Source organism: Podarcis raffonei, chromosome 9 (assembly GCF_027172205.1).
Source record: "Podarcis raffonei isolate rPodRaf1 chromosome 9, rPodRaf1.pri, whole genome shotgun sequence".
Taxonomy (NCBI): domain Eukaryota; kingdom Metazoa; phylum Chordata; class Lepidosauria; order Squamata; family Lacertidae; genus Podarcis; species Podarcis raffonei.
The window spans coordinates 50,505,953-50,568,728 of NC_070610.1; the positions used below are offsets into that span (position 1 = coordinate 50,505,953).

At 41.0% G+C, this 62,776-nt stretch overlaps 1 long non-coding RNA gene across 1 annotated transcript; it reads right to left on the minus strand.

Annotated features, from left to right (window-relative positions):
- Positions 1-7,795: 7,795 nt before the first annotated feature.
- LOC128421130 (uncharacterized) lies at positions 7,796-59,465 on the minus strand. Its single transcript, XR_008332237.1, has 4 exons — positions 59,418-59,465; positions 20,606-20,709; positions 8,704-8,839; positions 7,796-8,131 (listed from the first exon to the last, which is right to left on the minus strand). It is a non-coding gene; the product is annotated as an uncharacterized LOC128421130 (long non-coding RNA).
- Positions 59,466-62,776: the final 3,311 nt, after the last annotated feature.

Below are 62,776 nucleotides of genomic sequence, written 5' to 3' on the forward strand. Positions count from 1 at the left end.
CATGGACTCTCTTGTCTAGATCAAGATGTTGCCCTTAAGATATTGTTCAGCTCTTATTCCCCTTAGCCTTTGCCAGCATGGTTCTAATGGAATCATAGAGTTTTAGGGGCCTTGTATATAATCTAGTCCAACCCATCATTGATGCAAGAAATCTACAGCTACGGCATCAAGTGATGGCTGTCCTGCCTCTGTCTGAAGACCTCCAGCAAGAGAGGGTCCACCATCCCACTAGTTTCAGCAGATTTGATGAAGAAATGTATTTTATTACATAGTGGCTAGCCAAATTCAGTCTCTCCCCTACCTCCCAAGACTGATATGCAGTTTAGAATATGCCTTTGTCTTTGCACATTAAGATTTGTACTTATAATTAGGATCCGGGAAAATAAAAACCCTCAGGATAGTAGTACCATTGCTCGCTTTTATTGCTGTTTTCATTAGAAGAATCACTCCACAGAGAAGTCATCTGTGAGAGATTTCATTGGCTCAGAGCTTCCACTGGCAGCATAATATTGCTAATGACATAGTTATTCCCTAAGATTATTCATACTGGCACACCACTTCGGCACTATTGATCTCCGCTAAATAATTTTTCTTTCTCTTCTTTCAATCTCTTCCTAAGTGGAAAGTAGAAAGCTACTGGTGTGCCCTCGAAAAGTTAACAGCAGTTTCATTTCCTAGTTAAACTATATTATAAATATATGACAGCATGGACCAGTCTTTGTCATTCATTCTAGAACGCTTGCTTTCAGTTTTTGGAGTATAATTAAATGTGAGTCATGGGAGCACATATGATCTAAAGAACGGAAAATAAAAATCACGCAAGCACAGGTGGCACGGGAGTAGAATACAGCTACAACATCCAACTCAGTGCCAGCCAAGGTCCAAGGTTTACAAAATGTGCAGTGGCCAATTGAACAAACATTAAGTGGCTAGATGAATGGTTTACTTAATGGTAGAATGGGGAAGGAACTAGTGGTCGTCAGCTGTCAAAAAAAGAAAAGAGAATGTTTTCAAAGGCTGGAATCCTACTGGCGTGCTTTTAATCCAGCCAATGGAAGGGGCGAGGAGACCATTTTTAGCAAATTGCCCTTCTCCTTCTCCCATAAGCCACCACCACTTCACACACTGTTGAGTCTTCCAACTCTTTGGAGCCAATTGGTGAGGGGGATACTGAGGCTTCAGAGGTGAGAAAGAATCCGCAAATATCACTTCATCTCTCCTTCCATTAGTGGAGGATTAAAAAGCCCTTCTTTGAGCACAAGGGTACCCAACTTGATTCCACCCGAAGACTCCAAAGCCTCCCAAATTTATTACTCCTAACCATGAAGGATTTATATAGCTTTTACGGTTTAGATCCATGTGGATCTGCATCCTTTGAGATATCTGGTATGGATCTAGCTCCTAGGCAGCCTGGCAATATAGCAAGTTCTCTCTTTCGTCTACCATCTTCTTCCAAGACTCATCCTGCTGCCAAAGCAAATGATGTCTTCTCACCCTGTCTCATTGTCACACTGGAGTGAAGCAATCCTCTTCTCATAGAAAAAACCTAGTAAAATAGCATGATTGTTTCCTTCTTATAGCTGTTCCCATTTCATTATATACTTTATCAACCAGGGATATTTGGATTAAATCTGATAAGATGATGAAAATAGAGTAAAAAAAGAAAAGAAAAGGCAGCAACAAGAATTTTTGATCCAAGAGCGGACCATGCCTCAAATACATTTGGTTGATTTTATTGACAGCTATTCGCCCCACTCCAACCATCTGCTTTAGGGGCAGAACTTACCCTTATGTGTGAGCCAATGAAACCAGACATAAAAGGAAGAAAAACAATTTGTAGTGCAGCTATTTTGATGCAACGTTGTTTTTATTAAATTTCTATACTGCCCTTCATCCGAACATCTCAAAGCAGCTCACAGCATAAAAAGACAAGATAGAAACACAAAATACATAATAAAAACAAGAACAGAACAAAACAATATCCCTGATCTTCCACAAATACGTTTAAAATGCTGACCTCACACAGGGCGGCAAAGGTCCACTTATACTGAGCCTTTACAGTTAGATGCTTCTGAAAACCAGTTGCTGGATGGGAGAGAGCTCTTGTGGTCAGATCCTGCTTGCCAGTTTCTCATAGGTATCTGGCTATCTGCTGGGAGAATAGGATGCTAAAATAGATGGACCATTGGGCTGATTCAGCAAGCTCTTCTTGTGTTCTTTAACCTGTTCCTTCCTTCTATGCAAAGACAATACTACCCTATAATTCAGAGTGAGAAACAAAGCGATGATTGCGGATTAAGCCCAGTGAACGAGGCACTGTGTTCCTGGCAGCAGTGCTGCTGGTCTGCCTCTGTAAATAATACACTGATTGTTCCTTTGTAGAAATAACTTTCTTTTCCTGTTAGCCTTGCCTGTTTAAAAATAACATATCCCAGAAATGAAGGAGGGGAAACTGCAAGCAACAGGACACATGAAAAATGCCAAAGGGACTGATACTTCCTGGCATTCAAGACAGGAAGGCACAACATCAGTGGGGCTTGTAGAATATGATATACACACATTGTTTTAAAGGGTCTAAAACAGAGCTGAGCTGCCAAGTTTTATATCAGGCAAAACTCATTTGATATACATAAAAAAATCTAAAGCTGGACATTAGAAAAGGGTTTTGCCAAGTTACGTTGAAATTAACCTTTCTCCAGTTTTCAAAACAAAGCCTCTGCAAAAATTTAATTTATTTTCCCCCCCTTCTCAATAGTTAAGGTCTGCATGCATAGAGCAGTGTCCCTATTTCCCCTGATTTCAAGAAGTCATCCTGGTTACTGATTTGATCCTGGAATGTCACACTTTTCCTTAAGATGTCCCTATTTTCACTGGAGAAATGTTAGAGGGTATGGAGTTATCCGACCCCTGAGCCGTCTGAAGGCAATCCTGTATAGGGAAGGGTTTTTTAAATATTTATTGTTGTATTATTATTTTTATATATGTTGAAAGTTGCCCAGAGTGGCTGGGGCAACCCAGTAAGGTGTGTGGGGTATAAATAGTAAAATTATCATTATGGAATCGGACGTCCCTATCTTCTTCCGAGTAATGTTGGAGGGTATGCAACCTTCTATAAGCACTATAAGCAAGGGAGGAGAATTCTTCTCCCAGTCACAAATCCCAATGGTACATGCAGTAGCAATGGAGGAGAAAAATGCTCAGTCTGTATTTTAAAGCTAAATGCCAGATTTGCAGCCATGAACTTGCAGTCATAGCAGCAGGTAACAATTGGTTGTTTGTGACTATATCATGTTCAGATTGCATGCATTGAGCCAGCAGTTCCGCTAGCAGAAGCCAGCACAAGGACTCCTAGTAGCGCAAAAGAATTTTCTTCCCCCAGCCTCCTTCCCCATGTGCCCCCTGTACCTACCCCAGATTTTTTCTGGAGGGTCAGGAGAACCCCCAGAACAGCACATGGGGGAGGAAAGGGGTGATTGTTTCATCAGCTGAGCAGAAATGCAAGCACTGACTGCGTTCCACAGCATCTCCTTAGAGCTGTGTTGAACACCCACTGAAATCAAGTAACACAACTTACTTAAGTCCATTCATTTCATTGGGTCTACTCTCAGTATGACTTAGTTCACAGGTGGCCAATCTCTGGCCCATAGGCCTAATTAGGAAGCACTGCCCAACTCTGCAAACTGAATGTGGTCATAATGGGTCATTTGATATCACTGATGTCAGTAGGTTGCCCAGTGTCAAACTTGGCCGGTAAATGTTTGTGGAAGTAAGGGTCCAGCCCGGCAGCTGGATCCATCTCCCCACTTCTGACTTAGTTGGATCAAGGCCATTATCTTGATTTAGAAGCTTCAGGCTGCAATCCTATATGCACTTAGGCTATATACACTTACCTGGGAGTAAGGCCCGCTGAACTCAATAGCTGTTACTTTTAAGTAGACATGGTCAAGACTCCGCTGTTACCTAGAAGTAAGCCCCATTAAATGCAGCAGGCCTTACTTCTGAGGAAGCATGCAATGAGCTTGCAGCATCAGAGGTACAAACAAACTTGATGTTGGGATATTTAATTCAGATGGTGCTAATGAGATGTAGGAAACCCGCTTCTCATTTTGTGTAAACAAAGTGGGGCTCGAACTGTATTTGTTTTGCCATTTCTTCAGATTCCTGCTGTCATTTTTAGGAAAATATTTAAACACGATATAGCATAGTAAACTCAGTTTTTCCAAGGTTATAGCTTGTTGACATTGAAACTCATGCAGTTTTACACTGTCTGCTCAGGCTGCCACAGTGCTCTTAGATCAACAGCGCCAGCTGCTCTCCTAATTCCTTTGGGAGCCAACATTTAAGTGCAGCTAAATATTAGGTCTAGGCCTAAATCTATTTCGTAAATATTGTCATTAATGGAGAGGAGATCCTTTTTAACATTTCTTGCTTTGTTGACAACTCCAGCTTTCCATATATATAACTTTTAAGGATCCCCATAAGAAGTGTTTATTTCAGCTAGTTATGTTCCGCAATCTATTTATTTTTTTGCAATGTGTCATTTCTTCCTTCCCAGTAATAAAAGCAGTTGGTCACTCCGCAAAGAATGTCATGATGACATGATGTCAGGTCATACTGTGTATGTGCATGGTGGGGGGGACAGTTCAAAGGAAAACAACAATAAAAGACTGGGCCTTAAGTCTGGAACGCAGCATTTGGAACTGCATTGAATTGAACTCAACATAAAGAAATGGTCATCAGTTCTGATGTGGAAGCTTCGATGAAGAAGGTCAAGCAATGCAACATGGCTGATAAGTGTGGTGCTATTTGCCTCTTTCCGCTGCCCTTCGGATGTTGCTGCTGACTTGAATTCCTTTTAATTATTACATTTCTATCCCTCCTTTCCTCAAATGAGCTCAAGAAGACATAAAATGCCCCCCATTTTACCCTCATAAGAACAGGGTGTGATAGGTTGAGCTGAGTGACAGTGACTGGCTCAAAGTCACCCAATGAGCTTCACAGCAGAGTGGGGACCAGAATCCCAGCCTCCCAGGTCTCGGTCCAGGTTTAATGATAATTCTGCAGAACTGTAAAGTTTCATTAAGTTTATATAGTGGTACCTCTGGATGCGAACTGGATCCGTTCCGGAGCCCCGTTCATATCTTGAAGCGAACGTAACACATGACTGCGCATCTGCACGTGCATGGGTCGCGTTTCGCCGCTTCCGCGCATGCGTATGATGTCATTTTGAGCATCTGCGCATGTGCGAGCGGCGAAACCTGGAAGTAATGTGTTCCGTTACTTTTGGGTCGCCGCGGAGTGCAACCCGAAAACGCTTATCCTGAACCGTATTCATCCCAAGGAATGACTGTACAGTGGTACCTTGGGTTAAGTACTTAATTCATTCTGGAGGTCCGTACTTAACCTGAAACTGTTCTTAACTTGAAGCACCACTTTAGCTAATGGGGCCTCCCGCTGCTGCCACGCCGCCGGAGCATGATTTCTGTTCTCATCCTGAAGCAAAGTTCTTATCCCGAGGTAATATTTCTGGGTTAGCGGTGTCCGTAACCTGAAGCGTATGTAACCTGAAGCGTATGTAACGCAAGGTACCACTGTATAGGAACAGCCATTTGGAGAGCTAATTCCTTTGTACATTTGCTGGCATCTTCTCAATATATTTTCTTCTCTTATCATATTACACTGGAATCGTCCCATGCAACTGAGCAGAAAAAAGCTCCTGTTGCGTTGTCAACTGTTTGTCAGTCACTTGACAGCAGGCAGACTGCTTTAAGGGGTGGAGGTATTTAAACAGAGAAGGAAATATATCTGGGAAGGTACAGTTTTCTCCTGCCCTACAGATCTTGCATTCTGCAGAAGGTTGAACTAGACAATCTCTGGGATAACTTCCAAATCTATGATTCTATGAATTTACAAAAGATAAAACCCATAATGACAACTATCCATTTAAAATACGATAGGCTAACAACTCAACCTTTTTTTTTAAAAAAACCTACATTTTGCAACCCACCTTTCCCCCAATGAGCTCATGGAGGCCCCTCTCTCCATATTATTTATATTATCAACCTTGTGATGTAGATTTGACTGAGAGTTGGTGACTGACCCAAGGTTACCCAATGAGTTTCATAGCCAAGTAGGAATTTGAACCCCGGTCTGTCAGGTCTTAGTCTGACACTTTAACAACTACACCACACTGGCTTTCATCTAAATTAAGGATAACATGTACATGAGAACCTCAACAACAAATGTTTCAGTAATACTGTATGGTGGCTGGTTACTGAGGACAGGGTCTTTTGTGTGTTGGTGAGCCTGGCTTTGGAAATCACTTCCCAGAGAGGCTTGCTTATTACTGGAAGGTTATCAGAGCAGGCACCACTCTCTTTTTGATCTGTTTTATTCTCGCTTGGGCATTAATTTGATGATACTTTATTTCCCCCTCTTTTAGAGCATGTGAATATATATATATTTTACTATGTTTGACAGATTTTATATATTGGATAACTGGTCTGGCTGGTGGTTTCAGATCTTAATAATAAATAGGGGATTGATTGACAGTGTGTTTAGTTACAGCTAGCCCTAATGAAGCTAAAGTTACCTGATGCTGAAATTACACTTTTGTAATGTTCTCCTTTGATCATGTAGTCAGCAATTTCACGGTCCATTTTATGAAGTTTTATGGAGGAGGCTGAATGGCACAGCTTTTCATTACAACACTCGTAAGCACTGAAATCTAAATCTTGTAGTTTGTATTATGCTCTATGTTTAGCGAAAGGGTATTTGGCCTTAAGCAACGCTGTGCATTTTTGCCTATAGAAGATGAACTCACATCGAAACTGCTTCTGTTATTATGGTGAATTTGTTTTCAATGAAAAACAGGGAAAAAAGAACAGTACTTTCCAAGTCCACTTATGGTGAAGATCATTTTTATATTCTTGCATAGTTTTCTGCCCGTGGAAATAATTTCCAAGTGATTTAAAAAGCTGGTTGCTCTTCACGTTTTCATTCTTTGCATTTGAATGCATCTGGCTTATCAAACTTTTCAAGGAAATGTAAGCCTTGAAGCACAGGAGCCGTACATAATTTGTCTTGTGTAGTCCCGGAGGCAGCCTCTGCATTCTTGAAACCATTTTATAGTGTTAGGGCAGATGTTTCTTTGTAGGTCAGGTCAGTTAGTGTAATGGGGAATTGAGAAATCTAGGGGAGAAATTGTATTTAATGTCACAGTAAGTCTAAAAATAATTTCTTTTACTCTAAGATTGCATTGCCTCGAGCGCAAAACAGCTCACTCCATATAGTAAGTATTAAGTATCTGACTGACTCGTATTCAGAACCATGGCAACTGGTTTGAAGATACTCAGAACTGACCTGAATTATTGGGTCGTTCCATATAAGGTGGGTTTCCTGCCATTCCCCTGAAGGTTATCCAAAGCAAGTAGGTATGAATGGTAAATCTATTTGGAGAATACAGACTAAGATACTGCTGAGAAGGCATCCTGATGCATATAGCAGATGTTTGATTCAGCAAAGTGCTGCAAACCTTCCATCCTGAAAAGTCTAGCGCTTAATGGGCTGAATCTCAGTGGAGGGCTGTATGCCTAACTGATGATCTTATGACACCTGTGGTGGCATTTCTTCTTGTTGTTGCAAATGGTTCAAGAAAGGAAATGCAGCACTTCTTGTTTCACAGGGTAATAATAATAATAATAATAATAATAATAATAATAATAATAATAATAATTTATTTATACCCTGCCCATCTAGCTGGGTTTCCCCAGCCACTCTGGGCGGCTTCCAACAAAATATTAAAATACACTAGTCCTTCAGATATTAAAAGCTTCCCTAAACAGGGCTGCCTTCAGATGTCTTCTAAAAGTCTGGTAGTTGTTTTTTCCTTTGACATCTGGCGGGAGGGCGTTCCACAGGGCGGGCGCCACTACCAAGAAGACCCTCTGCCTGGTTCCCTGTAGCTTCACTTCTCACAGTGAGGAAACCTCCAGAAGGCCCTGGGAGCTGGAACTCAGTGTCCGGGCTGAACAATGGGGGTGGAGACGCTCCTTTAGGTATACTGAGTCAAGGCCATTTAGGGCTTTGAAGGTCAGCTCCAACACTTTGAATTGTGCTCAGAAACGTAATTCTATGCAAGAATGATTTAGATAAACAATTGGCAAATGTTCAAATTATTCCACAACCTTTGTCAAGGAATTGCAAGGAACAAGTTAATGATATATCCTATTTAATCACCCTTATTCTCAAATTGTTTTAAAATCATCTAAAGTGGTGACTGCTTATTTTCATTACAAGTGAATGAGAGGCAGCCTTGCTTCATACAGACATAACTCATGTTTTCTTTGCTACCTGCACATTCTGGTTCTGAACATCTGCTCTTGATCTTCTCTTATGAATACTTACACCTTGAATGTAAAATGATCCCTTCAGACTTTTTGGTAGGCCACCCTTGCTCTTATTCTTGTTTCAGAAAATGGAAAACATTCAACAATTGAAGCCACCTCTTACTTCAATTACATGGTCTCCCATAGGATCTTTGAGACTTGAAATTCTGGTGTTGTTTTGGAGATGTGGATAGCACAGCTTATTTATATTGAACCAGTATTACGGTGCACAAAACACCGCGTTATTTTTAACTACATTTTTATTCCGATATCAAGTTGATTTTTATTTTATGTTACAATATTTACTTGTAGTTACCTGATGATAAGCTCCACAAGGCATTTAAAAGAGCACTGGCCTGCAGTCCCCAAACATTTGCTCATGAAGGGATGTGGTCCTTAGGGTGAAGGTTTTTCACCCGTAAAAGGTGCTCAAGTTCAGTATAGCAGTGTTTCTGTAAGAAGGGAAGAATACTGTAAACAATATGAACTGTTCTTTATATAAAATTGAAGGGGAGGCTTAATGATCTCCTTCTGTGATGCAGCAAAAAGAGGACTGTAAATGGCAAGGAGAGTGCATCTCATTTACAAATTTGGAAAATTACAGTTTCTTGCTAAGTTTCAACTAATATATGCGCTTTTTTATACTGTACAGCTGTTTTCATGATGGTGTTGATATCCCAGTCCAATTTCCAACCTAAAAATGTGCAGAACTAGGATTACTATCAATTTTGTTTTCTCTCAGTTTCTCATTTTTTCTCATCTAAAATTCAGTTCTCTGAATTTCCACACCAGTTAGTTGTTTTTTAAAAGTTTTCATGAAAATTAATCAGCATTTTGCATAAATTTCTCCAAATATAGATGCTTTACCCCAGTACATGCATTTCTGTGCACATTACTTAGCTGGAGAAATGTACTGCAAAATTCAGAGAATTGCAAATTTCAAAGGAAGGCTATGTTTTGGATTACATATTGTTTCAGAAATTGCATATTAGGTAAGCTCATCTTTAACTAATAACTGTATCAAATACCTCCCACAGCCATGGTCAGAACGTATAGTCTGCTTATTTCATTTGTGCATTTTATACTGAACATACTGAAGATATCTTTTGCATATTTTGTGCATGAAAGACGACAATGCAATTTTGTAAGGATGCCACAGAAAGCACATATAAAAGAAAAAACTGTGGCATTTGCCATCCTGCCTCCTGAATTACAGAAATAAATGGAGGGTGCTGGTGACATGTCCTGAGGTTTAGTAGGACTTCTCTTTACAGTTTGCTGATTCTTTTGGCACTCACAAATCAGTATGACAGCTCCACAAAGCTCCGGGTCTTCAAACTAGACACGTCAAAAGAACTATAAAGAGTAAGTTAGTGAAATGTCCAGTTCAATATCTTTTTCTTTCAGCATTTGCTATCTCCATTGTTCTGTGACATTGTGCCAAGAAATGAGAATGATTATTTCCACCATAAATCCTCAATCTTTACCCAATAAATTGTGAACAACAAATGAATTCTCCCCAACCAACTCAATTTACTTAGGAGGGATACATTTATTTATTTTTAATAAACAATATTTTAATACTGCCTTTTGGTCCTAACAAGAACCCTCAAGGTGGTATGCAAGAAAGGGAAATGCCAGAAAACCATAAGAGAATTAAAACAGTATTAGAACACAAGAACAAAGTTTGAATCTAAGCCACTCTATAAATTGTAGCTCTGTTAGAGGGACAGGGGTTTCCCAACAAACTCTTAGAATACTTAACAAACCCCATCTCCCAGAATTCTGTGGGGGAAGTCATGACTGTGGCCATGGTGAACCAGAAGAGACAAAGTCGTAATCAAACCCTTCTCTCATTCCCAAAGCAGGATTCACACACAAACACATGCTACTTCTACTGAATTTAAACCATAATGTTTGAAAGTTTTGAAAATTATAGAAATATTATTTTAATATATGCATATCGTTTAAACACAAATGTCTCAAGCACGCAAAAAAGCTAAATGAGTAATCTTCCAAAATAAATGTCAAATTAGAGCATTTTCTCTGAATCTCGATGTTTTTTACAATGGAAGATAATGCATCTGTCTCCCCCTCCCCCACTTCAGACAGACCATTAGTATATTTGCTATCAGAGCTGTTACATATTACATTCTCAATCCTGACAACAGGAAATAACTGGAAAGCAACAAGGGACAAGGTAAAATGGAGTTCAAGGACCCTTTCAACATACTTTGAGTCTTTGAAGTTCATATGACTAACTGGGGTTGTAGACTATGCATCCACTGGATAGCAAATGACTTGCCATGGATTTATCACTATAGGAAAGCTTGTGCTTTGTTACATATTTCAAATCAAGAGACCACATTCGTTTTCACTTGTTATGTTTGTATCCCACCCTTACTCTAAGGAGTGGAGAGCATGATTTTCAAAACCTTATCTTTATTGGACTTGATGAGAGACATATCACATATAAATTACTTTGCATACAGCAATATATTCTATATATTGGCCTGCTGGATCAGGCCAAAGTCCCATCTAGTCCAGCATCTTGTTCTCATAAAGGCCAACTGGATGCTTATGGGAAGCTCAAAAGCAGGACCTGTTAGGATTCTTGCTCCGTGCTTGCAGTCATGGGATTGTTGTCTATCACATAACAGTGTATGTTTTCATTCCACAGTGTGGGAAATGACGGAGACAGGATGTTTGGTATTACTGTGTTTCTGTGATGTGGGACTTTGCTGTCTGATGAGAAAGAGGAAGGAGCTAAGTCAGAATGCTCCGAGTGTATTATTAAACAAAGTAGATTAGCCAAAATGCTGTCCTACTGAGTTTTGTTACGCAGACTGCTAACACTCTGCAGGATCCTAAGCGTGCTAATGCCTTTTGGTATCAGTCGCTGTGATGTTTGGGCTGGAGAAAGCTTTTGAAGCTCCTGAACGACCAACCAGGAGGGAGAGAACATGCCAGTCGGGCATGTGTCTCTGCCAGGGTTCTACATGCGAGTAGGATGATCCTAACAAGTGCAACCTCACTCTGCCCATTTGAAAATCTCAGCTATTGGCACTGGAAGTAGAACATAGCTGTGTCCGACTAGTAACTATGGTGCTGTATCATGTTAACTTGATCTGAAGCTCGTGCTTTAATTTGAGTAATGAATGGAACTCCCTCAAATCAGCCTTACGGAGTAGTTCAGGCTTCTTTAGATTGACTCATGGAGTGTCCATGGTCAGTCAAATGGAATTTGGACATGGGTTTCTTATACCCAGCCTCAGATATTAGGCACCACATCCCACAGGTTAAAGTGTAATAACAATAAGCTGAATATGTGATTGTGAGGGGCATCCCAATTTTATTTAATTCTTCAAAACTACTTTGGTTTTTCACACAGGACTTAAAAATCTGCCTCTCACTGTGACATTTTCCAACATCCTCTACAGTTGGCTAGTGAACTTTAGCACATCAGGAGTTAACAATTTATTGAAATTAATTGGACTCGGTTTCAAGAACATACACTCATGCAATCTGGGAATACAGTGGTACCTTGGGTTACAGACACTTCAGGTTACAAATGCTTCAGGTTACAGACTCCACTAACCCAGAAATAGTACCTCAGGTTAAGAACTTTGCTTCAGGATGAGAACAGAAATCGCATGGCAGCGACATGACAGCAGCAGGAGGCCCCATTAGCTAAAGTGGTACCTCAGGTCAAGAACATTTCAGGTTGAGAACAAACCTCCAGAATGAATTAAGTTCTTAACCCAAGGTACCACTGTAATGGAATTAGGGCAGGTTTCTTCCTCTCTCAGAACTGGCTTTCTTACTTTATCACACACCCTTTATTCAGTATAGTAAAACTGTATGATTGCTGCAACCCCCATCTTATGGGGTGTTTTTAATGTTTGAGGTTTTACTATGTTTTTATATGTACTGTAGGTGCCCTACAGTATGATGATAATAATAATAATAATAATAATAATAATAATAATAATAATAGAAATCTCCATGATGAAACAAGGGTGATCTATTTACAGAGCTTTCTGTGAAGTCAAGTAGGAATTGTGTGTGAGCCATGGCCCCAGTCTCAAGCGCAGAGTTGGAGGAGGATGACCAGAGTCCAGGGCTGCTGTACTACCAGATGGGGAACTGGACAGGGTTCCTGATGCTGAACTTGATGCTGCTGGTCAAGAACCTGTAGAACCCAAACTTTCATGGGTCCCTTTCCCTGGGCACTCACTTTCAGGCCATGGAGTTGGCTTTTTGAGCTTTCATACCTTTCAGGCAACAGAAGTAGACTAGATGGAGGGACTCAAGAGACTTTGGTTCAATTCTAGCCTTCATCAGTTCCAGTTGTCCTCTTGGAGCTGTCCATGGTGCTACAACTCCTGCCTTTCCTTGCTGCCTTGTCTCCAGGGTACTTACACTGCAGTGGACAACAGTGCTGGTCTGTGACTGTTTTCCAGTGCTCGAAGGGGAAGGCCAAGAGCACGTGCAGAAGGCCTCAGGTTCAATCCATGTCATCTCCATGTATGGCTTGGAAAAATACCATGTCTGAAATCCCAAAGAGCAGCTGCCAGTCAGTGTAGACAATACTGGGCTAGGTGGCTCACTTGGGCAGCTTTCTATGCTCCTTTACACCATACCCAGAAGTGGCATAGCATATGAGAGAGCGAGCTGCTCTGCTAGCTTCCTGGCATGTGGCTCGCTGGGAGAGAGTGGAGAGGGACAAAGAGCATCAAGGAAGTCAGCTCAGTGCAAATGCACGGGCAGAGCATATCCAGCGCTCCTGGTGTGGGAGTTGGTATAAAAATGCCCAGTTGTTGTTGTTTAAGTTTGTTTACTGCCCTGTACCCATAGATCTCAGGGCAGTTTACAATATAAAATAACAATATAACAATATAGAAAACAGAACATACATAATGAAAACAACCCAATAATCTCTCCTTCCACAACACATTTTAAAAGGGCATCGGATGACAATCAGCCAAAGGCCTCAGACAGTGGTGTCCAAACTTTTTTTTAAAGAGGGCCAAATTTGATGAAGTGAAGGGCTGTGGGGGCCAACCGAAAGGCAAACCAGAGTTGTTGAGCTTTTTTTAGGATTGAAGTTATTGAGCTTTTTTAAGGGTTGGAGGTGTTGAGGGTTTTGGGGGGATTTTACCCTAGGAAATAGACTGCCACAGGGGCCAGATTAAACCGACCGGCAGGCTGGATTAGGCCCCCGAAACAGACTTTGGACATGCCTGGCCTAAGTAAATAAATATTCATATTGCTGTTGTTGCCCTTTTTGCACTGTATCAGCTTTGGGAAGTTCATTTAAACTTTTATGTTTGTTTGTTTGTTAGTTCTGTTTGTTTGTTTGTTTGTTTGTTTGTTTGTTTACCACTTAATCCCCAGATAGGCTTCCAAGCAGTTTACACAATATGTAAGCCGACTGCACAAACAATAAAATATAAAACATTGATAATTAAAATGTGCAATAAGACAATCCCATTAAAACAATACAGCAATTTGAAACACAGATGTGGAACGAGTAGCAGTAGAAGCAATTAAGGCAATCCAAGGCTTTTCAAGATAAAAGTTTAGTGGGGTTTCACCTCTTTTGGAAACCTCATCAAAAATGACCTAGTTGTGGGTCTGAGAACTTTTATTCTAGAAGAGAAACATATCTGTTCCTAAGAAATGTACTTGGGCTGCAACTCTATACACCCTTACCTGGAAGTAAGCCCCACTGAAAACAATGAGCAGCCATACATAGAAATACACTGTTAGTATATTGCAGTACAAAGACAGCGTTCTCTCCAAATTAAAAAACCGTTTGATAAATGTCATCTCAGCAACTTCTATAAAGGTTTCTTGTGTTATCAAAACTGGCAGACATTAAACAGAACATTTTTCAGAATAATGGCTATGGATGAAAGAATAAGCATTTAGACTCCCAGTAGCCCAGCCACCTGTGCAAACAGCAATCCAGCTTCAGTCTGAATGGCTGGATTCTGAAAAGCAAATTATTGGAGGCTTTGTGGAGAACATACTGCAGAAAATATTATCCAGACACGTTTGGATATTCTTATTAAATGGGACTTTCACAGTGCACTTTCACAGTGCCCCAACCCCCACTCCCTGTAAAGTTACGTTTGCTTTGTTTCGGTTTTGTGAGATCAGTTCCGCTGCAACTTTGGCGTATTTGCCATCACACCTTCTAACAGACATGCCTTTTTACAATTTAAAATAAACTGATTTTTGAGTTTACTGGCATCGTAAAAGATGGAAGCATTTTTAAAAGTGCACCATTAATGGCTATAGGAACACAGGAAATGCTCTTGGTCCATTTAACTTGTTATTGTCACCACTGATTGGCAGTGGCTCTATTTAAGGCAGAAGTCTCTCATAGAACCACTCGCATACAAGGCAGATGCTCTACTACTGACCTATAAATTCCCTCCGCATGCTGAGGCAGCATGCCTCTGAAGACCATTTCTGGGGAATAGCAGCAGGAGAGGGCTATTGCCCTCCTGTCCTGCTCATGGACTTGCCAGGTGGCATGTTGATCAGAGTGAATGTCTTGGGATGTTGTGGGTGAATATGATCTCCGTCTCCCCTGCCCTTCTCTACAGTTTGCCCTTGAGTACATGTGTTTTCTTAGAAAGGTAGATAAAAGAAAAGATATAGAGAAAAGGACAGAGAAATATTAATTGGGAGTCTACTGTCAATACCTGGCATCCATTCAGCAGCAGCTGATCATTAAAAAGTTAGGCTGCCTTCAATCTGCTTTGCTGAAAAAATCAATCTGAATGGGTTGCTGCCAGGTGTCACTCCAAAAGCATCTCTGCTGTAGAAAGTAAGTACAGTATTCACTAATGCAGCCCAGTCAAAGTGTGTCCTTAGAATGTCAAAGCATGTGGAATCACCATCTTGCAAATCGCCTGTGCACAGTATTTAGTTTCATTGCAAATTTGTCCTTCCCCTGTTTACTAATATCTCTGCTCATAAAAAGAGGAATATTTATGTGGCTTCATGTCAGATAATGCTATCATGTTTTTTGGTGTGTCCCCCTGTTTCTTTCACCTCCCCCCTTTTGAATTAGTAAACCAGGACCTCTGCTTCCCTTAGCCCCCCGGCAATGTGCTTAAGTGCTTTTTTTATGTGTTGATATACATTGCAAATCAAACAGCGGCTGGCCAACTTTGGATTCCCATTTTCAAAACTGTATATATTTGGCTCGGAGGCTGCAAATGACATGAATGGCCTGTCACAAAATACAGCTCTAGGAAGGCTTTCATCTTGCCCTCTCCGTTCCTTTGCAGTTATGAACTGAAGAAAAATAGTTGAAGGGGGAGGCGGGGAAACAAGACAAACAAAAAATCCCACCCCTTTCCTTTCCAGCTGAAAGGCTCCAGGTTGCACACTCTTAACTGAAACAAATGCTCAAGAACGCATCATTCAATTTAGGCCACAATTTCAGCCCCTTCTTTGCTGAATGTGGGCAAATTGGCTTTTTCACCTTGAATAGCCATGCTGTCTGGGGTAGATGAGAAATGTAGTCCAAAACATCTGGAGGGCACCAGGTTGAGGAAAATTGTTCTTGAAGAATTGAACACTTAGGCACCTCTGGGGGGTCCATATGCCAGTGGTGTGTGTGGCCAAAAGTGTTTGTGGCCACCCCACTTCATTGCATGTGCACCTTCTCATGTACACACAGAGGACATGGCTGCTAGTCATGATGGCTATGTTCTACCTCCACTATCAAAAGTTCTATGCCTCTGAATCTCAGTTGCTGGGAATCACAAGTCGGGAGATGTCAGGGACTGGACTGGACTAAACTTAAGAAGAATGGTGGGAGCCCTCCCCTCTTTTTTGAACCTTCCCAAGAGCAGGAGGACAGTATTGATTTAGAACAGTGGTTTGCAGAGGGACATAGTCCCGAGTGGGAAAGAAGGGAAATACTGGGTGAGAAACAGCTAGAAGAGGAAACACCAGGAGAGAGACAGCTGGCAGATTCACTGTCTTTAGAAAGCATTCCTGACCCCCTTCACCTAAGACTAGACGGGCTATGAGAGTGATAGAATAGAAAGCGCAGTGGCAACAAACTCAGATTACCCGACATAGGAGTGACGTAGATTAATGGGGACGGAGGGGGTGAACCTTTACTGGGAGCAACGCCATTTTTAAAAGAGATATGCATTCCTTTGTCACTCGCTGTGATTATTAAAGAACTTATCTGGTAAGAACGTTCCTTTCTTTTGATCTGCTTATTTACTGCCACCAGGGGAGGGATCTGATTACACGAAACCTGACAGGAGAGTAGTGCTGGTCCTGGCTTTGGTCTTCCCACAGGCATCTGGTTGGCCACGATGAAAACAAGAGGCTGGACCAGATGGGCCATTGGCCAGATCCAGCAAGGCTCTTTTATTTTTTATGTTCATAATGTAGCTTGTGTCTTCACTGATGAATCTGAAGAGCCCTGGAGAGTGGCACAAATACTTGTTTCTTTTTTAAAGGTTTTAAAATGATTTCTTTTAAAGGAAAAAGCAGAGTTAAGAGAAACAAAAGCAAAACATTTCTTAAAGTGAGCCACCAGTGTGTGCAAGATCCACCCCCCCATTTTGTTACTCCGTTCAACTTTGTTTTTATAGAGCACATTTGTTTCATTATTCGTTCAGTAATGCAAATCACATTCATTTTGTTCTTCATTTGTTGCAGTCACATTAATTTTCATTGCTCACATTTGTGGTCTGTGTGCAGCTACTGTGTTTGTGTAACAGAAGCAGAAGTCTCCTTGCCTTCCCATGGCTTCCTAGTGGGCTCCATTTTAATTACCCACCATATTATGTACTCTTTTCTATTTTTATTTTTAAAAACCACCCATGTCTACTGTTAGTGTTTTCTAGGCTTTCTAGCTTGCATTTTAGCCCCCTACTACTTCATTCACACATTGTGTTTGCTTCCTTCCTCAAGGAAGGGGCATAGCTCAGGGGTAGAGCCAATGGTGTAGCTAGCCGCTTGGGTGCCTGGGGCGGTGCACACATCCTGCTCCTGGGAGCAGAGTGAGTGCAAAGCCTCTCTGCTGCCTCCCCCTCAGCTGTAGGGCAGCTGAGGGAGAGGCGGTAGGCAGACGCAAGCCCCACGCTGCCATTTCAGGCACCCAAGCCACCATGTCACTGGATATAGTTATAGGATATAGTTCCATTCCACCTTTAGAACAGGCATGTGGAGTTGTTATATGTCACATGTCTGTTTACTTCCAGCACAGTCTGCTGGGAACTTCCGTTGTATATAGCTTTTGCCTCTGCTGTTTGCTTGGACACGAAGGGAAGCAGACATACTTTTTCCTTTGTCCTGCTGCTGAATAAAAGCTTGTAAATGTGCTTACATATGCCTCTGTCCGCTACTTCCGGTGTGAAGAGTTATTTACTCTGCTGATTAGAGCGTGCCCAAGTTTCTGAAGGCTTTTGAAGCTTGAGTCGCAGTTTTTGATGCTGTTCCGAGAACCGGAGTTTGTTGGGCTGCCGGCCGGAGGGCTGGAGTCAGCTGGGGGCCTGCCAATTGCACCCGTCTCCCCGGACGCATCCCAACAGTCACTCCCAGGAGAGATGCGTGGCTCAGGCATGCTGCAGGCTCCACAGTAAGTGCCGGCCCCCGCAGTGTAGCACCCATTGCCAGCCGCCTTTCATTGTGTTTGTTGACTGAACTGAAAAGTTTTGTGAGCCCCCCCCCCATGTTTTTATTTTTTAAAAAAAAACCCTCATATTTTTGTCATTTTGTCAACCCCCTCAGTGATGACACCTGGGGCAGACCGCACACACCCCTTCCTACGCCATGGGGTAGAGCATAAGAACACAAGAAGAGCCTGCTGGTTCAGGCCAATTTCCCATGTAGTCCAGCATCCTATTCCCACAGTAGATAACCACATGCCTGTGGGAAACCTGAAAGCAGGATCGAAGCACAAAATCACTCTCCGCTCCTGTGACTTCTGGCAACTAGTAGCCAAAACTGTGGAAACCTTTTAGGAAAAGTGTATTTCTGAGGTCTGATGGCTCATAACACCACTTTTTTTGGAGTAATACCATAAAATTATATAACGACGGAAAGATAATTTAATGAAGAATGGATTGCAACAAAGTTTGTTCAGTTATCTGTATTCTGTCAAAAATTATAGTCAAATAACCAGAAAAAGCAAGCACAACTTGCTTCGGTTGATATGCAGTAGCTTTGAATGTAGCCAATGATCATGAGTGTTTAGAGAGCCAATCAGGTGTTATGAGCCATCAAACTTTGGAAATACAGTGGTACCTCGGGTTACAGATGCTTCAGGTTACAGACTCCGCTAACCCAGAAATAGTACCTCAGGTTAAATACTTTGCTTCAGGATGAGAATAGAAATTGTGCAGTGGCGGCCCGGCGGCAGCAGCAGGAGGCCCCATTAGCTAAAGTGGTACCTCAGGTTAAGAACAGTTTCAGGTTAAGAACGGACCTCCGGAACGAATTAAGTTCTTAACCTGAGGTACCACTGTACACTTTTTCATAAAGGTTTCCACAATTTTGGCTGCTAGCGTAGAAGGATTACTGCCCCCAACTCTGGAGCCACAGCATAGCCGTCATGGCTAGTAGCCATTGATAACCTTAAACTCAATTCATCTGCCCAATCCTCCTTTAAAGCCATCTGAGTTGATGGCTATCACTACTTCCTGTAGAAGTGAGTTCCACAGTTAAATATGCACTGCACAAAGAGGTACTTTCTTTTATTTGTCCTGAATCTTCCAACCTTCAGCTTCCTTGGATGTCTATGAGTTGTAGAGTTCTATGTCTGTGTGTGTTTGAGAGAGAGAAAGAGAGAGAGAGCTTTTCATCCACCTTCTCCACGCCATAATGTTATCTGCTTTACATACACAGCATTTTGCTTTGCATACAGAAGGTCCCAGTCCTCAGCATCTCCAGGAAGGACTAGAAAATACTCCCTGCTTGAAACCCTGGAGAGATGCTGCCGGTCCGTGCAGACAACATTGTGCTAGAGGGAGCAGGGGTCTGACTCAGTATGAAACAGCCTCCTGTGTTCCTACACTCCACAGTGCTGGCGTATTATTTTGTTATCCTGGCTATTTTACTGCATATAAATAACATCCACTTATGACAATATTAATTCTAATAATTATACACTTATTCCCAGCTGTAATAGTGGCTTGAGACAGCTGCCTTCTGCAGACTCTACTGTGGAGTAGTGCGTAAGTGGGATAACAGCCAGGGGAAAGCCTAGTAATAAAGATTAGTTACCTATAATCTTATTTTCTCCCATGAGAGGAAATAAAAGGATAGAGCTTAACAAATGGAGGGATATTCTGGCAAGGAAACTACAAAGTACAGTAATATATAGAGAGGGGTTTTAAAAAATTAATTAAAAACATTTCATCTTCTCTGTCAGAAGTTATGTCTTCCTATCTACTGTAATACAGAATATGCCTAAGTGATTTTTTTTTAAAGGGCTAACATTTGTTGATGGCTTTAAAAACAAAAAGAAACTCGCTTTGCAGAACTCTGTTGAAACAAAACAAAACAGACAATTACTTTCAACAAGTTTGGAGGAAGGTCATTAGCACATCAACTCAAATCTTTGTCAGCCACAGCTTCTGTGATATATAAGGATCACAAAGCAGTTTTGGAACCTCTGAGCATGGCCTCCATTTTCTCATGACTTCAAACCTATGGGCTTGCTTTCAGAATCAGTTATTCTGGGATAATGAGGAGATGGATCGATCTGTCCAATTTAAGTTTCTCACTTTTGCAACCTTAAGTTCAGCTTGATTTTTTTCTCATTGAAAATTCATTCAAATTTCTGCTATTGTATGCATTTTTGGAAACAGTTTCCCCAAATTTAGCTTTGCATGTTATTCTATCATGGGGTTCTCCAACCCCAAAAGTGTGCACACTATTGGGGTTGGAGAACGGCACCACAAAATTCAGAGAAGTTCAAATTTTGGAGGATAGCTGTGTTCTAGTTTACTTATTTGTTAGGGAAGTTCAAATTAGGTAGGTACTTATTAAAATGTGAATATGACACTTTTCTCACTCCTTAACACTTCAGCCCATGATTTCTTCATATATCCACACAGCTGCTAACAATTTGAAGTTAACTAAAGTGGAGGAAAGCAATTCCAGTTAAAACAGGGGCTCTTCTTCACATTGAGATAAGTGATGGTGTAAAACAAGAATAGAGCAGTTACCTTGGAAATCTACAGTTAGTTGGGATGTTGAACTTCCTGAACAGTCATAAGGATTTAGGAATAACCTCGGAAAGTAAATGAGTCACAATCCTATGCAGTTTTACCTGCAGAAAAGAGAAAACCAAAATGATCAGAGAACTGAAATAACTCCCCTGCAACAAAAAGGTACAACATTTGAGGCTATTTGGTTTAGAAACAAGGCAAATAAGAGTGAACATGATGGAGGGATATAAAATAATCAATGGTGTGGAGAAGTCAATACACAGGTGTTTGTCTGCCCGTCTTGTAATACTAGAAACCTGAGGTCATCCAATGAAACTAAATGTTGGAAGATTCAGGACAGGCAAAACTAAGTACCCCCCCCCCCAGCACATAGTTAAGCTACTGTATGTAATTGACTTCCACAAGAGGTAGTGATGACAACCAACTAAGGCAGTTTCAAAATGGGATTAGACATTTTATTTTATTTTATTTTATTTTATTTTATTTTAAAGAGAAGGCTATCAAGGGCTACTATTTGTCCCTGGCCATTGGCCATGCTGATTAGGGCTGATGAAAGTCTGGAGGGCTACAAGTTCCCCATCCCTGAACCTCAGCAACCCACAGATGGAGCTCCAAGAAAGTCAAATGCCCCCTTGATGCTTTCTGTGAATTAACTGAGGTGAAATTTGAGCAGGATACAACTTAAACAACTTGTGTCTGTCATCTGAAACAGTGGTGAAGAAAATCTTTTACTATACTTATGCACCTGATCACCAATCCAGGGAAGGTGGGAATGGTACCGCTATTTTCACCGGTTGACAGAACAGCAGTGGGCAAGTGTCCCTTGGCAAGTGTCAACATGCACATTGTGGCAAGTTACCACTGAGTAAGTGCTCATCTGTATTCACCCCATGCATTCCCATTGTGAAAGTATGATTTATGTCCTTTTCCTCACTAACGTTGAGTTTCTACATTTGTTCTGTACAAATTAGTGCAGCGCAGTGTTGCCAGATGAGGTCATATTTGGCTATAGTATATTTTTGGTGACCGCTACTTGTAACCATAGCAGCTGTTTTCTCTGTTTCTTTCTCTCTAGTGCAGAGGGAGGGAACCTCTCTCTCTTTTTAAGGCCTCAGGCCTCATTCCCACATGGGCAACCTTCCAGGGACTGCATGCCAGTGGTGGGTGGACCCTGAAGCAAAAGTGGCCAGAGTAACAGATATGACTCTTGCCTTTGTACAGTAGGCTTCATTCCAGCCATGTAAATATATATACTATGTTTGTATACAGCTCCACTTGCACATGTATTCCATTAAGGCAAGCAAGAGGCATCATCATAGCATAAGAGCCTAAGAAGAACCCTGCTAGATCAGTCAATGGCCCATTGTCTCCAGCAGACTGTTCTCATGGTGGCTAACCAAATTGCTGTGGGAAAGCCACAAAAAGGAGCTGAGCACAAGAGGACTCTCCCCTCCTGTGGTTTCCAGTTACTAGTATTCAACAACATTACTGCCTCCAACCATGAAGGCAGAGCGTAGCTATCATGGCTAGTAGCTGTTGGTGACTTTGTTTTCCATTAATTTGCTTAATTCTCTTTGAGAGCCATCCAGGTTGGTGTCCATCACGGCCTCCGGTGGGAGTGAGTTCATGTCCTGGTCTTCCAATATTCAGCTTCATTCGATTTCCATGCGCTCTAGTGCTATGAGAGAGGGAGAGAAATCTCTCTCTATTCACATTCTCCACGACACACATCATTTTATAAACTTATATCCTGTCATAGGATGGAATGGACAGGTGGGCGGAGACACTGAGCACCTCTGGTGTGACATCCCCACTGGCCAAGAAAAAGAAAATCAAGGAGGCTGAGTGAGTAGAGCAGCGAGACACTCGGAGCGGCTGTGCAAGCTGTCCCCCCCCCCACTCTCCAACTCTCCCCTGCTCTTTTTGCACTGCTTTTGCGCCATTTCCTGCTTCAAACAATTTATTTATTTATTTGACACAAACACAGTCATGCATAAGTGGAAGGTGCTTAAGGGGGGGCGTGTCTGTAATTTATTTATTTTAAAGCATTTTGTGCATTGGCTGGTTGGTTATAATATATGGGTATAAAGTATTCAAAATGGAGGGTTTGGGAGTGATTTGAGTCCTGAGAAACGGGATCTAAGGGAGATCCTCGGAAGATATAACTGTTTGGTAGGGCCTTGGATAAACATCAAATTCTGAGGTTAGCCCACCAACCTGCTTTGAGATGTTATGACCACACTTTTGTTGTTTCTGAGACTGCAAATAATGTGAAAAGTAGGGGAAACCACCTCTAATGAAGTTCACAGCCCTTCGGCTTGAATTCAGACAGCACTAGGTATTCAGTTTTAGAAGGATGGGGAAACTTGTTCTCAGAAAACAGAACAGACTATTCTTTATATTCCTAAAAGGCATACAATGCATGTATTCTTTGCTTTTACAATAATTGCTGGTGATTTAATTGCATGGGAACTACCATATATTTACAGAGAAAATACATGGATATTTTTGTTCTCTAAATCACAGTGCAGATTATATCATACAATAATTATCCTTTGGACTCTCAATAAGCAGTCATGAAGTTTGAGAGAACAAAAGTGCTCTAAAAAGACAAATCTTCAAGGCTGGCTGGGTGACTGAACATTTCTTCCATCCCTTTCATTAACCTGCTCAACTAGCTATAATACTCCCCCCCCCTTTTTTTTCTTTTGCTCTCCAGTCTTCAGTCTTCAGTCATGAACCACTGATATGGCATGTCAGTAGTATGAAGAAAAGGTGGAGGTGGGCAACCTGAATGAAGCACCCACTAACAGAGGTTATCCTAGCAACTAGGACCTAACATTTAGTTTATCACATGCCTTATGGCAGGGATGCTATGAAGGTGTTCATCTTCTACATATGGCATGCCTATTGGATAATGTTCAGTGGCAAGCTCTTATTTGCTTGCATTTTTATCTTGCCTTTCTTCCATCATGGAGCCCAAAGTGTCATGCATGTGGTTCCTAGGCAGTCACCCATCCAGAAACTGACTTGAACCTCCTTAATTTGCCAGGTGGTGGCCTCATGTGTCTTCAGATCATAGTCAGGGGTATGGAACCCCATAGCTCTTGTGAACAGAGCATAAGGTTGAGTACAGGAGAAACATACCAGGGAGTTATCTTTCCTTTGATAATGTGAGGTAATAGTGTAATTCCATATGCCATCTTTCCTCTTTCGTCTTCAGTTATTCAGCAGGAGGGAGTGTACTGTGGTTCTGTATAATTTTGGTAATGCAGATGGAATTTTATTTAAAGCAAAAACAATCAAACTTAAAAGTACTATTTCTTTTTTTAAGGTGTAAGATTTGGCAGCTTGGTACTATGGAAAATGTAGAAATAGTGAAGGGACCTGGAAGGAATAGAAGCTACATTGGTGTGTCAGTCAATCATTTAACACTTATGTCCATTCGTATTACTCATATATTTTAAATGGCATATATTATAAATGGCATAGACAGGTAGTATTATGGTGCCACTGGTACGGTTACTGCAATTGGCTTTTGCCATCTACTAACATCATATAACTGCCAAAGTTGCTGTTGCATTAAAAAAAGTGACTTGTAGGAAATTGAAGAATAACCAAAGAGCATTGTTCTATTTTATAAATAATAATATTTAGCGGACACCACTCTAAGGACATGATTTAAAGTGTTTTATTTCTCAAATTGTCAAAGAAAATGATTTAAATACACATTTAATATGCAGAACAAATATTGTAAATATTAAACCCATTGTATTTTAAGGACCTTCAGATCTCAGAGAACAGAAAATGCTTTCATTGACCACCTACCTACGTTCTGTCCTTTAGTAGTTTTGCTACTTCAGGATGCATAACCATGAACTCACGTATTTCATAGTTTATTTATGATGGTAATGACCACCTGTTTAAGGCAGTCTGAAATGGCTGGCTTTGATATTTTGGCTCTAGGCTGGCCAAATCTCTGTCTAGGAGGATTGTTGAAGTGAGCTGAGTTGTTAGATACTTCTGCCATGTTTATGGTATTAACTTTATATTATACAGTGCATATTTGAGCATGTAAAACTAGTTCACTGGGTGATTGTGCCATATGAAATGAACCCACCTGAGTATCCATTACCGGATTCTGGAAATTATATGTGTGCAAGAAAATGCAACTGTGAAAATATTTACACCTTATTGTTGACGATATTATGAACAAATTGCCTGGCTCCTCTGTTCAAGGTTTTGCTGTTGCTGGTCCTTCAGCAGCACAGATATTTGCCTCCTGTAATATATATGAAATAATAACAGTGTTATGCAATATTCAGATCCAAACCACCATTACCCAACCATTTTTATCTTTTGAGAACCATTTCCTTTGAACTTTAGCCTCTACCCCTACCCCCACTTTGCTTTTTTAATTTATTTTACTAGACTACATAGAGATGTATATTGTTATCAATAAAACATTTTTCCACCACTAATAACAATACATAGATAGTTTTACAGATGAGAAACTAGTGTCAGGCTTTGGGGAAAATCAGCTCCCTCCCATGGGGCAGCCCAAAATCAGAGAAACAATAAGAGTTCTTACCAAGCTATTTATTTAATTATTCACAGAGAATGATAAAGGAATGCAGCCTTCCTAAAAATGGAGTTGTCCCCAACTGAGCTCTTCCCCCCTCCCTTCCTAGCAACAGCACTTACTCTTAAGGTGGCCGCCAGGGGCTAATTGTCTCTGAGTCCTTTGCTCTTCCACTTTCAATGCATGCCGGGTTCTGGGAGAAGGGGGGTCAGAAATGCTCTCCAGTGATAATGTGTCAGCTGGCTGCTCTGTCTATGTCTCCCCCTTCTCTTCTCCCAACACCTCCCAACTCGTCTGTTCTCCTGTCTCTGAGCTGTGACCTTCCTCAAACCACTGCTGTAATTCAATACTGCCTTCCTCTTCTCTGGGAAGTTGAGGAGGAGGTGGGGCGGTCTCCACCATTCCTCAGTCTCTTCCCCCTCAGTCCAGTCCCTGACAACTAGACACAAAGGACCCCTTTGCATATTACATTGGCAGCAAGACATTGCAGTATGGCTTCCTGATAGCATGTGTGGCAGGAAAGCATGTATTTGATGATATTTGAAGTTCCACATCATTACCCTGGCAGTGCAGGATGAAGCAGTGATGCTGAGAAGGGAATGAAGGGAATTTGTTTATCATCATGCCCTTTCCTAGGATGTTTGCATTTACAATGCCATTAATGAGCAATCTGCTTGGAAGGCTACAAACTGTACAGGTTCTCCAGTAATACTGCTCCTGGAGAAAATAGCTCTGATAAATCTAACCAAATGTAAACAAGGCACAGAATGTATGCAAAAAAGAAAAAAAAATCGACCTGACTCTTTTAAGTAAACACACTGCAGACCACCAGGGTGACAGTCAACAGTGTGACCACAGGACATTAAGCAATGTAATGTGTTCTTCAGTAGCTTTTACTTTTTATATTTGAAGAAAGTAAGGTTTGGTAGGCCAGAGTTTGCTGTCCCTTAGATGTTTTTTTAAAAATCCACTCCATCTCTATGAGAAGTGACGCCCTTGAGTGTAAGTGTTCACAGAAGAAGATGCCTGGCATTGGATATTTTCTCTGCCTACTCTCAGACAATAAAAGATCATAAAGGGCTGAGTGTGTGGTAGCAATTCCAACACTTTATAGTACTTTATACATCACAAATGGAGCAGAAATGGTATGTTTAATTGTATAACACCTTGTTTATTTCTATTGATACCCTATTTGGGGTAGTGTGGTAGTGATTTAGGTCCTTTTATGGCAGGCTTCCTCAACCTCGGCCCTCCAGATGTTTTGAGACTACAATTCCCATCATCCCTGACCACCGGTCCTGCTAGCTAGGGATCATGGGAGTTGTAGGCCAAAAACATCTGGAGGGCCGAGGTTGAGAAAGCCTGTTTTATGGGCATATACATAGCAAATGGAGCAGAACGAATATATTTAGTTGTAGAACATCTTATTTATTTCTGTTCAAACCTCAGCTCAGGATAGCTTAGAAACCAGCTAATAATCTATTACAATAAAATCATAAGAATATCTACAATAAAGTCCAATAAAATCTATAATACATTCAAGCAGGCACCCAATTAGTCACAGTACATCAATAATCTGTTTCCACATCCTTTTGCTACTGGTGTTTTCTTAGGAAACCTTTGAAACTCCTAGTTTTTCCCTAGGTATAGGAACTCCTTCCGCAGGGGGCAAACCATTAAACAGGCAGAAGATCAGAGCTCATATCTCCTCTGACAGCAGTTGTGTAACATGATTGTATTTGAATGCTTCACTGGCAGATTAAAAGCACCGTGTGCTTCCATTAATGGTGCATTTTAGCGAGAATTTAGATACATATCCACAAATTAATGAAAGTAGGTTAATCCTTTCGGTTCAGATAAATCACTAGAATGCCCTGAAGTGCTAGTCATGTTCAGATACCAGTTAATATACAGGATTGGCATTTGTGTTCTCTAACCTAAAGTTGTCAGTCTTCATATCCAATCCTCTCTTAATCAACCAGGTTAACCTCAGTACAAGTTTATTTCAGTGTTCTTTATAATTGCAGTTGGGGTTGGACAAATCTTTCAGTTTCTCACTTTTCCTGTCTTAAGTTCCAGTTACTCCATTCCTGCGTCAGTTTGAAAATTTGGAGGGGGAAGAAAAGTGTGCACGAAAGTTCACATACATTGTGCATCTCTCCTAATATACTCATTTTTGCAAGCAATTTCTAATATAATGCATTTTATACACTTCACTAATATACATTTTGTGTGTGTGCATGTTTCCCTTGCAAATGCTTTCCTGTACACTTCTTTTTAAAAGTTTCACAAAATTAAAAAATTGTAAAATTCTGTAAAATTCTGTTGACATTCAGTGCAAACTGAGGAAGACTATGCTCTCCCTTTTATCCTCTATACTAACAATGAACTATAATGAACTCATTCTCTGTGCCTATCCTTATGTTGTCAAAATGGCACCATCAATGCACAGCAGGAAGGAACAGGAGGCGTGGGGAATCTCCAAGGTTTGTGGAAGTAACCTTGGGGGGTGACCTTCATGGGAGAAAATTTCTGTAAAGTGTACACTTCATGTTACAAATCAGTTGGAATGCTGAGAATGAAATCATGTTTTCCTTTAGTGATACATAACTTCTAGGAAATTACTCACACTCCATTAGAAAACCATATGTAATGTAATTAAGAGCTTACCCTATAACTTTCAAGTATATAGAAATAAAAATCTATTTAATTTTTATTTGCATTTTTATGCTTTTTAAAATAGTTTACAGTATTCATAATGACCTTTGCCTTTGACATTTCCTTAAAGTTAATGCCTTGTTAAATTAAGTATGAGCAGGTTTGCTTTCAACTTTCACCCTGTCAACCATCCAATACCAGGAAATGCCTTCTCTATTGGTTGTTACCTCTGACTTACATTTATTAATTCTACCTTTTAAAACATAATGAGAGTGAGTGTACCCCTCATATTTTTGCTTCTCTCGTCCCCCCATCCCCACTACTACGTACATAAATATGTCTAAAGACTTTCCATTATATAATCTAATTCATTTCCAAGGTTTATAAGTATGAAATGAAAAAGTGACCCTCTTTGTCCTGACATAACGATTACCAGTGTTATGCACTGACACAACTGATCATTTGTTGTGTGGAGGGAAGATAGACCCTGCAGGCCGGTAATTTATCTTTGCCCTGGGCAGGGGGCCAAGCACCACTATTGGTCAGTTGGCCCCAAGCCCAGGGGAATGCCCTCTGATTCTTGCTGTCAAATCTGGTGGCAGGAGGATGTTCCAGCCTGCAATAGGCCAGTTCACAGATGCCCACAAAGCCATCCACCTGAGAACGGACTTCCTGGATGAGTTCTACCAGACTCAAAGCCTTTTGCTGCACTCACAGTTTTGCGGAATGAGAAAGAATTGTGAACTAACATAAGAAGAGTTCTTCTGGATCACACCAAGAGTTCATCTAGTCTGCCATCCTGTTTCAAAGAGTGGCTAACCAGGTGCCTTTGGAAAGCCCACAAATAACACAATAGCCATGCCCCATGGTTGTTCCATAGCAACTGGCATTTAGTGGCATTTAATTTATTACTTCTCAGCCATTAGGATTATGTGAAGTATGTTTAGAAACTACTATTGAAAAAGCATTTTCACCAGAGACTATGGATCTGTTTTATTTCATACAATTACATCCCACCATTCTTCCATCATGGAACTCAATGTGGCGTATGTAGAGGCACTGACCAGACCCAGACCTCCTTTACTGCAGCAAGTTGGTTGTGCAAAGTGCCCTCAGGCCATGCCCTGATGTTTGGCAAAGAAAATTAACTTGGGAGATCAAACTCTAAAGAACCTGACACGATTCCAGTTGAAGTTGATTTACAAATCTCAGCTTGACTTAAGTACGTCAGAAATGGTTCAGTATGTGCTGGAAAGCAAGCCAGGAATGCTTCTGTCTCTTCTTAAAGTTAGGCAACTCAACATTCCAGTAATGTCAGAGACACTGCTGTTGAAATCATTTGCCTCTGGAATTCAATTCCCCCTTCCCCCCAAACCCAAGAAACTGGTTCAAATGTTATAGGTCTATAGCTTCTTAAACCTGATCTGAACATTTTGAGGCCCATCCGCCATGATTTCAAATGGCTTATGAGTCATACTTGCAAGAACAAGGATTATGCATTCTCACAGTCTTTCAGTTTTGTTACGCCAAGCCATCTGTTCTAGGTCTTATATTTGATTTTTTTTAAAAAAAATCCTATATATCCTTAACTCATGGAATAGTATAGGACAAAAACCTTAGTGAATAAATGGGAAGGGATTCTCCAGGATCTGTGGAAAAGGTCAGGGCTATACTCTTGTAGATCTCTCATTCATTTGAATGAGGCTTGAACATCAGAACTTCCTCATAGCTTGTCCCCCATCTCTGCATGTTATCACCATCAGTCTTGCCAGAATCCTGCTTCTCAACTAATCTATTGAAATTATAGAGTGTGTTTAAAATATTTCAAGTTTGAACTTGGCTCTCTTAGGACCTAATCATGAATGCAGTTTCTTGGAGGAAATGATCATGAAAGAAAAAAGGGGGGGCATTGTGTAAGCATGCAATCACAGTTTCCCAGAGTTACCTGTCAAGAACATGAATGAATGTATGTGTTGAAATTATGCAGGTTCTTCTTCAGCACTTGGAAACTTTTTTTTTTTAATGAATGGCTGTTTCATATTATTCCTCCAGTGGCAAACACCACAATTTCTAAAAGGGAAGATGCCATGCTTGAAGCCTAACTGGATTCCACAATAACACTGCCAATCCCAAGCTGTGAATATTTAGTGGTAAGAGAAACACACTTTGAACAGGCTTAGGTGCTCTTTTTAATGTGGCACATGTTGCAAGATTAACAAGTTCCTGAGCTGAACACTGGTATATAATGAGCCCCAACAAATGGCTACCCACATCCTATGAATGATTCCTGCTACCTCATTCAAAATATTCTACCAAATCCATACATATTTTCTGTGTTTAACCTTCAGAAGAAAATCTGTTTATGTGTGAAATGACTATTACCAGACTTTGGCTAACCTATACAACCTAGAAATAAAGGGGTAGAAAGGATCTAATTTGCGCCATTGAAAAAAAGCCTTTATTTTAGCCAGTCTACACCTGGTGATCAGACAAATGCATGACATAGGAGAACAAGTCTCATCATACCAGAATTGCACGTAGGTAGGGAACATGCAGAAATCCAACTCTGTTTACATTCAAAGCTGAACCGACCAAATCCACATATTCCCTAATAATATACAAACTGAAATATAGCCATCCTTCTAATTTCACACCTCCAAATTTTGCAGTGTAGTTCTTTGGCAACGTGAAAGGGTAAAGTGTGCATATAAATGCTTATATTATTGGAAGCAGGAAACAAAAATGCACTATACAGTCATATCTTGGAAGTCGAACAGCCTAGTTCTCGAATGTTTTGGCTTCCGAACGCTCGAAACCTGGAAGTGACTGTTTTGGTTTTCAAACGTTCTTTTGGAAGCCAAACATCCGATTCTGCAGCTTCCGATTGGCTGCATGAGCTTCCTGCAGCCAATCAGAAGCCACGCTTTGGTTTCCAAATGTTTTGGAAGTTGGACGGACTTCCATTTGACTTCCAAAGTACCACTGTATAAGGGTAAATTGTATTGGAAAAATGTATTGGAAAAATATTGGACAAAACTGCAAACAAAAATGTGCATATTAGCACACTAAAATGTTGGTGAATTTCCATAAGGATGTTATTTTAAATCTCAAGCTGATGTGGAAATGTGGTGAATTGAACTAAAGGAAAGACACAATAGTGATGGAGCAACATGCACAGGGCTTGAATTCAGATCCCTGTGCAGCAGCTCTTCTGGAGTGGTTGAGAACTAGGCTGTTGGAACGCCTCATTGCACTGTATCTTCCCACTGGCCCTATGGATGCTTAAAAGGGCTGGAGATCAGTACAAAGCTATATACAAAGGGGAAAGGGAAGTAAGAACACACAAGTCAGCTACCTTTCAACAGTTGCTAAGTTACATGGACCCCTGCATCCCTCGAGGGAAAAGAATGCTAAAGATTTCACACTTCCTATGAAAGCAGCAGAAAAATACACCTTGCTTTTGCAGGAAGTCAGGTGATTTATTTATTTTTTTAAGCGCTAAGAGGAGACCCAGCTAAGAGGGGACCAAGGAATTGGTGTGAGAACTAGATTCCATTTCTTTCCATTGGATTCTGAGCACATTAAAATCTCTTGACTTTTGATGTGTGTTTTTCTGTTTTATGAACAGTTGCATAATTGGTGTAGCAAAACTCCCAGGATTCTTCACGGCCCCTAAAATTTCATCCCACTGTAACAAAGAAATGAACTTGTTAAACAGTTTCCCCCTCATCAGCTTTGGTATGTGATGGGTGAAAGTCCATTAAATTAATTGGAATCAGTTGGTTGAGTTCAGTGGGCTTTGGCTCAAGCCCAGTGTGAATTATATCATCAGAAAAATATTCTTGGATTTCTTGTCATGCAAAACAAATGAGCAATGAATTTATATATGGAATACTGAAGCAAGGGAAGTGTGGACTGAAGTAAGGACTACATTGGCGTGAGATTTTCATCCTCAGATAATAAGCACCATCTCAGGTGAGTGGTAATAAAACCTTTTAGACTTTACTTCCTTACCTGTGAGTAAGCGCTATTGAACTTGCTGTTGCTTACTTTTGAGTAGAAGTACATAGGTAAAGTACCTTTTAGGCCTTTATGATATGCAACATCCACTGCATAGAAAACTGTTGAGCAGTGGTACATGTTCTAGGTGAATTAAAACAAGCAATAAATAATCATCACAATTAACCTTTCTTGCTAATAACATAGAGCAGATTTAAGCAGCAGTGCAAACTATAATCTTACAGACATATGAATCACACAAATTATAAGAGGAAAATGAAGAGGTTTTGTCTTTGCTTTTCCATGGGAGCAAAAACATGGTCTGGAAAAAGAACTTTATCCACAGTTATTCAAACAAATAATCATGATCTGATTATTTTGAAGAACTAATCATCTGTTAAAACATTTCTATTGCATACTGCCAGCTCATCAGTTTCATATGCACCTTGTATCTTCCTTTCTGATTTCTAGGAGAAATGTAAAACTCAAAAGTCATTCCTTCGACATCATTTTATGTTGACACTGCAATTTTGCCAGAAACAATCCTGCATTAAACCTACAGAGTATGAGCCTGTTTTCAATATGGCCTGTAGCTGTAGGGGAAACACTCTTCAATTACACAGGCCCGGTGGTGCTGGCAGAAATTCAGAGCAGCTGCAAAAATTACTAACGTAAACTAGGACATCACTTGTGAGTTCTTCTTGTCTTCAATTTAGGGTTAAACAGCAAAATCTAGGAAACACATCATTTATGAGCTCTTTTCAAATGATTTTTTTCCTACTGTGAAACTAATTTAATCTAATGGTCTATTGGTGGCTCTTTTCAACAGAACAGTGACAGTGTCAACTATCCATGTCCTCAATGTTGGCTCAGTCCACCAGTCCACCTCTTCCCCAATGCTTTCACATTCAGCTGAATGCATAAAAGTGGCCCTTATGTGCTGTCATTTGTTGAACTGAAAAAATGGGCATCAGGGGTGTGGTCAATGTGCTGTCATGGAGTTAGAGGAGTGTGGTTAGCTGGTTTGGTTCCACTCTCTATACACATTCAGGCGACATGTGGACAGATCTTCTGAAAATGCTTATTAACATAAAGCTGTTATTTTGCCCGGGGTCAACACAACCCAGTTAGCATGCTGAGAATGTGGATTTTGTGAATTACACTTAAGAACATAGGGGGGGAGACCTGTAAGCAGGATTCAAGCACAAGATGCGGAGTGCAGGGTGGGGGCAGGCCTAGTAAGGGGCACACTGCACAGGTTGATAGTGAATGTGCTTTGTCGAAGTCTTCCTTCCAACCTGGGGGATTGTGGTTGTCCTGTCACCCAACCCTTGGGTCTGTGGCTGTTGCTGCTGACTGTCAGGTCAGCTTTGAATAAGACCTCCCTCATCCATGATCTGATTGTGGATAAGGAGGCTGATCTGGTCTGTATTACTGAAACCTGGGTGGGTGAGCAGAGTGGAGTTGGTCTCGCCAAGCTGTGCCCACCTGAGTACTCAGGGCAGACCTGAGGGTTCAGGAGGGGAGACATTGATGTAGTCTATGAGGATTTCATCTGTCTCTCCAGGCTCTCTGTCCAGTTGAGTGGGCACCCAGAGTGTTTGTTCCTGGAATTGGGCAATTGGGAGAGAGGAGGGATCCACCTGGTTTACTGCTCACCTCACTGCCCAGCAGTTTCCCTGCCTAAGTTGACATAACTGGTTTTTTTTTGGGGGGGTTGAGGTCTTCCAGACTGCTGGTTTTGGGGGACTTCAGCATCCATGCTGAAGCAGTTAGCTCTGGAGTGGCTCAAGGCCTTTTACAACTCTGAAGGAAGTGGCAGAACCGACAGGAGCTCACTGTGATTTGTTTGCGAAACATTTTGAGGACAAAATCACTTGCAACCACCAGGATCTTGACTCCACTATTACAACAGATGAATCTCAAGGAGTGTCCAGAGCACTGTCTAGTCCTGCAGTGTTGGATGAGTTTCAGGTGGTAAGTCTTGAGGATGTGGACAAGGGGCTTGGATTTTTTTAAATTAGTTTTACATAGAGGTTATACACAACAAACATAACATTTCAGGAAAGAGGGGGGTTTGCCCTGCCAGACTTCAAACTGTACTATGAAGCGGCAGCTTTCTGCTGGCTGAAAGAATGGCTGCTTCTTGAAAACACAGACATTTTGGACTTGGAAGGTTTTAACAATATTTTTGGGTGGCATGCATATCTGTGGTATGACAAGGTTAAAGCACATAAAAGCTTTAAAAACCATATTGTCAGAAAAGCATTATTAAATGTTTGGGTTAGATATAAAGATTTGCTGGAAAACAAAACTCCAAGGTGGTTGTCGCCAATGGAAGCTAAGGCAGTTAAAAAGTTAAATATGGAGTCTAAGTGGCCAAGATACTGGGAAATTTTGGAAAAGGAAGGGGACAAACTGAGATTGCAGAGTTTTGAGAAACTAAAAGGGAAGGTGAGAGATTGGTTGCATTATCACCAAATAAATGAAGTGTTTAAATTGGACAGTAAAGTTGGCTTCCAGGTGGAAAAATCCAAATTGGAGACTGAATTGTTAGAATCCAGTACTAAGAATTTGTCAAAAATGTATAATTTGCTGCTGAAATGGAATACACAAGATGAAACGGTTAAATCAGCTATGATTAAATGGGCTCAGGACATTGGTCATAATATTTTGTTTGCTGATTGGGAAAAGTTGTGGACCACCGGGATGAAATTTACGGCATGTAATGCCCTAAGAGAAAATATTATGAAAATGATCTATAGGTGGTACATAACCCCGGTCAAGCTTGCAAAGATTTACCATTTGCCTGACAATAAATGTTGGAAATGTAAAGAAAAGGAAGGTACATTTTTTCACCTTTGGTGGACGTGCCCGAAGATTAAGGCATTCTGGGAAATGATCTATAATGAACTCAAAAAGGTATTTAAATATACTTTCATCAAGAAACCAGAGGCCTTTCTCTTGGGTATTGTCGGCCAAGGGGTGTTAAAGACAGACATAACTTTTTTCATGTATGCTACAACAGCAGCTAGAATACTTATTGCGAAGTACTGGAAGACGCAAGATCTACCCACACTGGAAGAATGGCAGATGAAGGTGATAGACTACATGGGCTTGGCAGAAATGACGAGCAGAATCCGAAACCAGGGAAGAGAAACAGCGCAAGAAGAATGGAAAAAATTCAAGGACTATTTAAAGAAATATCACAAAGTTAATGAAAGTTAGAATGATGATGGATTGGAAAGTAAACGGTTACTACTAGTAATGGTTAAGACAAGGAGAATAAGGAGGATTAGCTTAAACTTAAATTAAAATAAGGGAAGATTTGCTGAGTAATTGATAAGAATTTGGAATACAGAAAAGGGAGGCATGAGGAAGTCGGGGAAGGAAGGTATAAGAAATCAGGATATGAAATGGTACATGTTTTTTTTGTTTTGTTTTTGTCTTTGTATGTTTATGTATGTTATGTTTATATGGAAAAATTCTTGAATAAAAATATTTAAAAAAAAAAAAAACATAACATTTCAAAAAAGAAAAGAAAAATGAAGTCCATGGATTCCATTTCTACATTTTATTCTTGCATCTTTTACTGTAATCTATCTATTATAACCTAGCAGTTCAAAAGCACGTCAAAGTGCAAGTAAATAAATAGATACCACTCCGGTGGGAAGGTAAACGGTGTTTCTGTGCGCTGCTCTGGTTTCAGACAAACATCAGCTCCCTCAGCCAGTAAAACGAGATGAGCGCCGCAACCCCAGAGTCGTTAACTATCAGGGGTCCTTTACTGTTACCTTTTTATCTATTATATTACCAAAGTATCCAAAATTCATGTCACTTTACAAGTGACATTGTATTCCTGCTAACGATTTCAACTGTTTACCGTCGTCTCTTAGATATGTTAAGTAATTGTTCCAGGCTTTCAGACATAATTGGTTTTCTTGGTTTTTGATCTTTCCCGTCAATCTTGCCATTTCCACTTGGTCTGCCACTCTTCTGTGGTCGGTACTTTTTCTTCTTACCATCTCTGGGCTAAGAGCATCCTTGCTGCTGTCGTTGCAAACATAAACAGTTTTCTTTTCTTTTGGTAGTTCCGCATCTATAATTCCTAACAAAAAAAGCCTCTGGTTTTTTGACAAAGGTTATCTTAAACATTTTTTTTAACTCATTGTATATCATTTCCCAGAATGCTTTTACCACCCCACCAAAGGGCTTGGATTGGTCAGGGTGACTGCTTGCACACTGGACCCTTGCCCCTCTTGGCTGATAAAAACAAGCAACTGATATTCAGAACCATTACTGTTGCTACTTCTCTTGCCATCGCCACCCACTCATCTGGTCCAGAGGGAGGCCACCAACAAGCAATGAGAAGGAGCAGAAGGAGCAGCAGTTGCCATTGCCTGTTCAGTCATCTTTTCTTTCTATTTTGGAAGAGGTGGAGACTGGGCCTAGAAGCAGTGGAAGAGCAAGTGGGTGATTGCAGGGTGAAGAAGAGGGTCCCCAAAAGGAGCTCTTGCCTCCCCCCACATATGCACACACCAAAAACTCCAAGAGCCAGCATTAGTTGAAAGGGTGAGTCTAAGGGTTTTTCCAAATGGAAATTCTGAGGATGATGTACGCAGTAATGAAAACTATTTGGAAGGCACTGACCCACTTAATCTTACATTTTCAAAATGAGAAATTAAAGTGAACTATAATCAAAGTGTATTTCAAAGAAACAGAATGGATATAATGGTTAAAAGAAGCAGAGAAAATTTAAAGGGATAAGGTCTGCTATACATAATATAATTCCGTTTAGATTAATAGGATGTTTCACCATTTGGTCCTGAGAATGACTGTCATATATTTTATACAACTAATCAGTTTTGACTTGGTGAAAAAAGTTTTATTTGCAATAATGCTATTAAAGTCTTAACACTTACTGTGTTGTAATTAACGTGTGTATTTCTTTCCCTTTCACTCGGCTAGTTACAACTTCTCAATATATATATCTCTCTCTTCAGCAAGGGGCCTCTCTTGCCTTTTTTATTGCTTTATACAAGAGGGTTATTTATTTTAAAACCTAAACCAAACGTGGGATTGAAAAGCAGACATTCAGAATAAAAAAATGAACAAAAAGAAAACAAACCCTCACCTTTCATTATGCCTGTCATAAGAGTCTCCTTTATTAAATTTGCCTGATGTTTAAACCCTCTTATTTATTTATTTTTTTAAAAAAATCAGGTACATTTGGTTTTTACTATTTCGAACAGGCTGTGCTGAATGTAGTGATTATTCTAAGCTAAACAAAGAAGTAATTTGCTCTTTGAAAATTAAAGAAAAATGCTTCAAGACATCTGTATGCAGAACATGATTCATAACGTTCATATAATTTAACAGATGTCATGGCATACGTTGATTTTGCAGAATAGAAAATCTAAATGGACTTGTCCCACATAGTGATATGGCCATGCATTAAAGTTGTACTTTGAAATACTTGGAACGAATAAAACTCAGACCTCCTTAAGAGGCACTTTCCACACCAGAAGAGCAATTTCCTTATTTTGCAAATACACCTGCCATTGTATCACACTGCTCCTTGATTTCTCTCATCTATGTAGCTTTCAAATGAGGACTTGCCCTTAAGCCAGGGTAAAGCCAGCTTTGCTTTGCTTACTGTTTCATCTAAAGCTGTTCCCACATCCAAAGTCTTTTCTGCCATGGAATCTGCTTGTCCATAACCAAAAAAGTTCTAGTCGAATTCATGTCTGTCCCCTATGCATAGCACAGCTTTTGGATCCCAGCTTATATATTCTCACTGCTGAAGGGTGCTAGGGAAGTAAGGTTTTACTTAAGGAGATGGTTTTTAAATGAAAGTTGGATCAGGGCACTACACAGATTCTTTCCTTCAATTGTTTTTTGAGGCAAACAATATCGCAAGCTAGTTCACGGGTGTAGCTAGGAACTAGTGCAACAAAGATATCCAAGAACAATGCTCCATTGGAAGGCAAAATCAACATAGATTTTACAGGGAAGATTCAGAACATAATCAGTCAACAATCCATCTGTTTTCAAGATGAACTTTGCACAGCAGTGTGACATTTATTCTTTCATATTCTGGTCCATACATATTTCTCCATACATATTTCTCTTTTCATATTCTGGTCCATACATATTACGTATAAGCTTGTTTAGCTTTATACGTAAATCTGGCAGTTACAAACTGGAACGTGTCCAGAGGAGGGCAACCAAAATGGTCAAAGGCCTGGAAACGATGCCTTATGAGGAACAGCTAAGGGAGCTGGGCATGTTTAGCCTGGAGAAGAGGAGGTTAAGGGGTGATATGATAGCCATGTTCAAATATATAAAAGGATGTCACATAGAGGAGGGAGAAAGGTTGTTTTCTGCTGCTCCAGAGAAGTGGACAAGGAGCAATGGATCCAAACTACAAGAAAGAAGATTCCACCTAAACATTAGGAAGAACTTCCTGACAGTAAGAGCTGTTCGACAGTGGAATTTGCTGCCAAGGAGTGTGGTAGAGTCTCCTTCTTTGGAGGTCTTTAAGCAGAGGCTTGACAACCATATGTCAGGAGTGCTCTGATGGTGTTTCCTGCTTGGCAGGGGGTTGGACTCGATGGCCCTTGTGGTCTCTTCCAACTCTATGATTCTATGATTCTATGATTCTATGACCCTTAGCCTGAAGTGAGATGAGCCCCGTAGTCACCTTTGATGGGGCTTAACCATCCAGGGGTCCTTTACCTTCTTCTTTTTTTAACCTACTAATGTGATGTAGGCCCAGTGTGGAGGACTGAGGGTGGATGTTAGATAAGGATAACAAACTATGGCTAACATTATTTGAAAAGTATTCTAATTCATTCACTGACAGGCTGTGGGTGATCAGTCTCCACTGTTTACTTTTATGTTTCACATCTGACTCTAGAATATAGTGCTCTAAGTTTACATTTTGGCACCAGTGTGTTTTTATTGCGTTTGCATTTTTCCTCACAGTTTCTTTTGATTTTATCCTATAGAGTCATATGAGGAATTGGCACTTGGCTGCCAGACTAAGAACAGGTGCTACCCATTTTAGGGAGACCAGGAAGGATTTTGTAAATTATCTTCATATTACGTATAGATGTGCAATGTATGCATTTATTTTTGGATTGTTTTAAAGCATTTGCTAGAGTGGGGATTACTAAAAAGACCAAAAACACTAAATAAGAATATTCCGTTTCACCCTCCAGTGCCAGATATAGGAATAAACATTATCAGATGTACACAGAAAGCTTTTTATTGACTGCTTGTTGGGATAACACCATTTTGTTATCCCAACAAGTAGTCAATAAAAAGCTTTCTGTGGTATAGTCTTGCTCCCCTCACATTTCAGTTCCTGTGACTTTGGGCAGGAGAGTCTGATGGGTGTGAGGTTTTTTTCCAAATAGCCTGGCCACTTTAAAAGAAGGAAAAATACCACCATGTGGCATTATACCTACTTTGGTCTGTCCACTTCCAACATTTTGATGTGCAACTAAGTTCATCACTGAACCAATTTATAAAAGCCAAAATATCTTTACATTTGTGCTTATTTATCTGGCCTAAGAGAACTCCCAGATATAAAAAGCTGATGCTGATATGAGTTCCATGTTTCTGACTGAGCAGTCCATTACATACTGTAAATTAAAATGCTATATCTAAGCATCTTTTCCCGACTATTTGCTTCCCTTTATTCTTTTTTCATGATGTCAGAGAAAGTCTGTTTGTGGATTACATGAGCTTTGGGGAGTACAAGAAAGGAGAAGGGCCATTAAAACTGAAAACTACAAATTATATATGTCTGAAGAAAGAGAAAAAGAATAGAGAAAGACCATTCTCGGACCTCACACACACAGCTTTCAACAATAGGAAGAAAAACTCTCGGGAATTCATACCCAAAAGTAATGGAAGAATTCTAGAATAATGACTGCTGGCTCAACCACCACCACCAGACCTTGTCTGCGTGCAACATAAACAGTCATTACATCAGCCTCTACAACTGAGAACAGACAATAAAAACTGTCAATTTCCATACACCAGATTTCATAGCTACAGTGTTACTTTTGTGCGTGTGTAGCTAATAATTCATTTCCCTTTTTATATGGATCATAATGTCATTAGGTTGCAATATTGGTTTTCTCTCTTCTCACGAGCTAATTCTTTCTTTATGAAAGACCAGCAATTCATTCTGAAATATAGATGTATCAGTGCTCTGTTTCCAATGAACTTACTCAAAGCATTATGCAGAAATGCGGTAAGTCCACAAAAATCCCTTTTAAAAATGATTTGATTGGCTACAGCTGAAGAGAAAATAAAGCCACAAATTATAATTTGTTTACTGGGAACCTTTCTGTTGAACTTTGGCTAGCACTGAATTGCTGGACCAATCTGTTCTTTGGAAAGTTACAAAGAAGACAATGTCCATTAGTGGACTTTAACAAGGAGCACATCAAATACAGCAGTTCTCAGCATGTTTTTACTGTGTGTTTGTTTTTAAGGCACACGCTTCTTTTTGCTCAGCAAATTGTTTTCGAATAACGAAATAACGAAGAAAATAAAGTCAACTAGCAACATAACTCCTAACTCAGTCTTGTTTACCAGTGATTGCTGGTGCCCATTGGGACTGGTAGGGCAGAAAGCACGGAGGCCAAACAGCAGGTGGAGCCAGAGCCAATGACAGACAAAACCAAGAAATTCCAGTTTTCTAACTCCCTGGTGAGTTCTACAAGGAACAACACTGAGGCTAAGGAAAGGGAAGTGACTGCCCGTGTGTTCCAATGGACCACCCTCCACTGAATTTCTGTTCTGAATTGCTTGTGTGGTACTTTCTTCTTGGACTGTCGGTGCTTTAATATGCCAACATTATAATGCCAGGCCTTGGGAGTGAAAACAGATCCCAAGACTAAGCTCTGGGTGTATTATTTATATCATTAATTTTGCATCATTTACATCATCCTTTGAAGGTGTTGTGAGTCCACAAAGTGCTTTCAGATAGTTACTGTGCCTAACCAGCGAGTAAGACTTATGGAATAGTCATTAGCTCCATTGGCTTGAATCATTGTAAACTACCTCAGTTAAAGCAAAGTGCTCCACACACGTTTTACTGCCCTCATTTGAGTAGGCAAGTAGCTAGTACAGTGGTACCTCGGGTTAAGTACTTAATTCGTTCTGGAGGTCCGTTCTTAACCTGAAACTGTTCTTAACCTGAAGCACCACTTTAGCTAATGGGGCCTCCTGCTGCCACTGCACCGTTGGAGCATGATTTCTGTTCTCATACTGAAGCAAAGTTCTTAACCTGAAGCACTATTTCTGGGTTAGCAGAGTCTGTAATCTGAAGCGTATGTAACCCGAAGCGTATGTAACCTGAGGTACTCTGTACTGGAAGTGTTCGCCAGACCTGTCCCTTGCCCTGTCCCATGCCAGGGGACTTTAGCCTCCTCTGAGATATTTTTTTTCCTGGAGGCGAGAGATGCATCAGGATAGAGAATTATGCAACCATACATCTCATATAGTTTATCCTCCCAGGACTGCCTTTGTTTTGTTCTTCTCTGTTTGGGTGAGTAGAAAACTTCCTCCTTTCCTGTTCTCAAATGTGTGCAAGCTTACCCAAACTTTTTTTTTTCAATTGCCACGGTAAGCAAAATAGAATATACTGACAAACATTGAAACTATTAAATATTTTCCCTTATCTCTTCCTCATGCATATTGCATGCCCTGACTAATTGGGTTGTGGATTACAGTTACTAAGTCAGCAGTTTCACAGCTAAAAAGAGCCCCTCCAGAATATTTTCTTTCCCCTAAAATGCTTACGACACTCCATTAGGATGCAAATGAATTTGAAGGGGGAATCTATTGGCTTTTCTCTGGCATCCACTATCCCTGCACCCACAAAGGACAGGTTAAAATGTGGCTTTTGCCTGTCCCATGCAGCACTGCACAGCTAACAGCAACCTGCCTGTGACAGCTGCCAATGAAAAGGACACTCCTTGAACTGAGGAGTCATGCTGCCTTGAAATCCTGAGGGTGCTGTACAAAACCATTTTTCAGAATCAGTGCTGCTGCACCTTTTCCAAGTTGTCAAAATTTGCTCCTTGCGGAAGAAGTGGTGCTTAAGCTGGAAAAACAAACAAACCCTAAAATAGCATTTAATAGTCAATCACACTAGGCCTGACATATTAACACACAGCCACCTGACACAGGAAAGTGTGCTCTTTTCCCTCAAGTCAGTGACAAGAAGAGACAGTTGTTGTAATCAGCTTTCAGTGTTTCATCCAAAACCAAAATCGTTTCAGTCTAAAAGAGCTTTTCACTGAGAGAAGATGACAGGAGTGGGGCATTCTAACAGGAGCATGCTCATCTCTAAATCTACCGGTCGGGAACTTAAGGTTCTGTTTTATGGCTTTTAATTTCTTCTTGTAAGCTGCCCAGAGAACCTTTGCTACTATGAGGTATGCAAATAAGTATAGGGTTAAAAAAAAATTAATTTAGGGTAGTGTTCCAGTATTGGAACACCTGTGAGACAATTCTCTTCAGGTGTCAGGATGCTGTCAGTGGCTCCCAGCTGGTTGGCCAGGAAAGTATAAAGACAAAGAAAAGTTTCTTACAGTCCTTTTTTATTTCAAACTTTACAGAGAAAAGCCATCAAACCCTGCCTCTTGGATAATGTCATTGTCCAGAGTGAATCTCCACCCCCGTCTCTCTTTTCTGTATGGGATAAAAGTTAAGATAGAGTGTTGAGAGAGGATTCTGCAGTTTTCTATCTCTTTTTATGATTCTTTTATATTAGTTCATTTTTTATTATATCATCAAAGGTTTAAAAATTTTCAAAAAGAGAGAGAGAATAAGCTAGCAAAACAACAACCCAAAACCCTGTGTTAAAGAAGCCAAGGTTCTAAAAACAATCGTTCCTCTAAAGAATGATAGTGATAAAGTTAAGACCTTGGCTGTTTCAATATGGCTGAAGGGCCCAAGCCCTTGCATTCTGCTTGAACCCTCTTACACTCTGGGTTCTTTACATTTACACCTTGCCTTGCTCGCCTTAGCCCAATAACACCCAAACTCTCAATGCAGACATTCTGGAGAACATTGGGCTGAGGGAATCTTTGCCTTGCCATGGGACATGAGTTTAATTTGAGCGGCGACACAGCAGAGCTCTTTTGAATGCCAGGGTTCACCCCTTGGGACGCACAAAGTAATAATAAAAAGGTAATGCCTATGACGTATGCTGTGCACTTTTACCACTGAATAACCACGGCCTGCTCCCAAACATCTGGGATTAGGGGAAGGGAGCCAGAAGGCAATGAGGGAAGCTTGAAATCATGACCACTTGAACACTTCCATCATGCAGTGGTTATGATAGCACTTGAACAGTACATTGTAGCTAACTGTTACTAAATACATTGAATGAGCATAGACTTGGCTGTAAGAAGGGAATTAGCAAAAGCAAAGAATAAAGAAAAAGGACATCACTGAGTTGGGGAGGGGGATGACTTGAAGCAATTTGGGGGCTGCTGACATGGTATATGGATAAATGAATTCCCAGTTTCAGATGCATTGCTCTCTGGAGACAGTAGTGTGGAATGAGAAAAAGAAACGATACAATTGTTCAGAAGCCCATGAAGTTTGCACACTTTTCCAAGAGAAAGTCTACTCCACATTGAATGAATAATGTGCTTGAGACAATGGATGCCAAACGATGATGTCAAGTAGTAGTTGCTAATACCCTTGGGCACGGGTCTCATGTCATATACTGTACTCATTCAAACATTATAGCCAATGATGTAATGAGTGTAAAAGATGCTTGGCCACGTTATTTCCTGCGGCACAGCTCTATCAAACAGACGTGGCCATGTACTCCCAAGTTAGTTTGCCGATATTCTCACTTTTCTGTATGCTGCATGATGACAATGCTCATTCAGTCCCAGGGAATAGATTGCAAGATATCCACAACAGAACATGCTACTCCCATTGAATGGAATAGGGCTTACTCCCAGGCAACTCATTATAGGATTGCAACCTTTATTGACTTAAATCTGAGTTCTAGCTCAGATGGCTTTTAAAAGGGGAAAGATCTGTTAATGATTATTGGCCATTATGGGCACAGAGAAATATTTTTGGTCACTGTCCTTGATGCTGCAGTATGGCACTACATATATAGAGAGAGGCTCTTAAAGACATGATGTTCTTGAATTGTGTTTTCTGTGAGTGCTGCTGACATACCGGTATGTGCACACATGAAATCCCACTTTAAAAAATATTGCTCTTAGGATACATTAAAATAGCAGATTAAAAATATAGAATATATTAAAATAGATATATCTTATCCATGCCCCCCAACTGCCACATGGTGATAATAAAATCCAGGAAATTAGGAAAGACTTATAACTTGAAAGAGTTTTTTAAAATAATTTTGTTTTATTTTAATTCTTTCTCCCTCTAGCCAGTTCTCTTCCTGCATGCACTGAATGCTAGTACAAATATGAATGCAACAAAATTTTAAATTTTAAAAATGTTATTTTTTAAGGGTTTCAATAAGTACATTTAAATCTTATCCCCACCCCAAGACAATAAATCCTTCAAAGCATTAAATCAAAGCTAACCTCACCCAGTCAAGGGATGATGGGAGTTGTAGTCTTGGAACATCTGGAGACACACAGGTTAGCCACTCCTGTGTTAGATGATCAGTGGCTTATATAGGTAGGAGTGCTATAATTCTAATTAATAGTAAAGTTTGGCTGTGTGTGCTAGTCATTTGTAGCCAGAAAACCAGCTCTTGGAAGAAGAGAGAGGGATCAGCTAGTTTGGGCAAGTTTGCAAAAATGGGGGGGGGCACCTAGAGGTTCCCTCTCCTGCAAAAATGTGTGTGATTGCATGGAGGAAGGATGAGTTTGAGGAAAAGAGCAAAATTCCAGGCTGTTCAACCAAGCTCCCCGAGTGGATTCAAACTGTAGAGATAAAGTATGTCTGGCTAATGGAGGGGAAAGAAGGAGAAAAGGAAGGACATAAAATAAGGCAGAAGACACCAAGGAAGTGAGGGGCTTGTGGGTGGCACAAAAATCTTGTGGAAAGTTTTGACAATCCTCTGGGGAAAATATTGAAAACTGAGTGGCGGAAGAGGAATGGCATATCCAGCTGGAGGACAGTGATGCTAAGGAATCCCTCCTCCATACTGGGGATTCCAAATATGCACAGCACAGAAGAAGAAGAAGAAGAAGAAGAAGAAGAAGAAGAAGAAGAAGAAGAGGAGTTTGGATTTGATATCCCGCTTTAACACTACCCGAAGGAGTCTCAAAGCGGCTAACATTCTCCTTTCCCTTCCTCCCCCACAACAAACACTCTGTGAGGTGAGTGGGGCTGAGAGACTTCAAAGAAGTGTGACTAGCCCAAGGTCACCGAGCAGCTGCATGTGGAGGAGCGGAGACGTGAACCCAGTTCACTAGATTACGAGTCCACCGCTCTTAACCACTACACCACACTGGCTCTCAATATTCAGAATACTCAGAATATTCTCTTGTGTATATGCTGCACTAGAACTCAAAATAAGGCCAATACAACTTGTGACTCATCGAGCTGACAGCCTACCTGCCATGTATATAGAATCATAGACTTGTAGAGTTGGAAGGGATGCCAAGGGTCTCCTAGTCCAACCTGCGACCTACCAGGTTCTTTGCCCAACTATCCCCTTCCAGTCATTCTATGCAGGCAGCAAAAATAAGTGGTTTATTGCCATATATGCTAAGCGGATGGTGTTTGGTTTGGTGGGTTACTTTCACAAGTTTTTCAAACTTTCCTTAAATTAGTTTTTTCCCTCTTCAAATTATGCATTGAGCATTTTTCATCTTTAATATCATTCACTTATATGACTGATTTATTTTTTTCCAGTCTCAAGGCACTTTTAGAGTGTTGCCATTTTGCATGGGGGATTCAATCTCAAACTGGCAAATTCGGGTTGCCCAATTAAAGTGATTTTGTAACCCTTGTGCAAGAAACCTTTTGGGGCGCTTTTTGAAATAAGGGAAATGATGGGGAAATGCACTGGGAAGTGTCAGATAACATTCATTGTGTGTAATATAGGATAGTGGTATATTCGTGTTTTAAATGTTTGGTGTGGATGTGGCCCAACTGAGCTCCTGCAAGGAGTAAAAGGGCCCTTGGGACAGAGTTGTGCCTATCTCCATCACACCAATATCAAGTCTGAAGTGCCTGAAATGGCAGAATCTAAGAAGTCTCAGGGTGACACAACACAGGGCAATAAGCATTACATGTTTGTGATGGTCAAAATTCTATTTGCAGCTAAAGGACTGCCCCTGTAGTCTCACAACTTATTGTCCATGTTCCAGCAAAATGTTACTAGCTGACATGTAAATCAATGATGTTTTGAAAACATCACTGAAGGACAGGCTTAAACTAGATGACCCAGTGTTGGTTATACTGTAAAATACTTATAAATGAATTATTGTGCAGAGCCCCAAGCTGAAGTTTTTATGTAAATACTGTGATCTTAATTTATGGTCTTCTTATTTGTGTAACATTCTAGCTATTGGCATTTGTCCTATGAATATATGGTTTTGGAAATTGTGCACCAAGGTTATAAAACACTCTTGTCCCAATTCACAGCTGTAACAGAGAAAGAAGAAAGAATCACTTCTTTCAAAAGATTTGCCTGGTAAACTGTTTTACGTTGAAGAACAGCATCACAGACATACGTTTGAGGGAAGTAAAAGCCTAGCCATTGGCAGGTTTAAAGTCAACAAAGGGATTCTTTTATTTTATTTTTTACATGCTGAACAATTGACCTGTGGAAATCATTGTCAAGGAATCAGCTGCCAGGAAATTTTTTGTTTTGTTTTGTTTTTTTAAATTAGGGACATGAAAATCAGGAAAACGTTTAGGGAGCTGTCTTATGCCATGAGACCATAGCATGCTATGAATATCTCTCTCCAATGCAGGCCTCCCCAGTGCAGTGATGGAAAGCTTCTCTATTGTTGGGCTGCCACTGGTGCTGTGCTGCTGGTGGGGCCAGAAACAGGACAGTGTGTGTGTATGTGTGTGGTCCTTCTGACAACAAGCATCCTTACACAAACTGTAACACAAATTTCTGTTACACAACCAGCAGCCAGGAAACTAGGTGCTGTTTACTTCTTGTGTACACTTTCCCCCCTAACCACAGTATCTTAAAACCATGCATCACTATATTATTTGTGTGCCTGAATACGCATGTGAAGGTGTGTGCAATTCTACTAATTGTGTCTTTATTGGAAGTCACATGAATTTCAGCTGGGCTTGAACCAGGGATTACAGCACAGTTGAGAAAGCATAGTGCAATATTAGCATCTCTTTCTGAAACAGTGACTTCAGCACTTTCCCACTCCTCTTATTCCCACTGGCTGCTCTTGTAAACGCAGCACCTTTGGATAGAGCACGTACAATCCTGAGATGCCAAAACTCCTTCCCCGCTTCTGAATCAGTTGAGAATAGGCGTGCCACTCAGTTCAGCCATGACAGCCTGGGAAAGAAAGGGGGGAAAGTGCTTTATTTGCCAGGTCTGCAGAATCTGGCTGATTAGAAAAGAGAAAGGGGAGATGACACGGTGTCAGCCATCAGGTACAGTTGGGTTTGGTTTAATTGCTCTGCCGAGCAAACTGGAGGCTGAAGTCTGAGCAATTTCAGAGCAAACTTTGTGACTTTCTCAGCACTCTTATGGAAATGTGTGGTATTAATGTGCAGTGAAAGTTCATTCCTGCTGGTGTTATGAAGAAAGCTCTGCTTTAAAAAAAAAAAAAACTGTTATAGACAATGGGCTATAATAGATGAAGGATTCTCTTGAATTGGTATGCAAAAACAACGAAGCCTACCCCGTAACTACATCTCAGTTTCACTTAAAAGCCTTTGCCCTAGCATCTTCTTCCATTTCTTCGGTTGGAAGAACCATAGCTTGGTGGTAGAATATATTGTTTGGATACAAAAGATCCTGGGTTCAGTCCCAGCTAAATCATCAGGTAGCAGTTGATAGGAAAGATTTCTGCCAGACTCCATGGAGAGCAGCAACCAGCCTGAGTAGACAGTAAATGGGTAAATTGTCTGGCCTGGTATATAAAGAATGTTGCTTTGTTCTTCTCTTCCTTTCCCGATTTCTAAGGGTTTGAACAACTGGTAAACAGGGAGCCAGCAAGCTTTTACAATCCATATCAAATGATTTTTTTAAAAATGCTCTTACCATAGATATGAAATGCACAGGGGCTTTCATCTAGATCAGGGGTAGGGAAGCTCAGGCTTGGTGGTGGAGATGAATACTGTCCTCTAGCCTCTATCTGGCTGTTTCCAGGCATGTCAAACCTGAGGGACATTTAAGGGAGTAATCTGTCAGTGGGAAGAACCTAATGATGTTGCTGGTCAGGATCAGGAATTGTTAGGTCTTCAGATCTCACTTTTGAGAAGCTGCTGTGAAGGTGGGCAAGGGATGAAAGAAGATGTTATTCCTAGGATCGCTTTTGCTTGCTTGGAATAGGGACAGAGAATACTGTTGTTTGCTGAGGTGTAACTTGTTACTGCGGTGTATGTATGTTGCATGTGCATTGTGTGCAGTCCCTGTACATGTGAGAAGAGGAATGTGAGTTATAGCAATGGAGTGTGAATCTACATATCCAATGAGAGTAAGGGCTGCTTTCTGGCCAGTTTAAAATTTGAGTCCCCTGTTGAGAATACTTAAAGCAGAGGCCTCTGCTTTCTGTATCCCAGGTTGCGTTTATTCTTGATGATAGATGAAAAAGAGACTACTGTTAGGGTAAGATACTAGACAGCCAGATAGTATGTAGAAAAGGAATATTGTACGTGGCAATATTGTACAAGGTCAGCAGTAGCTGAAGCATCTGTTGATTACACACAAAAGGAGAAAGAAACCATGGCAGGGACCCACTGTGAATCAAGTGAAGAATGAGTCAAAAATTCATCCTCAGTCATCACAGGAAAATGTGCTGAATCATCTGGTCAGCTCTGGGGGTTCCTTTGCTGGAGACAAAGAAGCATCTGTGCAGGTGGGGGAATGTCTGGCTTGGGTTACTTGTGGAATTACAGACAGCTATGGATCTTAGAGTTCTCACAAAGCATAAATGACATCATACACTTGTGTCTATAGTGCAGCGCTTAAGAGTGCAAGCGGGAACTTACATGATGGAAAAACACCTAGAAAACAACCTTCTCAAAGAAAGTTCAGACTCAATTGGTTATAGGGGTGAGAAGGAACGACCAGTTCTCCTTGAGCCCTCAACAACTCAACTGTGCCTCTCTAGCTGATTGTGGGATCAAGGATGCCCTCTCCATAGATTTGACAATGTGTGGTTCTGAGTGGAATATTTAATAAGGAATAAACTGCTAAAACCCATCCTACTATGGACATTTGTTTATTCCATGTATTTATACATTGCTTAATATCTAGAAATTCTAATTTAACATCACCGAAGAACCTCTTTATAAATTCCCTTAACAGACCCCAGCAAACACTTCCATTTGGAAGAAGATTGGGAGCTACCAAGAGGCTCTAGCATTCCAGCTGGACGACAGCACCCAAGGAAAGCACAGAGCAGGGCTGGTGAGAGGTGAAGCCGGGAGACAAGGTGACCTAGAGAGAGAAATGGCAACCGGAGAATTCTGAGGACCAGATAGAGAAGCTGTTCCTGCACTAGGGCAATGACAGCCTCTGTCATTATCCTAACCGCTCTACCTCCCCTTGATCAAAATGTTAATTTTCAGTTTCTCCTTCTCTCCTCCACATGGCTCCTACTTGATCACAGTCCACCTGCCAACTTGTGACAACAAAGAAATCCAATCAATCCAAGTCAGAAAACACGATTCCACCCCACCTCCAATAAGGACATTGGCCACAAAAACACACCAGCCTGGAGGGGTCCTTGTGCCAGCCCTGAAGTGCAATAGTTTATTATATTGTTACAAACGTTGGACACGCTCTCTGCCAAGCAGTAGCAAAATTCCAGGCAGGTTCAAGGCACTCACCTGGGATCTGTGTTCCTTTGAGAATCAAGTTGCAGTGGAGACTGCTGTAGCTTTAAGAAATATGATTTATTCTCATATTTACACCTGAGTTTGGATAGAGGGAGTCCAGATCTTACAGCATGGTCATCACAAGAGGGTCTTGTTTCACACAGCAGTGTAATACTGGAGTCCAAGGCATCTCTTCCAACCTTCAGCCAGCTCGCCCAAGATGGATCTCTGTCTTTTTGTTCTCCCTTCTTCCCAGCACACCTTGCTAAAAACACCCTTTTCCTGTCACCTCACACCCAGTCACCCTGGCAACCTTCTGTACCATCTTTTTGGCCTAAAACTGTTTCTGTGGAATTTACGTAGATGGTGCCTATTCAGCCCTCAGGATGCTGTTATTGGAGGAGAAAGTCTTCTTTTTTCATGCAGCAAAGGATGGCATAGCTTATCTCACATCACCTTCAAATGAATGCATTGGGAATGTGAAAAGAATGAGCAAAGTTTTAATATTTGACCCATTGCTTTAGGAGGATTTTTTAAAATGTATTTTGAGTAAGTTTAAAAAACAAACAAAAAACTTTACAACTTTTTTGACGTTGCCAAATAGTTCTTTCTAGAAACTGTTCCAATCTATAAATGCTAAAGGTTTTACTTTACAGTAATGTTATATATGGTTCTTTTTTTAAAAAAGAAAAAAGTCTCAAAAGCCAAATTCTAAATTGAAAGAAAAATCCTTTAAGGCCTTATCCATCCCTTAAATCCCAGGGAATTGATGATCAGTGTAAAGTACAGTTTTCATTCTTTACCAGCTACTTATTAGTTCCCTCTGTTACATAAAAACAGTATCTCTCAAAATCTCTGACACCTTTTTTTTTCATTGTTTCACATTTTCTGGCAAAAGAAATCAGTGGAGATTATCTAGTTCACTTTCTCAAAACCATGCAGTTTAATCAAAGTCAGTCTGTTTGATTTAATAGACCTCCTGACCTAGTTCTATGTGCTCCTGCAGTGAAGTGATTCTTTATACAGTACATCTGGCCACTAGTACATATATTACTGTACATAGAGTAATAATGCACAAGTTGCTGTATATTGCTTATTACTGCTGTGCAAAAAACTTTTTCTGGTAGACTGGGATGGATAAGGGAGAAGGCCTACCAAAGGTCAACCTATGCTCACTCACTGAGAGTAGATAATAGCAACTGTGCTACAATGACCCAACCATTTTCCTGCATTCATATAGAATATGGGAAGTGGAAAGAAGGATAATGTTTCTACCATACTTATCAGAAATTAGATGTTGCTTCAGGAGCTGACAGTGTAAGAAACTTTGTAATGAGGAGAGTGAACGCATACCTTCCTTCCATCCAACCTACTATTATATTCATGTTTAACCTTGAAAGTGGCCCTGTCCCATATTACGTTAGATATTACTTAGCAGCTCTGCTATATAGTGTAAAATGAGCAGTTTACTGAGTAATGATTGTGGAAGCAGACCCATAGGCCTCAACCAAGATCTCTGAACTCTTAGGTTGCATCTTATAGAAGACTAGTAACAAAGAAGCAGCAAACAGACAAAGTTTGGGGCTTGGGCTTACAATCCTGCCTCCCACAAAATTTGTCAGTGGCCTTAGATAAGCTAGTCTTATCATCATTGTCTGGGCTTTACAGTAGGACAAGTGCATCAGACATGCATCATGCTGCTTTTGGGCCAAGCAGTGAGGTGATAGACCAAATTCTCTCTTTCAGTCGAAAAATGAGGAATGGAGGACCCTTTCAGGTGTACAATTTATAACAGTATAGCTGCTGTTTTGCTTCTGCATAATGTTGTTACCATTTCATCTATATTCCAGAATATTGCTGAAATCAAACCACTTGCTCCTAATGCAAAAAAATTGACATTTGTGAAATATTTGGAACAGTTCTGCAATATTTTCATTGTGTCGAAGGCGTTTTGTACTATTTCCTGCACTTTGCACGGCATTTGGGGGTGTGTGGTTTGGCCAACTTCTTTTTCATGCTTTTAAAAACTGGAACAACAAGTGTTAAATACCGCCGCTGCCACCCCCCAAGTGAAAGAGCTTTAGAACCCTGTGTGCATGCTCATAACTCCAACATTTACTGGCTGGAGGAGCAAGGGAACAGAAGGGGAGTGCCTACAGCTTTTCACAATTTGTCACAATCTAAACTCATCCATTATTAGTGCAGATGGGGAAAACACTCTTCCCAAAATGATACATGACTGGTGGTGTGGATGGTCCACTACAGTTCACTACAAGAAAACATTGGAACTAATGTCTGTAAAACAGTACACCTGGAGTGGGCCAGAGAGCAACAGAAATGGACAGATTCAGCCATCCCTACCCCTAGATAGGCCCATTGCTTGATCCCCTGGACAGACCCATTTATCTACAATCCACAATTCGTACAAGCTGGTTTGTAACCCGTGCAGATTGAATCCATAATGTGTTTTTGAATCACAACCTTTAATTTTTAGTTTGAAGAGATCTGGGAGCTCTAGAGTGCCTGCTGCTTTTGTTGAACAGTAGCCTAAAATGTCATGCATCTGGTCTTTTAGCTGTTAAAAATATTTAAAAGCCTGCCCTAGGTACATTAGCCAGGCATCTGATTGCCAGTTGAAACATTTCTTGTTTGTTTTGTATGCAACTTGCTACCGCCAAATGTTCCCAAAATGAGATTAGATTAAGGTACATGCTTTCAAAGAAACATCACAGAAATTAGCCTCCAGTATATCCTTCTCATATATCCTCCCAGCCATTACGTTGCTTTCTTTACTTTCTCTCTCTCTCTCTCTCTCTCTCTCTCTCAGCTTTTTCTTTCTTTCTTTTTAAAAAAGAATAGTGTCTGGCATATGTGAAGAATTACTGCACGCTCCAAACCCTCTCCTTTAGCAGCACTGAGCATACCAGAGAGTACTGACAGGACAGGCAATATTAGAAGGGCTGTGTGTTTCACTGAGCCTCTGAACCCAGATGAAAACCTTTCTTTATGTGAAGTTTAGATGTTCGGCTAAACCATTGCACATGTACTTTACATTACCTATTACATAGGGCAGAAAATATTTGCCTGATTTTAATTAGAGAAGCATTTCTCAAACATCGCTGGGAAACCAGGATTAGCTCAGTCTACCAAAAAGAGAAAGAAGGAGAGAGACATTTAAAGTAGCAGTGAAATGTTGCTGGGGTTTTGGGGGGGTGGAGAGGGGCAATGAAACTGCTTTGTGAAGTTTTAGGATTCAGCACACACAGAAACATGCCCCAATTTCACCTAAGAATGACTTCCGCCAACTGGTGGCCTTGCTAGCAGAGGACAGATGTGATGCTCTCCTTGCTGTCTCCTGATGCTGAGCACTTAGGGGAAGTCAAGGATAGCATTAGATGGGTGAGCAAAGGATTGCCTTCGCTTAACTAGCGGCAGATGGGGTGGTGAAGCTGTGCTGCTCACCTGCTGACCTCCATCTGTCTGGGTGGCTGCAGCGTCCCAGAAGGAAACAGGGACGAATGCAGTGGTGGTGAAGTTGCTGCAGAGCAAACACGCGGTTAGGTAAAGGTAAAGGGACCCCTGACCATTAGGTCCAGTCATGGCCGACTCTGGGGTTGCGGCACTCATCTCGTTTTATTGGCCAAGGGAGCCGGTGTACAGCTTCCAGGTCATGTGGCCAGCATGACTAAGCCGCTTCTGGCGAACCAGAGCAGCGCACGGAAATTTCGTTTACCTTCCTGCCGGAGCGGTACCTATTTATCTACTTGCTCTTTGATGTGCTTTTGAACTGCTAGGTTGGCAGGAGCAGGGACCGAGCAATGGGAGCTCACCCTGTCGTGGGGATTCGAACCGCCAACCTTCTGATCAGCAGTTCCTAGGCTCTGTGGTTTAACCCACAGCGCCACCCTTCCCAAACATGTGATTAGGGACCTCCTAACTATCCTCAGCGGGACGCGGGTGGCACTGTGGGTAAAAGCCTCAGTGCCCAGGGCTTGCCGATCGAAAGGTCGGCGGTTCGAATCCCCGTGGCGGGGTGCGCTCCCGCTGCTCGGTCCCAGCGCCTGCCAACCTAGCAGTTCGAAAGCACCCCCGGGTGCAAGTAGATAAATAGGGACCGCTTACCAGCGGGAAGGTAAACGGCGTTCCGTGTGCTGCGCTGGCTCGCCAGATGCAGCTTGTCACGCTGGCCACGTGACCCGGAAGTGTCTCCGGACAGCGCTGGCCCCTGGCCTATAGAGTGAGATGGGCACACAACCCCAGAGTCTGGCAAGACTGGCCCGAACGGGCAGGGGTACCTTTACCTTTTACCTTTAACTATCCTCAGCACCCTTCACAACCTGCAGCTCCCAGAATTCTTTGGGGGAACCTATGACTGTAAAATAATAAATACATACGTGGTGTGAATGTAGCCATAGGTTGGCTGCCTTGTTCTCAGGTTGTACAATAGGCTGAGGATGGAAGAGAAAGGAAAAGCAATAAAGATAAATGAAGACAGAATTAAATGAAGGCAGAGTTAAAGGTATGTAATATTCTCTCTGTGTGTGTCTCTGTCTCTCTCTGTCTCTCTCTCTCCCTCTATCTGAAAGCATAGTGTGGTAAAATGCCTGCAGAAACCAGGGTGGGAGGTGGGCTCAACAAGGCCTTCACATGGTGCAAAAGCCACTTCCAGAAAACTAATGGAATAGAAATCCATATGTAGCTTCCTTAACCTGGAAAATCATGGGAGTAAAATGACAAAATTTAAGGTGGTATACTTTCATATTTCCTGCTGTTTTCACGAAGAATCATGGGGGGAAGGAGAAAAGCATGCATGTGTGGGAAAGGTGGGTGAGTAGTTACATTGTCCAGGGGCATTGGTTGTTGTGTCACATTGGTCTGAGTTAAATTTAGCATGACATGCCGATATATTGGTCAAAAAGCAACAATTCCATAAAGCAACAAATACTGCAGTTTGAAAAGAACATGAGAAAATATAATGAAAGTTCTAGCATTTGTATGCGGGTTGTTTGTTTGGTGTTAGCGAAGACTCGACTACAGCAGAAAAGTGATAAATTGCAATGACTCTTTGACTATGTAGGACAGGAGTGGGAAACCTCAGGCCCAGACGCCAAATGCGACCGTCCAGACCCTCCAGACTCTGCCCAGACCATGCCTCTCGCCATCACTGTTCACTGCTTGTTTTGGATACTTTTGCCTGGCAGGAGTGTCTCTTTGAGCTATAATAATGCCTCTTCCTTGCCTGGATGAAGAATGTGTATCCCCCCCCTCCATGTATAAACCTCTGGATTTTGTGTGGTTGTAATGTAGCCTACTACACAAAATTAAGAGCCCACTGGGAGCCAGGCAGAGGGCCTTCTCAGTAGTGGCACCTGCTCTCTGGAATGCCTACCCATTGTCAGACAGATGAACAATGATACGACTTTTAGAAGACGTTTTCAATGTTTGAGGTTTTATTGTGTTTTTAATATTTTGTTGGGAGCTGTCCAGAGTGGCTGAGGCAGCCCAGTCAGATGGACTAATAATAATAATAATAATAATAATAATAATAATAATAATAATATCTGTGAGGAAATGCAGTCCTTAGCTTGAGAGATGGAACGATTTATGACCCCTCATCCCTCATCTGGGGGCAGATGCAGATATTCAGACATGGAAAAGAAAATGTGAGTCCAGTGGTCTCCACTTCTTGTTATTGTTTCTGTGTAATGCCTGAAGTGGAGGCTCACACAATATATCAGTGGTCCTAAACTGGGAACACATGGGTCCATTTTGGAAGTTACAAATATATACATAATACAGGAAGTCCAAGCCATGCATACTTCCTGTCCCCTGCCACCATTTAAAATTTCTGAAGCCACTCAGACCATGTGCAAGAATCCGTAGACTTCCGTGAGTACAGAGCCAAGCTCCTAATTCACAAATGACTGAAATGTAATAGGTGTTAATAAAACATTCTCCCTGTTCATGCTTACCCCACCAAACATTTCTTGATTGGCTGTTCTTGGGTGGATGCCTGTGACATGTTTTTGTAAAGGGAGATGAGAGTGCTGATATTAAAGCAGCAGATTGCATGTGTGTGAATGTGTATCCTACTCCAACATACTACTTGTAGATCATAAGTGTATCCAATTATGAGCTATTAGAATAAAAGGAAAATGTAAAATGAAACAAAAAATATCTTGGAAGCACCATCAATTTGATCACTAAATCTAGAATAAGAATAATAATCAGGAACCTTTTGAGTTTCCTCTTTCTTTCTTCGCTTTCTTTTTTTGCTCCTTAAAAAAAAAAAGATCAAAGCCACCCTTGCTGAATGGATGTTAATGGTCCATGTGCTCATTTGCGAAAGCTCCGGGCCCCTGAAATTTGCACATCGATTGCCCCCCCCCATCCATTTACAAAGAGCCCAATAGAAAGTGTATCTGACACTATTAGCAGGAATTATGCCTTCCTAACTAAACAAGGCCAATTTACCATGTGTGAAGCAGCAGCTAAACTGTGAGCCATGCAAGCTTTCATCTTCTGTAATAGAAGAAGGACACTGAAAGCCTGAGCTGCTGTGGGAGGCTTAATGAGTCTCTTCCTCATGCATATGTACCTCCCTCGCATTGTTTTCACAGAGATATATGTGTGTTCAAGCGAAGGCTAACAGGCTTGGGAAAATGACTGAGGCCACTTTATTGAAATGAAGATGGTAGTATTAATCTCCTAGATCAGCCATTACTGTTCAAATGCAATGTGTTTCTATGTTTATGTCACTGGACATGCTGCTACTCCCCCCACCATTTTCACACATGCACACTTCTGCTGCCCCATGAAAGCAGAAGGAAAGAACGACATGTTGGTCTACTACCTAAATTTTGTCACTTAATCCCCCCGATATTCTGGGTTAAGAGGGGACTCAGCTACATTGGCAAAGAAAAAGTGCTTCATTTGCGTTGTTTATGCATTCTAACACTTTGACACCAGGTGGCACTGTGGAGTTTCATTTTTGCCAACCTGATTTCTCATGCAAAGTTTGCAACACGTTTAACTGAAACACTTCTTTGATGTGTCGAGAGGGTTGCCAACAGATTGTTCCTGGAAGCAATTAACACAGAAATGAGAGCTAAACTTCCACTATTTCTAGAAGTGGCTTTCATGTCACGTGAAAGATCAAATAAAATGCAAAAATGATCAGATAAGGAAATGGCAAGAGAACAGAATGAACTGCCATTGGAATGCATCCAGTGTACTCCCAATGACAGCAACCTACCTAGGGGGGTGCAGGGCAGGTTGTCTGAACACCTACCTCTTTCCTCTGACATTTTGCTGCCGCTACATGACCTCCACCCCCTCTCAGTATCAGCTACTAGAGATGAAAGGGGCAGGCCCTGCTGCCAAGTACGGCCAATGCAGCAGAGTCAGTATGTTGAGGGCCCTCAACCCCTCTTTGTTAGATAATGATTTGGTTTATGATTTGGTGCAAGTAACTCTGGATGGAAAGGAAACTCGGAACCTGCTTTTGTGCACACTGCCTCTTGGCTGTGTAGAGCCTGTCTCTGGGTTGTGATCGATGGCTGGGATCCTCTGAAAGGAAATGGATTCTAAAGTATCAGTGGGGGGGAAATAGGTGCAATCTGAACAGTTGGAAAAGGATGTTGATTGGCATCCCATGAAAGAAAATGCACCACTAAAGGGAAGCGTTGCTGAACCAATAGGTAGTTCTGAAACGTGGCAGAGGAAATATCAAAGCTTCCTCATGTTCCATGTTAATACCTCATTAGCAAAATGAGCTTGGAAATAAGCCTGTAAATGCCTGAGAGGCATTTTGTCCATAGAAGGTATATTGTATTGCTGTATAAATAATAGTGGCAATGCGGGATTTCATCACCGTCATAAACAATTGATCAGCAAGCTGTACTTAAGAGAGACCACATCTTGGTGCCAGCAGAGCTGCTCCTCCTAAACACAGATTAGGTCAGCTAATGAATTTTCCTTCTGTTTCTGAAAAAGACATTTTATATATCTGCTTCTGGCTGAGATGCACTCTGGCTCTCGAGTTTCATACGATATTGGCCACCAGATAGCGGTAATTTTATTTTGCTGGATAAGATTATGCCAGCCTTCTTAACTATTAGCTAAGGGCTTTTGAGTCCCGTAAAGATTTTTTCGGATAAGAAATGAGAGCCAATTCACACAGCCTCACATTTGGCTTCTTTCACCATTCTCTTTCTCTCTCTCTCCTTAAAAATTAAAATCCTCATTATTAAATATGCACATGGTGGCAAACTAGTGATGTGAATAAGCCACGGAGTCACCGTGGACATGATGTGGTGGATGCAATAATTCATGAAATTCATCTTAGGTCCTGACCACATTGGGCCACACCTGCACCAGGCCTTTAAAGCACTGTTATGCTACTTCCTCAAAAAAAATCCTGGGAACTCTAGTTGTTAAGGTTGCTAAAAGTTGCCAGGAGACTTGCTATTCCCATCACAAGAGCTACAACTCCGAAAGGTTCCTGGGAATAAGGATTGTTAAACCACACTGGAAAGTCTGCCTATATGAAAGGGGAGGTTTCCTAACAAGCCTCAATACCCATGATTCTTTGGGACAATCAATGACTCTTAAAGCGGTATAGCAGTGCTTTCAAGGCATGGTGTGGATGTGGCTTTTGTGTTGTATTGCATCACATGAGCCCCTCCCTTCAGAAAGTAATCAGCAAAGTCTGCACTGATTGAAGAAAGAACACACACATCATGTCACGTGTGGGCCCATTCTCATGACAGTTTAATACCCCTGTTTCTAATCGGCAGGTAGTACAGCTCTTTACTATGGGAAAATGGTATACAAATAAACTGGTGGTGTTGGCGATGGTTACATCTTTCACTCTTCTACTTTTTAACAGAAAGCTAACTAGAAATAGACGCATGGGTGTCCATGGCTGCATTCAGTCAGCACTTTATTCCCTATTCTGATGTTTCTTTACCCAATAATTTCCACTTTGTGTGTGATATTTCACATGATGTAAAAGCCACTTCTAGTGGAATCTAACAGAAGTTTGGCATTCATTTCCATGTTATTTGCTTCTGGGGGGGGGTATGTTTGCAGCTCCGTTAAGGCAGAACATTGCTGGAGTTTTGCTTTGAAATTTGGGGTGGTGTTTTGGCATACAATCCTTTCCCACCATTTAAAATTTAGCATTACGTGGCAGTATATCAAGCAAAAAGCCACAATGCCATAACACAACAGGTAATGCAGTGTAAAATCTTGGACAGAAGCATGAGCATTATTATCAAGAAAACACTGAAAGTGGAAGGCAACGATAAATAGGCTTGTTTATTGGGGCAGGGGTTATAAAAATAGTGCCTGTACATTTTGCCTTATGTCTTTGGTTCTACAGATGCTAAAAACTTGCTCTTTTTTGAAAGAAAGAAAGAAAGAAAGAAAGAAAGAGAAAGAAAGAAAGAAAGAAGGAAGGAAAGAGGTATCTAGGGATTATGGTTCATCTGCGGGGAAGCAACTGCCCCCTTTATGGATGCCCATGGTGAAGTATATCCCATCAGATTTTATGCTTACCTTCCATGATGCTTCTATAGCGGGGGTGGTGTGGGAGTGTCAGTGAGAAGGGAGTTTGTAAGAGGAGACAAAATAGTCATGAAACAAGCATTCGGCCACATGTAGTTTAATGGTTTGATTTACTGAGACTTCACTCTGGAATCTGTGTGTGTGGTTTCCCCCCCTCCCCTCTCGCTGACTGAGTTTGCCATATCAGTTTGCAAGCCTGGCAAAGACTGAGGACATTTCTCCTCTAATATAAAAGTAAATTTGCTCAGTAGGCAATTTGCATCTTGCCTCTGTCTAGTCATGAGATCATTATAATCAAAAAACAGAGTCCCTAGAAATCTAGGTCACTCAGAGGCAGAGTTTTTCTTTCTTCCCCTAGCAAAAAAGAAGAAGAGAAGAATGGCACAGCATCTTTTATTGGCGGCTGCAGCTGTGGAAACGTGGAGCTAGCTAGCTATTCTTTCACACCCTCCAGAGCCTGATGCCGCTGCGAAAGCCCCATCCACTTTGCCTCAGAGTGATCTTATGATCACAACATTACTCAGATTAATTGCCTTGGATGTGAACAAACTTAGCTGTAAACTTGATGAGGGAATCGGGGTCTTTTCTGAAAAAGAAATTGTGTACCGATGTCAATCACAAGCCAGCTAAAGTGGCCTGTTTGATGCTCCATTTAAACCAAAGGAAGCAGTTAGTTAATCTGCACAAACTCAGATACCATCGATTGTAGTGCATGGGTTTTATTCAACTATGTTAAAAACAAAAAACAACCCCCTCCTCACTAAGTTTTACTCAGATTAGACCCACTGAAATGAGCAGCTCATGGGCCATTAATTGAAATGGGTCCTCTCTAAGTAAAATTTAAATACTATATTTTCTGTTTTTGTCATGGCAAAGGACAAAACTAAATTGTGGCAAAACATACCACTTTTATTTTAAAGGAAACGCAGCTGTGGGGTCCTGATCCAGAATGTGCTCCAGATTCAGATTAGGGCCCTGATTCAATTTCATGCTGACCACACACACACCTGAAACTGTAATTTCCCATTGAAGGTGCTATATGTAATAAATGTCAGGGCCAAATAGCAGCTGGAAGGAAACTTGGGCCCTGATCTGAATTGAGAGCATATTACAGAGTGTGGCTCTGAAGCTGCTTTTTGTTCCAGAGTAAAAATGCCCAGTTCACTCTTGGTTTTTCAAAAGCTTGTTTAGCATAACCATCACATTCAGCAAAAGATGTAGTTTGGCCCAAACACATGCTGCAATCCTGTATCTATTTACCAGGGAATAAGTACTCATACATCTTTATGAGTAGAGATGTAGGAGAAATTCAACTCAGTTCACATTTAAAGGTGAACCTACCTAATTCATACTTTCAAAAGTAGCACACAACCCCCAAACTAGCGGTTGTTTTTTTAAAACAACAACAACAAAATCACACTTCTCCAAATTTTGCAGTACTGTCTTCCAGCCAAGGAAAGTTTACAAGCATGGATATACTGAAGTGTGCATCATAATGCATATATTAGTAAATATATATATATAGAAAAATGCATTATATTAGGAGAAGCTGCTTTGCAAAAATGTGTATATTAGGCTGACTTGAGAACAAATATATATATTAGGATATAGCTACACTAAAATGCTGATGAATTTTAATTAAAATATATATCTCAAAGTGATGTGGAAATATGGAGAACTGAATTTAAAATGACCAAAATTGTGAGCAAACATATGTAGGCTTGCACTGATAAACTGTATTGGCTCTGGAATATATCAATATAAATGCAGTATGTGTGTTACCCTTTTGATATGAAGTGTGGGGAATGTGTGTGTTCTAAATCTTATTCTTTATTAACATCATTACAAAGCTGCCTGGTCTTGTACCACAAGATTCTGCTTCAAAGAATTTGAGGAAGGATAATGTTCAAGCTCCATCTCAGGCTGCATGAGAAACAGCCTTTAGAAAGAGAGAGAAGGCAAGGAGTTTTTCGGTGGGGGAGGATCTGTGCTTAAAATGGTGTGTTTTCAAAAGGGGGACAATGGATTCCCTCTTCTGTGTGTGTGTGTTGCATGGCATTCAGGACTGTGCTGGAGCAGTGTGAAGCTCATCAAACAACTTTTTAAACTCGAGTAAGCAGGAACAAGCAAAACAGAAAGAGGAGACAACATGAGAATTAGAACTCTGTGAGGGGATCTCTAAACAATTTCTCATTCATAAGAGTCTTTGAATCTATTACAACATTTATTTCTAAAGCCTTTGGAAGCGTCAATCTCCCTGCTGCTGCTGCTGCTGCTTTCTGCATGTAGCGTTCAGCCGGCAGGTCATCGAAAGAAATATACACATCTCCCTGAATATAATAACCCTGTAACATTTCTCCTTTGGGAGAGCATCTGTAGTACTGAGGACTGGCTTTCCATGCAGGTGATCCAAGCAGTCACCTAGAGTGCTGGGCTTGTGGGGTGTTTTGACTCAACTCTTCACTCAACAGCTGAAACAAATAGTACAAATAGTTCATCACCACTGAGAAAACAGGCAACGCTAACCTGTGAGGCCAGCACGGTGTTAGCATTTGAGGTTGTTGTTGTTTACTTGCAACAGCACATTTCAACAATTAGTGTTCACTGTTTTGAATATTGTATTTTAAAATGGTTGTAATAGGGCCTCACTGTGAAGGGAGGGTAAGAAATATAAAGAATAGTAACAACCACAGTGGCCTTCAACAAATGGGGTGTGTGTGAATTATTGGGCACGGCTGTCATCAGATCCTTGTGTGTAAACATACTGTCTTTTACCACAGGGATAAAGTGTGTGTGTGTGTGTGTGTGTGTGTGTGTGTGTATTCTAGAGGGCCTCTTCAGGCACCCCCAAAGCACTTTTTACAACACATTTCAAACCAGCAACGTCAGGCCGTATATACACTATACCTTAAAAGCACATTTGAAGTACATTCTTTTCCGTAAAGAATTATGAGCACTGTAGTTTACCCCTCACAGAGCTAGAGTTTGCAGCAATGTTTAACAAACTACAGTGCACAGAATTCTTTGAGGGAAAGAATGCATTTCAAAGTTGCTCTAAAAGTATAGTGCATACACAGCCTAAAAATTGTGAAATGGGATGGAAATACAATTAAAAACACACACAAGGTATTCAATAGTTAAATAGTGGAATGGATGCCAAAAACGTTATACGCCCAGCGTAGGGTGAACATTTTTCACCCCGAGAGCCACATTCCCTCCAGTAAAACTTTATGAGGGCCACATGCCACGGGTGAGCAGAGCTAGAAGCAAAAGTAGAAGGAGCAAAAGATAGGATTCTTTGTATGGTAGCTTACATTCTAGCTGTGTATAAGTTAGAGACCTTCCATCCT